This window comes from Schistocerca cancellata, chromosome 2, assembly GCF_023864275.1.
Source record: "Schistocerca cancellata isolate TAMUIC-IGC-003103 chromosome 2, iqSchCanc2.1, whole genome shotgun sequence".
Lineage (NCBI taxonomy): Eukaryota > Metazoa > Arthropoda > Insecta > Orthoptera > Acrididae > Schistocerca > Schistocerca cancellata.
Window position 1 is genome coordinate 410,001,075 of NC_064627.1, and position 72,089 is coordinate 410,073,163.

At 42.1% G+C, this 72,089-nt stretch overlaps 1 pseudogene; it reads right to left on the reverse strand.

The window, feature by feature from the left end:
- Positions 1 to 25,809: 25,809 nt before the first annotated feature.
- On the reverse strand, positions 25,810 to 41,857 carry LOC126154452 (uncharacterized; annotated as a pseudogene).
- Positions 41,858 to 72,089: the final 30,232 nt, after the last annotated feature.

The window sequence follows — 72,089 nt, forward strand, 5'->3', positions numbered from 1 at the left end:
ACATGCTACAAGTTTAAAGTCGCATACCTACCCTAAAATAATTCTAAAAACCCGCTAAAAAATCTCATTTCTTTAAAATTATCTTGTGCATTTAGAATATTGCTTTGTTTCTTTTCATGGATAGCTATCTCGAATTCCTCTAGTAAATCAAGTTTCCTCCCTTTCTTTTCTACATGCAATATTTCTACGTTGTCTTCTATGCTATTAAGGGGATGGCCTATTTCATATATATGGTTCGCAACAGCTGATTTGTCATGATTTCCTAACCTGAGCGCATCTTTATGTTCTTTATACCGGATCGCGAATGATCTTCCTGTCTGCCCTATATATCTTGCATCACAAGTTCTGCACTGAATCTTATAAACTCCCGATCTTTCAAATTTATTTCTCTTTTCGCCAATATCGTGCTTAAGGTTATACCTCACTAGATTATTAGTCTGAAAAGCTATTTTAACATCGTATGGCTTAAAAATATTTGCTATCTTTTGTGAGACTGTTCCGTAGTATGGCATCGTGATAATTTTCACTTTCTCTCCATCGGGTTTATTGTTTTTGAGCTTATTGCTTTTCCGTAACAGTTTTTTAACCATATCTATTCTGTAACCGTTATTCATCGCTATTCTCTTAACGGTATTAATTTCAGTCTCCCTATCTTTTTCGCTCATAGGTATATTGATTGCCCTATGCACGAGACTACGGAAAGCAGCTTCTTTATAAGCCATAATCGCGGTTGAATGCTAACAGTGATAACCAGTATAACGACAACTGCTACCTCGACTCCATAATGGATTATATTAAATGGTGGATAATATTGAGACAGCATAAGAGGGACAGACGTACAGATGCATAAACATAGAACCGATAGTCTAGTTTCGAAAGGACAAGGGATCAGTGCCAAAGGAGGAGTGTGGTTCGATCTGCAGCCCAGGTACTACCATTGAGGGCACGTTGGACATTGAGGGACTGTGTACAGCGGGCTGCCAGGTGTGAGGACCAAGAGAGTTTCCTATCGAGCATGAGCCCCAAGAATTTCGTAGTTTCAACGAACAGAAGAGCAACAGGCCCAAGATATAAAGATGGTGCGAGAAATCCATACAAACGGTTTTCTCAGTGGAAAAACGAAAGCCATTGTCGATGCTCCATGATTAATGACGATCGAGACATCGCTGAAGACGCCGCTCGATGAGACAGCAACGAGGAGAACTTCAATACATGGAAAAATCGTCAACAAAAATGGGACCTGGAGGTTCCCAGCCGGAGACAAGCTATTACAGGGCTAATGGCGATAGCAAAGAGGACGACGCTCAAGACGAACCCTGAGGCACACCGTTTTCCTGGATAAAGGTGTCCGACAAGGCAGAACCCACACATACATTGAAAACTAGGTCTCGTTAAAAATTCCTCATGGAAACGGGGCAGGCGGCCATGTAAGCCATACATGCAGAGAGTACACAGGATACCAGTTCTCCAGCAGGTGTCGTAGGCTTCCTCCAAATCTAAAAACACTTCTACATTCTGGGATTTCCACAGAAAACCAATCATGACATGACTCGACAAAGTAACGAGATGGTCAACTACAGAATGGCACGCTCGAAATTCACACTGTGCAGTGGTTAGTAATTTGCGAGAATCAAGCCACCATACCAGCTGACCGTGAATCATATGTTCCGTCACCTTGAAAACACAGTTGGTGAGACAGATGCGGCGGTAGCTACAAGGAAGGTGGGTAAGACTGACTTCACGCCAGGTTCTGGGAAACGTGCCCTCTGCCCAGATGCAGTTGTACATATTAAGCAGAAAGTGCTTGCCCGCAAGAGAAAGGTCCTGCAACATCTGAATGTGGACATCGTGTGGCCCTTGGGTGGAGGATCGTGATGAAGTGAGAGCATGAGCTAGCTCCCTCATAGCAAAGGCGGCATTCTAGCACTCACGATTCAGACAAGAGAAGGATTTCGCCCGAGCCTCCTCCGTTCGTTTCCGATGGAGTAAGGCAGAGTGACAGTGGGAAGAGCTCGAAATTCCCGCAAAATGGGGGCCCAAGATGTTGCAGATAGCAATAGTGTCCACGATGACAGCGTCTGCTACTATCAGGTTGGAAATTGGAGAATGGATCTTGGTCCTAGAGGGCCGTCGGAGGCTCGCTCACACGACAGAGGGAGTGGAATTGTTAAAATAACTATTGAATGAAGTCCAGCTAGCTTTTTTGCTATCCCTAATAACGCGACGTCACTGTGCACGCACCTATTTATAATTAACGCAGTTTGCGAACGTAGGATGACGGTTAAAATCGCGGAGAGTGCGTCTCCGCGCGCGAATTGCGTCGCGGCTTGCCTCAGTCCACCCAGGGACTGGGACACGGCGTGGTAAAGAGGAACTGTTGCGAATGGAACGTTCTGCAGCGGTAAGGGTAACGTTTGTAAGACTGTTCACCTGGTCATCACAACTGGGGAAATCGTTTTCGTCGAAGGTTGCCAAGGAGGAGTAAAGCCACTAGTCAGCCTTAGTAAGCTGCCATGTGGGAGTCCACACAGGAGTCAGCAAATGGATAGCACATGGGAAATGGTCACTCGAGTAGGTGTCAGAAAGAATGGACCACTCGAGACGATGAGCAAGCTGGGCAGTGCAGAAGGATAGGTCCAAATGGGAATAGGTGTGCGAGGAGTTGGAAAAGAAATTGGGTGTTCTCGTGTTAAGGCAGAAGAGGTTAAATTGATTGAGAAGGTCAGCCAAGAGGGCACCTCTCAGATAGGTTCTGGGAGAACCACAAAGGGTGCGTTGTGCATTAAGGACACCAAGCAGCAGATATTTGTGAGGTAGCTGCCCAATAAGCTGTAGGAGGTCTGTCCTGCTGACATCGCACGACGGAGGGATATATATGGTACAAAGGGAAAACGTCAGGTGTGGAAGAAAAAGCCAAATTGTAACAGCTAGAAGAGGGGTAGTCAGAGAGATGGGTTGACCGAAAACGTCGTCCCATATGAGCAGCATGACTCCCCCATGAGATGGAAAGTCGATCTCAGGGCGAAGGTCAAAATGGACTGGGAAGAAATGCGAGAGCTCAAAGCGGTCGTGAGGAAGCAATTCTGTTTCCTGAAGACAGAGTACAATGGGAAACTGTGATTCTAAAAGCAGCCATAAATCCTCTTTGTTGGATCGAAGGCCGCGAACGTTCCATTGGAGGAGAGTCATGATGAGAAAAAAATGAAGGGACGTCACCAGCGTGGCTGCCGAGTGCTAGCCTGAGAAGATTCGCTGCTACTGGGCACAGAGGCAGAAGGATCCTGCTCCTTGAGATTCACGGAAGCATCAGATTTCTTTTGCTGTTGGTCTGCGGAGTCCAACGCATAGAAACGGTTGGTGGTGCACACTGGCGACACAGAGGCTGGCCAGGCAAAGGTATCACGTGGTGACAAAGTCTAAGAGGATCTTCGAGTCAGCGAAGCAGAAGACCATTTGCCTTCGCTGGACTTCTTCGAGCCTTTCCAGTTAGCAGAGGAAGACTCAGGTGTTGGTTGGCTGGAGGGACATAGAAAGTCTTCACAGGAGTATTCCTTCTGTCCTTTCTGGTGTGCCAGTTTTACGGCTGGCGACTTAGCCACTTAAGGTGAGAGTTTCATGGCTTGTTGCACTCTGGACGAGGGGACGGCGATTCTACATCGACACTGGGCGATTTCAGAATGTCAGAGCTGAATCTGAGGTCGCATGTCTGTGTAGCCATGCCCTTCGTAGGGCGAGATGTAGCATGTAGACCGCAGGTTTGCAACTAGCAAATAACTTGCGAGTGACCAGATAAGGAACTTTTTCTTTTACTCTGATCTCCTGGACAGCCCGCTTATCGAGATACACAGGAGACTCTCGAGAGGAGGCGGTATGGTCACCATTGCAGTTGATACAGTGGAGATAAGGAGGTGGACAGTAGGGCTCGTGCACATCCCTACCACAGGTTAGACATTTGTCTGGGTGCCGACATGACATCCGAATGTGGTTGAACCGATGACACTGGTAGCAGCGCCTCGGGGTCGGAATGTATGATTGGATTGTGATAACTTCATAGCCTGCTTTGTTCTTGAATGGGAGCACCACTCTATCAAACGTGAGAAAAAGAGTGCATGTGGACACTAAGGAGGAATCTACCTTTCTCATCACTTGATAGACGACAATGACACCCTGACCACAGAGGTATATTTGGGTTTTGGCCTCAGTCAGATCATCGAGCAGCCTAGTGTAAATACGATGGGAATAATTCAGAGTTCTATGGGGCTCAACACGAACAGTATAGCTGTGGAGTAGTGAAGTGGCAAGCAGTAGTTGTGCTTGAGAATCAGAAGTAGTCTCCAAAAGCAAAGTGCCATTCCATAAATGACAGAAGGATTTCACGGGGCTGATAATTGCATCAACACCTTTCTGAATAATAACGGGATTTACTGTTGTGAAGGACTGACCGTCTTCAGTACGTGAAACTACGAGGAACAGTGGTGCAGCTCAAAGGGTCTTTGAATCGTTAGCATCATTCCGTTTACGTTTCGTAGATGTTGTATGTGAAGATGATTGACTCATTGCGAGAAAATCCCCCATGATTACTAAAATCTCGGATGATGCACTCCTTCCAACTGAGGGACCGCTCCACAAGGGGGAGCACCCGCCTTAGGTGATTGTTCATATTTCAGGTCACACCTCGCGAACACCTGACAGAGGGACCAACCGCCAGTTTGGGAAGGTAGCAGCTCAGGCAGCCACCCATCCCTGGGCCTATCCTGTAGCAGGAGTACGTGCAAACCCTACCTGTCGACCTGGGGCTGGGAATTACGCATCATCCAGTCACCTGTTACGCGTCAGAGGCGTGGGTTGGCCTTAAGGAGGGCACAGGGAGGAAAAAGAAAACGAGGAACCTCAAATGCCAAAGCGCAGGAAGGATAGGAGCAGGTAAACAAGGAAAGGAAAAGGGTACGAAAAACAGTGGTGAGACTGTTCTTATTTCAGCGACGGACAATGCAGAACATTCCCAATAACACACCTGATATGTTCGCCAAGGGAGGGGAAAAAGAACAGCAAGAGGATAGACATGCTGCTCGGCAGGGAAAAGATGCCCTAACGTAGCCAAGCACCAAACCAGTAAAGAGTGGCGAGCCCCCTGGCGAGGGGGGGGGGGGGTTAGTATATGTCCAACATATGTAAACAGATGTACTATTATATACCGTAGTTGTATCATGTAACAAGTATCTGTGAGCCATATGTATACGGACGTGGCCTTTTGGACAAGGTGCTGTGTGTTTTTAAATATTTTAGCAATGACAAACGTTTCTAATGGGTTCAAAATCGTTCAAATGACTATGAGCACTATGGGACTTAACTTCTGAGGTCATCAGTCCCCTAGAACTTAGAACTACTTAAACCTAAATAACCTAGGGACATCACACACATCCATGTCCGAGGCATGACTCTAACCTGCGACCGTAGCGGTCGCTCGGCTCCAGACTGTAGAGCCTAGAACCGCACGGCCACTCCGACCGTCGTTTCTAATGGGCTGAGTTTTATCCACTTGACATTTTGTGCGTCAGGTTTAGTATAAAATGAACATGTTTTACAAGAAAGAAATGTTTTAGACCTGAATATGTCAACTAAGACTGTTGAAACCGGTTGTCTTTAATAAAACTTCTAATTACGTTTGCAAAACTTTTCCTCACTGATACTGCACACAAAGTTCATCGCTTACCACATTTTCGCTGTTCATGCAGTAAGGCTTCAGTGTCAGGCATGACGTTTTAATCTGTTAGTTATTCGCTATTAACTCCACTTACAACGCATTTCGCAGACAGTATCAACATATGCCACTGAACGCTCATCAAAATTATATCATTGAACGACACATAGTTAGGACCAAGAAAAACACGGACCATGCAGCGAAAGTGTGACGTCACACAAGTTGCCCTGCTCGGCAAACATCGTGAATGCTTGGTTCAGTCCGGAGCCCACACAAATCATTACATCAATGAGAAGCTACCCACTAAAGGTCTTTGTCGTGTGTTGTCGTGAGGTTGCATGTATTTAAATGCTCAGTTACGTATAATTGAACTCATCTGAAATAGTAACTAGTTCCCCTCCAGAGACGTTCACTGTACCTCATGAGGCTTGCAGTCCGACATGCTGTGACGCACGTCACAGGACCTGTACACTTCGATGACCCCAGTTCAGGAGATATGACGTCATAAACATTGAGCTGGGTGCAAAACTTAGCTTTTGCTTAAAACGGAGCGCATATTATCCAGACTATATTCATTCAGTGATTTAATGACACTGCTTAGCGAACTACAACAATCTTTTAACATAATTTCAAATCTTTTCTAAAAATTTTTTCGCCTACATACTTCACGTCAAATTTTTAAGACATTAACTTGTTTGCAAGTAAACTGCAGTTTAAAGCCGTTTTGTACATGGGAGTTCGAATCTTTAAGGAACCGAGTGTTTGCTGGTGTTGTCAGAAAATTTAAACATTCCATTGTTCTGCGACACACGGTTTCACGCTCACTAGACTCGAGTAGCCACAGCCTGGTTACGATGAGTGTGTTCTAAATAAGTCTCTCAGTGCGCATCTACTCATTTGTTACACACACGGTCACTTGGAATAGAGTGTGTTAATACAATTTTCTGTTGCAGCCTATATTTAAAAAAATACCAAATTAAGCAGTTCTCAGTGTTATTTTGGAATATTACTGACTCTTACAATGAAAGTGTCAATATCACTATTTCTGAACTATTTTTAGACAACAATACACTGGATTTTTTTCTTTTTGTCAGATATGAATACGGAAGCTTTCAATTCGTCGTCGTCGTCTTCGTCGTCGTACGAGCTAAAAGTAGTTCTAATAGGCCGTATGGTAATTGGTAGGTGGATCAAAAAATGTCCAGACACTCTGTGACCAAAATGGTACTGAAACAGAGGATGACAGACTAAAGGCCGAAATACTAAACGTGAAACATCCCCTTAGAACAATTGTACAAGACTGTGCTTAACCTGACACACAATAATTTTAGCGCAACGCAATCTGACTATCAAAAATCCCTGCAAAAGAATGGCCCTGAGTAACATTAAACTATACCTTTCAGAAATCACTTACCTCACAAAAATCTTCGTTACTCGAACTACTGCAATACAGCGAGCGCCACTATTGCCAGCTAAATAAAAGATTCACACTACAGAAGGCACTAACTACTGATAGGGATAGTTAGCAAATGAAAGATATTAATAGAGAACAAACAATGTATTTACCTTAATATTCATAATTGACATCCAGTATTACAAATTATCAAAACTCCGCCATCTCTCTCCCCACATCCACCACTGCTGGCGGCTCACCTCCAACTGCGCAACGCTACCCGCTGTTAACAGCCAACAGCCCAACACTACAATGGCAGACAACAATGCAAACTAGCCACAGGCTGCACACAGCACAGCCAGTGATTTTCATACAGAGCGCTACGTGACGTTGGCAATAAGAAAACATAAACAGCCTACTTACAAATGTCTTTTTCCAAAGCTGTTTCACAGAGGAAGACTGCACTGTAGTTCATTCTCTAGATTGACGCACAGATGACAAAATGGTATATATCGAAATAGACGACAGAGGGATAGAGAAACAATTAAAATAGCTCAAAAGAGGAAAGGCCTCTGGACCTGATGGGATACCAGTTCGATTTTACACAGAGTACGCGAAGGAACTTGGCCCCCTTCTTGCAGCGGTGTGCCGTAGGTCTCTAGAAGAGCGTAGCGCTCCAAAGGATTAGAAAAGGGCACAGGTCATCCCCATTTTCAAGAAGGGACGTCGAACAGAAGTGCAGAACTATAGACCTATATCTCTAACGTCGATCAGTTGTAGAATTTTGGAACACGTATTACGTTCGAGTATAACGACTTTTCTGGAGACTAGAAATCTACTCTGTAGGAATCAGCATGGGTTTCGAAAAAGACGGTCGTGTGAAACACAGCTCGCGCTATTCGTCCACGAGACTCAGAGGGCCATAGACATGAGTTCACAGGTAGATGCCGTGTTTCTTGACTTCCGCAAGGCGTTCGATACAGTTCCCCACAGTCGTTTAATGAACAAAGTAAGAGCATATGGACTATCAGACCAATTGTGTGATTGGATTGAAGAGTTCCTAGATAACAGAACGCAGCATGTCATTCTCAATGGAGAGAAGTCTTCCGAAGTAAGAGTGATTTCAGGTGTGCCGCAGGGGAGTGTCGTAGGACCGTTGCTATTCACAATACACATAAATAAGCTTGTGGATGACATCGGAAGTTCACTAAGGCTTTTTGCGGATGATGCTGTGGTATATCGAGAGGTTGTAACAATGGGAAATTGTACTGAAATGCAGGAGGATCTGCAGCAAATTGACGCATGGTGCAGGGAATGGAAATTGAATCTCAATGAAGACAAGTGTAATGTGCTGCGAATACATAGAAAGATAGATCCCTTATCATTTAGTTACAAAATAGCAGGTCAGCAACTGGAAGCAGTTAATACCATAAATTATCTGGGAGTACGCATTAGGAGTGATTTAAAATGGAATGATCATGTAAAGTTGATCGTCGGTGAAGCAGATGCCAGACTGAGATTCATTGGAAGAATCCTAAGGAAATGCAATCAGAAAACAAAAGAAGTAGGTTACAGTACGCTTGTTCGCCCGCTGCTTGAATACTGCTCAGCAGTGTGGGATCCGCACCAGATAGGGTTGATGGAAGAGAGAGAGAAGATCCAACGGAGAGCAGCGCGCTTCGTTACAGGATCATTTAGTAATCGCGAAAGCGTTATGGAGGTGATAGATAAACTCCAGTGGAAGACTCTGCTGGAGAGACGCTCATTAGCTCGGTACGGGCTTTTGTTGAAGTTTCGAGAACATACCTTCACCGAAGAGTCAAGTAGTATATTGCTCCCTCCTACGTATATATCGCGAAGAGACCATGAGGATAAAATCAGAGAGATTAGAGCCCACACAGAAGCATACCGACAATCCTTCTTTGCACGAACAGTACGAGACTGGAATAGAAGGGAGAACCGATAGAGGTACTCAAGGTATCCTCCACCACACACCGTCAGGTGGCTTGCGGAGTATGGATGTAGATGTAGATGTAGATGTAGATGTAGATGTAGATGTAATTCACAAATACACTGTCCAGTCGCATTAACGTGACAACCTGTTAAAGGCCTGTAGAACCACATTTTGCAGTCCGGGAAGTATAGTGGCCAGGAGAATACGGTAAACTTATCCTGACGATTTTCGAACCTCGCAGGTATATTGCGAGCTATGTGACACATTGCATTATCCTTGCATTATAGTACCAGGGAAAATCGAACTCCATGTAGGGGTGGACATGGTCCCCAAGGGTAGATGCATAGTTCTGGTGATACACTGTGCCTTCCAGAATGACGAGGTCACCCCGAGAATTCTACGGAAACATTCCCCAGACCATAAAGCTCCTTCCTCCAGCCTGGAGCCTTCCGAAAATTGTTGAAGGCGTTTGCTTCCACACGTTACACGCTGTACACGCCAACGGCCAATTGTCCGATTGAACATAAAACGTGACTCAGCTTAAAAGGCCACCGGTCGCCACTCAGTGGATGTCCAGCTGCGTTACTGGCGTGCAAATTCCAGCTCTTGTCGCCGATGAACAGCAGTCAGCATGGGCGCACGAAGCAGGCGCCTGCTACGCAGACCCATACGTTACAAAGTTCGCCGAGGGATCGTTGGAGAGATACTGTTGCTACTTCGCTACCTCCTTGTTTCACCTGGGCGGTCGGTTGCCCGCCAGTTGCACGTCTATCCCCTATTATCTATATGTTGACGAACATAAATGGTTGTCACATTAATTCGAACCATGTCATTGGGACACATGTGACCTATTAATACGACAGTTAACTTCTGCAATAACTGCATGGAAAGTCGTTGAAACAGATTTCTCACTTCAACAAACCCGAGAGACGTTTTTCCAAGAATGTCGCCCATTAAATGTCATATCTCATTGTTGATGTGCCTCTACATATATACCTAACAAGCCCCTGTGTATTGCTCAAACTCCTCTCTGACCAGACAGGGGGGTTGAACCGCTCTACCATCCTCCACATCTACAAATCCTTAATCCATCCCATCCTCTGTTATGCCAGTCCCACCTGTATATCCGCCCTCCCCCCAAATTCTATACGTCCCTCCAGATCCTCGAGCACCATGCACCCCGCCTCACCTTCCGTATACGCCTCCCATCCCCCACGTGGATCCTCTATGTCCTGATTCCTTCCCCCCATCTGCTCCTTTTCCTCGAACATATCTGCGTCCTCTACATCTCCCGCCTCCTTGATCCCCCTCATCCCCTGGTTGCTCCTCTTTTCTCCAACCCCCACCCTCTGCCGCACCTTCACCGTTGTGTCCCCCCTACCCTCCACCTCTACACCCTTCATCTCCCTTCCCGAGGTGGCTCTATAACCTGATTCCTTTCCCCATCTGCTCCTTTTCCTCGAACATATTCGCATCCTCTACATCTCCCACCGCCTTGATCCCCCTCATCCCCTGGTTGCTCCTCTTCTCTCCAACCCTAGCCCTCTGCCACACTTTCACCGTCGTGTCCCCCCTACCCTCCACCCCTACACCCTTCATCTCCTTTCCCAAGGTGGCTTCCGTCGACTTCCCATCCCGGATGACATCCTCTCTCCCTCCATTTACCCCTCCTATCAGCTCTGATCCTCACTTCCTCCTCCCTTCCCCGGACTGCCTCTGCCCCCCCTCCATCCTGTTGTCTCCTCGTCTAACCTCTCTCTTCCACCCTTCCTCCTTTTCCACTCCCCTCCTCAGCCTTACCCCACTCCCTCTCACGTCTGCCTCCCCCCCTTATGAGTCCACTCCCTCCGTCGAGTCCTCCCCCCACACTTCTTTTTTCCTTTCCTTCCCCCCTTTTTCCACCTCATCTGTCCAGGTCACCCCAATCTGCCATTGGCTGTGGTGTGACATCTTCGTGCCAACTTTTTAGTGCAGTGTTTTAAGTGAGTGTTCGGTGTTGCGCATCTTTTCCGAAGTGTTGCGAACAGAAATCATACTGTCACTGGTTGTGATTTTTATATCTCTTGCGAACAGAAACCAGACTGTCACCTTGTTTTTTTAGTTGTCTGCCTACTATTTTACCTGTCTGCTTCCTGCTTCCTGTGTATTTTATTACAGTCGCCCCTTTGTTTTATGTTTTACCTTCCACAATTTTCCGTCATTTACAATTTAAGTTGCCGTTTTTATTGTCTGCTTTTATTGTTTAATATCTTCTTCTTCTGCTTTAAAATTCTGTAGGCTGAAGAGCGGCGTACTACGCTGCTGCCAGCCCGTCCCCTTTGGGGGAAATCGAAATTCAGTAACGGAAAAAAACTGTCTATTGCATGGCACACGATGCTTAGTATGTTACAATATTTTAAGGTTCCTTTTCGTTCAAATAGTTTATTGAGCGCAGGAGAAAGATTCCTTAAAAATCTGCATACGTACTGTAGTCAGTCTCATCTCGTCTTCGGTGGCGCATCAGGATCGATACTTAGGACGATGAAGAATGCATCTATATTTGTCTGTTAATATTCGTTCGCCGGTCAAGGTGGCCGAGCGGTTCTAGGCGCTACAGTCTGGAACCGCGCGACCGCTACGGTCGCAGATTCGAATCCTGCCTCGGGCATGGATGTGTGTGATGTCCTTAGGTTAGTTAGGTTTAAGTAGTTCTAAGTTCTAGGGGTCTGATGACCACAGAAGTCTCATAGTGCTCAGAGCCATTTGAACCATTTCAACCAATATTCGTTCTTGAAGCTTTGTTTGAAGACTTCTGTGCCACCCTTCCTTGTATACGTTTGATATCCTCTATTAGTTCTGTTTGGATTTCGTCCCACCTACTTGAGAAATCTTTAAGATGGGACGAACAACCGATTTATAAACAATCTCTTTTCTACAGTAAAAGCATTTCCCCAGTATCCTGCCAACTAACTGAAGCATGCCCCCTGTCTTACGTACGACTGAGTCCATGTGACCATTCCATTTCATATAGCAACAAATTGGTACTCACACGTATTCGTAAAAATTGACTGATTGCATTTGGGACTCAATGACATTGTAAACTAAGTTTAGTTAAGTCCACAATCTTGAATTCCTGACGATCTGAAACAATCTTGCAACACATTCAAATCCTATCACTGTCCGACTAAATACTTCCCTTATTAGTTTTGTGAAGCTAGCGCGGAGCAATTTCCGCTGTGTGTGACCTGAGGCTAACGAGGGGGATCAATCGGCCCCCAGCGACGGAAGCCTAATTGCAGGGAGGGGTTGCCGTGTGCACGAAGCGACTGGTTCTGCAAGTCGGTGTGAGCGAGGCGGGGCAGAACAAACAGCGGCGCCAGGCGTGCGCGCTTGTCGGCGGCACGGCTGTGTACCCAGCCAGCCCTCACTGACACGAGGGCGGCGCGCCGCGCCGGGCAGATGGTGTCGAGAGTCGCTCACGGTCGATCCTCCTCGAGGGAGGGCGGCGCGTTGGCCTCCCGCTCCCCAGTATCGACGCAATTGGAGTGGCGCGACACGGGGAACGGTGGAATACGGCAGGGTGTTTGCCTTACAGAAGAAGCTGCAACACCTGTGTCAGCGGCAAGCTTACCTACGAAGAAAGGAAAAACAAAGGAGACGGAAAGAAACTGTTATTACCTGACACACACAGCGAAGTACTCAGAAGACATGGTCGAATGTCAGTGTAACTTCATACATGTACACAATATGGGCAGGCATCTAATTATTACAGTTGCAGTTCTCTGTAACGGGTAAAATGGTCACCAAAGTGTGTCAGTTTTGTAAGTTTGCTAAGTCCGTATTTTTTAGTGTCTGTTTTTTAGTGTGTGCAATATCCTAGACACTGCTGACGATCTACAGTCGTATTAAAGAGACGAAATGCATTCGCAAATGGCGAATACAATTAGAAATCAGTTGTACAATTCATTGGTTGGCTGATTTGCGGAGGGGACCAAACGGCGAGGTCGTCGGTCTCTTCGGATTAGGGAAGGATGGGGAAGGAAGCCAATCGTGCCCTTTCAAACGAACCATAGAGGCATTTGCCTGAAGTGATTTAGGGGAATCACGGAAAACATGAATCAGGATGTTTGGGCGCGGTTTGAATCCTCGTCCTCCCGAATGTGAGTCTAGTGTGCTAATCACTGCGCCACCTCGCTCGATCTACAATTTATTATTGACACATTAAAATTTGTGCCAGACTGGGACTCAAGCATGGATTCCCAGCTTAACGCAAATTTTCAAATGGCTCTGAGCACTATGGGACTTAACTTATGTGGTCATCAGTCCCCTAGAACTTAGAACTACTTAAACCTAACTAACCTAAGGACATCACACACATCCATGCCCGAGGCTGGATTCGAACCTGCGACCGTAGCACGCAAATTTTCGCCTTAACTATTTCGCCAATCCAGGTACGCCTCCCGGTCCGATCCAAACATCTTTATGTCTAGTTCCTCAGCGTTCGCACCCATCATGTGAATCCTACCCAGGCAGAGATAATGTTACTATCGTCGGTTTGGCCTGTCCTAGAATGTAATACACCTCTGTAAGGTCTGTGTTTTACAGTGCATATATAGTATTATGAAGTGTCCTTCAGACATTTCGTATCCCCACATGAGACAACTGATTTTAGGTGTAACTCACTGAATCTGCACTTATAGGACATTAATATTTTCCTTTTACGACCTGCATAATTTTATGTATAGAAATTTAAAGCAAGCTGTCTGTCTTTGCATCACTTTGTAAACTGTCTTCTCTGTAACTTTCTGCAGATAGACCTACATTTTACAGGGTAATACGGAACGCCCTGCTGGATCCCAACGGCCTCGTATCACTAGCAGTCGAGATGACAGGCATCTTACCCGCATGGCTGTAACGGATCGTGCAGCTACGTCTCGATCCCTGACTCAACAGATCAGGACGTTTGCAAGACAACTACCATCTGCACGAACAGTTCGACGACGTTTGCAGCAGCATGGACTATCACCTCGGAGACCATGGCTGCGGTTACCCTTGACGCTGCATCACAGACAAGTGCGCCTGCGATGGTGTACTCAACGACGAACCTGCATAAACGAATGGCAAAACGTCATTTTTTCGGTTGAATCCAGGTTCTGTTTACAGCATCATGATGGTCGCATCCGTGTTTGGCAACATCGCAGTGAACGCACATCGGAAGCGTGTATTCGTCATCGCCTACCTGCGTATCACCCTGCTTGATGGTATGGGGTGCCATTGGTTACACGTCTCGATCACCTCTTGTTCGCGTTGACGGCACTTTGAACAGTGGACGTTACATTTCAGATGTGTTACGACCCGTGGCTCTACCCTTCATTCGATCCCTGTGAAACCCTACATTTCAGCTGGATAATGCACGACCGCATGTTGCAGGTCCTGTATGGGCCTTTCTGGTAACAGAAAATGTTCGACTGCTGCCCTGGCCAGCACATTCTCCAGATCTCTCACCAATTGAAAATGTCTGGTCAATGGTGGCCGAGCAACTGGCTCGTCACAATACGCCAGTCACTACTCTTGATGAACTGTGGTACCGTGTTGAAGCTGCATGGGCAGCTGTACCTGTACACGTCATCTAAGCTCTGTTTGACTCAATGCCCAGGCGCATCAAGGCCGTTATTACGGCCAGAGGTGGTTGTTCTGCGTGCTGATTTCTCAGGATCTATGCACCCAAATTGCGTGAAAATGTAATCACATGTCAGTTCTAGTATAATACATTTGTCCAATTAATACTCGTTTATCATCTGCATTTCTTCTTGGTGTAGCTATTTTAATGGCCAGTAGTGTATATTATTGGCGTGCCAGACTTAATTTGTGTCATGTATAAAAACAGTGAGCGCCCAAAGAATACAGTAAGGACATGCAAATAGACATAAAATAGTATCTACAGTACATGGCATATCACCAGGCAAGCTACACTATTTTAAACATCATGTTAACAAAAATATAGACGTATATACAAAATTTCACAAACAATAGAAATGGAATACTCCATCAGCTGTTGGGGTGCCAGGTATAACGTCTGCCATATATCGTAAGTCATCAGTGTCTGAAAGCTATTTCTTGACACACAGAAGCCACACCTGACTGTTCGTACGGAAAGGAAAATTACAGAATTTTTTAGGTAACAATCAATATGGAATGCACGAAACGGTGGTAACCAAATGTCACCTGCGTTATTAAATGTATCAACCAGCTCTGGGAACATAAAGTACTTCATGATCTACAGTGTATAATAGTATCAAAATAATGTAAAATACATTAAAAAACCATGGGATCAGTTCAATATAAAAAGAGATAACGTGGGAAATAACTGTGAATGAGGAGAAAATAAGCCTCAAAACAGGAAGGGTTCTGTGGCCACATAAAGTAAGCATAACACCAAAATATAAAATGTGTAAAATCAGTATCAGCCAGAAGCAGTTTGTTATTCAACATTCACTAAATCAAACATTACTGGGTATGTACGGATTTTGTACATACCTCATGTATATTTTTGTTGATACAATGTCTCAAAAAATGGCTCTGAGCACTATGGGACTTAACAGATGAGTCATCAGTCTCCTAAAACTTAGAACTTCTTAAACCTAACTAACCTAAGGACATCACACACATCCATGCCCGAGGCAGGATTCGAACCTGTGACCGTAGCGGACTAAAGCGCGTAGAACCGCCCGGCCACAGCGGGCGGCGATACGATTTTTAAAATAATTTAGTTTGCCCGGTGATACGCCACGTACTTTATATAATATTTTATGTCTATTTGTATTCCCTTAACGTATTCTTTGGTCGCTGGCTGTTTTTAAACATGTCACCTAAGTCCGGCACGTCAGTAATACAGATAACGTGCCTATGATATATGCTATCGGGTGTCAAAGTCTTTGGACGAATGTGAATCTGTTACAACAAATTACCAGCTGCTGTGAGTTATTATGTGGTTGGGAGAAATTTGTGTGACAATGTTTTATCTTAACGTTAAGTGTGTAAAGTGTTGTCATACATGCGATGTATTCAGACAGTGTAGAGCTTTTCCATGTTGGTTTTACAAGTGCTTGACAACGACAAGTAGTCGAAATTAGCTAATCGCACGATTAAATATAAATCACGTTACAGCCTATTGCGGATCATGTTTAAATTTATTAAGATGCGAAAAGGTGTGTGTGTGTGTGTGTGTGTGTGTGTGTGTGTGTGTGTGATCAGTAGCCATAGAAACGGTAGAAATAAATATTGTACAAGTGTCTTTTGAGATTATTCTTTAAGTTGTTTATAAATAAGCGTAGAAAAAGAAGAAACATTATACCCTACTTAAATCTTCTGTCGCATTACGCTCTCTGAAATAATACGACAGTATGTATTAATTAACTAACTTTAAGGGGAGCCGGAGGTGGTCAAATCCAAAAATTACCGAAAATTAATTGGAACATTCCTCTTTAATGTAAACTTTGAATTATTGTTCTACTCGCCCTAGAAGTGGAGTTATTACCATTTTCCCCGACGCCTGCAGAGGAAATGGGCGGCTGCTGAATGCATCTAACACCCTCTCGTGACTTCCTGGCGAAATGCTTGGGATTTTCTCGGCCTGTTACGCATACAGCGCCTTATGTTACGCATACAGCGAGTGTGCAAGTGTTGGCTACATTGTTTTCTGTGACAAATGAAGCGCTAAGAGCGCGGAACATCGTCTCTTTGCTGTTTACCGTTTCGAATTAGTTCAGTGTTGCGCCTGTTGTTGGTAGTATTATACTTCTTGTGTAAAGCGTTGTTCTGGTTACGATGCCACGTTTTCGTAACCGTGTATATAAGAAGAGGAAGAACGTAGGGAAAAGAAAATTAACACTGATACCAAGTTGCGATACTACAGTTACTGAAACAATGCGTTCTTCTGCTAAGCAACACATGGCCGGCCATAGCCCTGTGACATCTTCTAGCAAATACTACCTTGGGGATGGTGACTCCAAAGGTTTCAAGACTATAGAGGTACTTAAACCATATGGAAATGAATTTGTAGTTGAAAAGTTGGAATGCATTGGGCATGTGCAAAAGCGTATGGGTGCACGGCTTCGAAGGCTCAAACAAACTTTGGGTTCAAGTAAGCTCAGTGATGGAAAGACAATAGGAGGGAGAGGCAGGCTTACTGATGAGGTGATTGAACGTCTACAGAGATACTATGGGTGTGCTATAAGGCATAATACTAATAATGTTAGTGACATGCGAAAAGCAGTGTTGGCATTGTTCCTTCATACTGCCTCTTCCAATGAATACCCTCAACACAGCCTGTGCCCAAAAGATTCCTGGTGCAAATATAATGCAAAAAAGGACTATGATCACAAACATGGTTTGCCAGCAACTGTGATAAGTGCAATAAAACCAATTTTTCATGACTTAGCACAGCCAGAATTGTTACAAAAATGTCTACACAGAAAGACGCAGAATCCTAATGAGAGCATAAACAATTTGATTTAGAAAGTGATTCCTAAAAGGGTGTTTGTAAGCATAAAAACACTGCACTTTGGCATTTATGATGCAATAGCAACCTACAACCAAGGGAACAGTGTGAAGTGTGAAGTGTGAAGTTCTGAAGGCATTAGGATTTACAGCTGGGGTGAACACTGTACGAGCACTAAGAAATATTGACAGAGAAAGGATAAGAGGAGCAGAAAGAAGAGAAAGGCATATGAAGTATGATGGAACAACAGGCCAGAAAAGAAGACAGAAGAGGAAGCTTTTGGATGATGAAGAAGAAGACCCTGATAATCCATCCTATAGTGCAGGAATGTATTGAGAAACTTCGATAGCCATTTCCCGTAAATTAGAATTTTCCGAATATAAGGAACATTTTCTCAAAATCCACTCAAGCTAGAGAGATGAAATTTTTATACAGCACTCCTAGTAGTCAAACGTACATTTTAACACAGCCATTTGTCAATATGTTCAGTAGTTTCATTTCAGTTTAATTATAAAGCAATTATTTGTAAAAAAATTTGGGTCATTAATAAAAAAAATAATTGGAAGGAAACTAGAAAAGATACTCCAAAATCCCTCTGTCATAACTGCAATACTAAACCACTGTATATGTAAAAAAAAATTCAATTTTTTCTATTTGGTAGTACATTCATAAATGTTCCTCAAACTTAGTGATTTTAATATGGACAGCATAGGCACCTCCGGCTCCCCTTAACTTTTCTTACCCTTTTATATTAAAATGACATGTTAAATTGCGCTGTGTTAATAATCTAGGCGGAATAAACTGAGAAACATGTACCAAAATTTACCACAGTGGGGGAGCAGTGTGCGAGCACCCATGTTCCATCGTCCTCTGCGTTCATCATCATCAAAAACACGACACTACGTTCTACACTTAATGCAGTTAGAAGCCTCCAGTCTTCTAGATGGCGTACAATTAGAGAACTAACCAGAAATTAGGTAAGATCATAATTTTTACTAGGCTTATATTTCGTACTGACAACATCAGAGTTATCCAAGTCAAAACGCAGAACGCAGTCATGTTTGACAGAAATAACGCATGTGTACGCTGAATTCATAGCAAGTGAGATAATTACTGCACAAAAATGCGTTGTGACAATCAATTCAGCAGTCAAGGAAATATTTCATTCTGTTTCTCGTTTCCGTTTCTCAGACTAAGATAAATCGCTGCTTTAGATGAAAGGGGAGCAGATGGTTCATGCATATCAATTTTAAAAACACATGCAGTATAGATCTGTGAAGGCACTAGTAGGAAGCAAAAATTGTTGTAGAAATCAGTTAGGAGTTCACTGCAATGTAAATACATTACAGATAGATACATAAATTTTCTAATATCGCAGTCTGCTAAGAATTAAAGTTTTTATTTGGTTAATCAAATTAAACTTTTTGGTGAATTATAATGAAAAATATTTTGGATATGCTACCAAATGACTGATGGCTGGTATAAAAGTATAGTGTAATGAATAGAACACTGACTTTCCCTGCAAAGTCGTTCGAAATAGCTGTGTCCAAATAAAGGAGTATCGCGGGTTATAGGCTCGTACGACTCTGACCTCTGCCTTTTTTCCATGAGCAGCAGCTGTTCTAGATGCACCGGGAGTTTATTGTGCCTGACATTGTCAGTGATATCCAAATCGAGTTACACCTTGTCATTCGTCTGGTAAAAATTTCTGCAGCTACCTAATACCTCTATGGCATCACTGTAATCAAATATAATGAGAATTTTCTGACAAATGGATTTTCGCTGCGCATGCCAATTGCCAATCACTATGCTCGTGCAATCACTGCCCCTGACTCGTCACAATTTGTGACTTATGTTCCAGGAAGTCGATGCTGAGATTCAGCTTTCAGAACTAAGTTGGAACGCCAGGCTCTGCTGTTTCAGAGCGGCTTGTGTCGAGCTGTCATTGACTCCCATCAATTTTGAAAGTATTAGGTACTTGCACGTTAGTCGTGCTCTGCGAAGACTTCAAGGGGTTAATACAATGACGGAAATGGAAAGTGTTCCATCGTGAAGCACCAGGCCGATAATTATCAAACATTGTAGATATCATCATCATGTAACTGGTAATCCGTTATCAACATCAGTATGAGGTGTGACCCCCATGGGTACGAATACCCTCTTGCATTCGCAGTGGAAACAAACGGTCTCCGAATTTAATCGAATTTCTTACCATGCCTGAAAGGAGCGCTTTGTCAGTTCATGGAGAGTGCTGGCTGAAGGCTGATAGGAAAGTGTAGCCTTCTCATCCCATCCAAGAAATGCTCTATGGGTGACAAATCGGGGGACCGAGCCGGTCAGTCAAGGATCAGTACAGTCCTCGAGGTAATCGTGGTGTCAATTGCAGTGTGGGTTACAGAATTATCCTGCTGGAATATGCTTCCGTTACCTTGATCTATATGGTACAACCCTGTTACTATTCTTGTCACATTCTAGCGAGCATTCTGCATCCTTTGACCAATTATTACACATTTTGTTGTCATACCCAATAACTCCATATACCATTTCTCCAAGAGTTGGAGAGTTATGGAACTCGAGAATCTCTGCTTTCTGCTACCTTTCACTAGGTCACCTAAGGACAATTCGGCATCGACCTGACTACCACACACATGCGAGATTCATAGCTCAGCACCACAAATCATAACGTTCAACAAATTACCGTGGCTGACGCTACAAGAGAGGTGATGCGGTCGAAATTTCGAGAGAGTACTCTCCGCGAATAGTCGGACAACATATTGCTTCCTCCTACATACCGGTACATTTCGCGAAATGACAACGATGGGAAACTTCGAGAAATTATAGCTAATACGGAGGCTTACCGACAAATTCGTTCTTTCAGTGCGCCACTTGCGAGTGCAACTGCGAGGGGAGGATCAGTTAGTGGTACCAGAAGTAACCTTCACTACACATCGTCACTTGGGTTACGGAGTATTTATGTAGACGTAGGTGAATGCTCCCCGCGGACTCCAGTTCTACGTTGTGCAAGTCCCTGTTGTCCGCAGCACGAGCGTATTGCGTCAGCGATAAACAGCGAATGGAAATTCGAGATCTCAGTCTGATGGTTCTTGGTAACAAACTGCATTTAGACGCTGTTAGTATTTCAGCTGTTGTGGACCACATATTCGTAGAATCCTGGTAAAACAATAGCTTGATATTTTCGTGGTGTGGCTGGAAAGATCGGTGCCTACTCCTCTTGGTTCACTGACACTTTAATGTGAAACTAATAATCTAAAAACTTGTAATTCGAAAATGTGACTTTTAAAGTCCGATTAGTGTCGCCAATATGTTCCATCCTCGAATAGCCTTTGCTGCCGTACTTCTGAATACAAACATTAATATGTAAATTACTTTCGATATTTGTGTTGCCAATTTCTATAAACTGAGTCTGACTATTGGGAAATAAACAGAATATAAATAATGGCTATCAATAATACATTGAATGGCTTCCTCATCAAAGAATTGCAACACAGCTGGTAGCTGTCGTGTACTGAAACGGTGCCCTGTTAGAAAATGCATCCAATGAACTATGTGAAAAAATTTGCAGATGAATACTATTTCCTAACTTCGCCTCAGAAATACATTTAGGCCCCACAGTTCCTCGTTGCCTGCACAGCAGACAACCCGCGAGGGAATGGTCCCATCCGACATATCGAAACCAGCTCTGAAATTTTTTTACACCAAGAGTACACTGAAATAAACAATAGATCAAAACTTTAGCTGCTGAGACACACTGTAAGTATTTTTTTAAATTTTGAAACCTGACAAATGCGTAGCTTTCCAGGCAGCTGGAGAAATGTACGCTCCTACCGTAGCTGCATCTGGCAGCGCACAGGCAACACGGCAGGTGCATACCGTTGATTGACGACGCATCGGTTAACATACAACACAGGTCAACACGATCATAATTTGTAAAGTGAATTTCAGTTTCCGGTGACAGTTCCTGTGACACAACAGTACACAGTTACTATTTGCTCTAATCTGTAACTCATCACCATAATAATCAGCAGTTGCCTTTGAGATATTGCTGACTGTTAACAATGCAGAAAACACTAAATTAATTTTCTTTGTGTTTTCTTCATACAAGTTTATTAATAGCATTTGTCTGTTTGCAGGTTCCAGAGTTTCAAAGTGATGTGGAATCCAGTTTACGTCTTCAACCTTGAAAAGATGAAATATGAAGAGCTTGGTATACAATCCAAAGCACTTACTTGTCCTGAAGACCTGTTATTTAGTAGTTAATTTCTAGGACATCCATTCGAATGATGTCAACATTTCGTTTGAACTTGTGGAATCATTAGAAGAATTAACTGGATGAATTGTGGTTCGAATGATGATTGTTGTGCTAATGAAAATCCGGAAAAAAAATCAGTAACTTCTTAGACCGAAGAAATTATTGCAGTAACAGCTTTGAATGACAAAAAAGGCTGCAAAGTTTTTGATTAAACGAATGGGGGAGGAAACGCTTCTATTTAAGCAGTGTGCAAAGTCTGCCTTTTATTTTATTTTATTTTATTTTATTTTAGTTTTGTAAGAAAGTTTACACTAATGATGAAATGTGCGCCAGAATGAAACACGCAAAAGTGTGAAAGAAAAATTATTCGAAAGATTTAGAACTGCTCGTGAGAGTGAATGCACCTTTACAGAGAGAGGTCTGCGAGACGTGGACTTCTGCACTGCAAGCGGAAGGAACATAACTGATTTCCAGGCTTCTGCAACCTAGTTAAACAGATTCAGGAAATTATACTGGAAAGGAAATTCCAGAATTACGAAATTTACTTCAAGTAAATGTGTAGAAATTAATAGGTAATAATATAGAGATTCGCAGATGACTTGAAAACGAAGCTTCTTGTTAGCCCTTAAAATGCTTTATAAAAAACCAATCATTCCGAGCGAAAAACGCCTTTGCAGTCGATGAATACTATGACACATTCGCATACAACAATACCAGTGGTAAGTATCAGTGGATTGTTGTTTCCACCGTTTTGTACATTTTTTCGGGTACCTCAAGACAAATTAAGGACCAAAAATTTAAGAAACGACTGTTTGGTTGCATCTGAAAGTATTCTTATCAACTGCAGGGAATTATTCATTGCTTTTGTTGGTCTCTTGGTCTGGACGTAACAATACTGTATCCACAGTAGCTCAACGAAAAGACTGTTAATATAACTCGGATTCCACCCGGAACTAATACTTTGTTTCAGCCTCTCGATGAAGAATTGTTTCTACAGTAAAAAGTATTTTTCAGAGAATTGTTGGGCAGTGCAATTTCCAAAAGGTCTTTGTGATTTCAGGGTTATCAGTGTGTTCTGGCGTGCGTGGTACCGCCGTCCAAAAAGGAGGCCGTACAACCAGAAATAAACCGAGTCCTGGAATGCAATGCTATAAAGAGGAGTACAAGTCCCAATCCCTTGATCATGACAGGAAACAGACATGGTAATGTCAGAATCGTGATTAGATGAACCTACGCTGAGCAAAGTTTTTCAACATGAAACGGATAGAGGGGGAAGTATGGAGGAGGAACTGCAAAGATTTCATAATATACGATTATCCTCAACCTCACGGTCGGCTACTGGCAGATCGCTCTTGAGGAAGAATCTAGGAAATATACTATGTTTTTGTATGAAGGCACTTGTTTACACTATAACAGAGTGCCATTCGGACTGAACATACCAGTGTGTCTTTATCAGGGCGCTCGATAAAATGCTACGCGTGGCACTAATTTTGAGACTGACAATGTACGTGGACAACTTGCTGTCGGCGAATGCGACCTGGCAAGAGCGCCGATCTTTTAGACGTGGTTTCACAGAGCGTTACGCAAAGGTGGAATGACTCTGAAACTGAAAAGTCTGAGTTTGTGAAGCAAAAACTGAATTTTCTTGGTCACGTAATTACCATAGTAGGAATCGCCAACGATCAACAGAAGGTAGAGGCAATAAAGAACTGTAAACCTTCGGAGACCAGAAAAAAGTTAAAAAGTTTTCTAGGATTAACTAGATTTTATCATAAATTCGTGCAAGGGCAGTCGTTCAATTATCCAAAATTAAATACACTCTTGCGCAACAATCCACTGTTTGTGTGGACTAACGAGTATCAGGCCGCATTTGAGAGACTGAAAAGCGAATTGTTACAGAGTAACATATTGTACCGTCCTGACCTTCCGTTACCATTTCACATGGGAGCGGATTCCTCAAATTGTGGTTTAGGCGTTGAACTGTTTCAGGTGGGAGAAGAACAAGGAACACCAGCCGGTTATGTTCGCAAGTGGACGCTGACGAAAAGGGAGCGAAACTATACGATTTCTGAGAAGGAATACATCGGAATCGTATGGAGTTTTAGGAAATGTAAAGGTTACTTGTGGGACTGAAAAGAGAAAATTCACACAGACCAAAAAGCTTTCACTTATCTCGAAGGTGGTCGTCTACTGCACGAAAGACTGACAAGATGGTCTCTTTATTTACAGCAGTTTAATTATGGCATATGTAACGCAAAAGGCACAGACAGCTACATAGTGGATGCGCTGCCGCATTTATCTGAAACGGATTATTGAGTATTGGAAGACGAAGCCGAAGGTGTACTGAAATTGTATTACTTTCAAGACGTAAGACGAAAGACGATAGAGAAGACTTGTAAAAATGTGCGTCGTCATCAAAGCTAGGACGAAGACGAAAAGAACAGCAACGGAGAAAGTATTACAGGATGTACAGCAATATCCTATACATATACGCAAAGAAGATGATAGCGACACTTTACGGAAGTGTTGGCCCACCAAGTACATGACCGAAAAAATAGGCTATTATTACTTAGCCTATGGTCATTGCGGACCAAAAAATGTACAGAGAAAATGGCTGAAATTGTGAATTTTAACAACATGTTAAAGAGAATAAGAGATAGAATACGACTTGTGGTAAGTGTCAGAGGGTGAAAGTGACCAACTGCAAAAATCGTGGTCCCATGTACAGCATAATACCTTACGATGTACTAGAATTAGTGTGCACCGACATCTATGGCCACTTACAAAAGACCTCAGGTAATTTGGCCTACATATTAGTAGTTATGGAAGCCCTTTCCAAGTTCATTAAGTTGTATACGATAAGAAAAGCGACAGCGAAAGCGGCTTTAACGAACTTGCAAACGATTAGTTTGTATATTGGCAAACCAAAAGCGATATTGTCCGATAATGGGGCACAGTTTACTTCCACGTTATGGAACGAAGGTATGGAAAGCAAGGGAATTGTACCGATACACCTCTCGGCCAATTGCCAGGCCGGAAATTAAGCGTAACGATACATGTGTAAGCTAAGATGACTTTGCTGAAAGTATTGTCACCACAATTTCAGGGGTTCGGGCAAGTATATAAACTATTTTGAAAAGATTATAAATGCTTTGACGCACGAATCTGCAGGATTCATTCCGGAGGAAATTCTATTAAACCAAAAGTCTAAGAGTTTGGTGGATGAGATAACCGATTTCCTTCCGCGAGTGAGTATTGACATTGAGGTGAAGAAAGAATGTTTACGAGAGGTAATGAAAAAGAAATCCGAACGCGAATACGTCGTCATGACGCAAAAGCGCGGTTTGCTAAACTGTGACCTCGTCCTCGTCAAAGGCTTTGCCACACAGGACGCGGTCTGTTGCGGCAGTCGGCGATATGGCTGGGCAATCCAATGCTGTAGTTTTCCACAGAGCAGGTTCACAGCAGTGTTTTGCACTGGTTAGAGGATTTTTCAGGTTTTTCTTGGAAAATATGTAGTTCCGATGAGGAGCAACTCTTGATTCCTTTAGCAATACAATAAAGTAGATGGAAAATACGTTATTGTGTGCATCCAGTTAATGAAAAAAGAGAACAACCTTCTTTGTAGGGAACTGCAGTCACATGAAGACAGATTTTTTTGTATATTCCTGTATGTGAAGACAAAGTACATGACCTGCAACAGAAAATTGAGATCACTACGAACTGGAGAAGACTTATTGAAACTGGGGAAAGATTAGCCGTTTCTATGAGGTAAGTTAACCAAAAATGTGCTCGCACCTATGTTATACGACCAATAATCTATTTCAGTTTGTCAGGAAACACTACAAACGTAATAATACATACTGTACATTGGAAACATTATTTACAAATACCATTACCTAATGTGACTGAGAATGGGATTCGTAATTGTCATAGAAGTGACGTGCATTTGCAAACGAATCGTTGGTTGACGAGCCAATGGGATTCATAGTGTGATAAACTGGGGATGTATCTACTGAGTCAACGCCGTGGTGTTATTTGTTGAGGAATACGAAGAATTGTCAGACTGCAATGGTGAGCGGAATGTGGTGCGAATTGGTGTACCAAGCTCTCTCATTTCTGTTCTTGCGAAGAGTGTAGCTAGCTCTATCTTCAGCCTTGCTTGTGTTGTTGGCTGATATTTGCGGAACGTGTCAGAAAAACTTATAAACAAATGACGTATGCCATCAAACTCATGTTTAGCAGGCTTGCTTTGGAAATAAGCAATGACTTTGTCAACTGCAGAGTTTTGGGATGGATCATCTGGGGTTGTAGATCCAGCTCCATGTCAACATTTGGTATACTGATGATCGTGGAACGGGATCGAAGCATGTCATTCAAAAATTGCATGTATTCACTCCACGGCCACTTGTGATACTTTTTGGCATGCCCCGTTACGCCTTTTAAGCATTTCTTGTGTCTCAAATAACTGTTCCGTAAATTTTTCCACTTTCATTTGGGTTCATCACTTAAAACAAATCTGAACGAAAATTAGTTTATTATTATTATTATTATCAAACCATTGCTTGGGTCAGGAACACGTGGGAATATAATATTATAATAATAAAATTTTTAAAAAATGGATGGAGATTAATACACATATTTTACGATGTGTCGAGGTTTTTGTTTCCTGCCTGTTGAGTTAAGTGGTGATATTTCCATATAAACGTTCATCCCCTAACCCGTATTTCTTTATTTCTAACTGAGAAGTCAAAAACCAGTTTACATAGACTTAACTTTAAAACTATTTTAATATAACGAAATATTTTCATGATGTGGCAACTTTTTTCAACCATTTCTTCGTTTTTCTTTTATTTGTGTACTAGATTGTAATTTACAGTATCTTTGCAGGTATTTTGCTACAGGCGCCAGTTTCTAAACCATAGCTTTTTCTTTCCGCTTGGGGCGTTCAACTGTTTCCAACATAATGAGTGAAGTTTGCCGAGAAATATGAAACACTTTACAGCGAATCTCTTTGTCTCCTCCCACGATACAGATGTGGAAAAAAGCTGAGGAAGGTTCTTCAGGACTGTGGGGTTTCCCGAACGGTACTGGAAGCGTAGATGGGAAACACAACAAATTAAAATGTCTCAAGAACATGGATCTGATTACTATTGTTACAAAAATCATTTTTCACTCGTTCTTTTAACGTTGGTCAACCACCTCTACAAGTTTATGGTCGTTGACATAGGAAGTTAATGAACGACATATGAACAGTACCATTTTTGAGAAGTCAGCATTCTACCGACAATACATCGCTGGAAAAACAATTCTACCTTCGAAGCCACTACCTGGGACACACATCCCTTTTTCTTATGTCATCGTTGGTGACGAAGGCTTTGCACTTCGAACGTACCTGATAAGACCGTAACCTAAAGCCGGAAAACTGTCTGATACCAGAATAAAATGTTCCAATGCACTACTCTCTCGAGCACGTCGTATCGTTGAAAACGGATTCGGTATATTGGCTATGAAATGGCATGTATTTCTGAGAGCCATATTCAGATGAGTCAACAGCAGATTGCATAGTTAAATTAGCTAGGTGTCTACATCACTTGATTATAATGAAGAATGACAGTGAATGTTCAGCTAATGATCAAAGTGAAGGGATCATACGGCCTATGCATGTGATGTTGCCAACACATGCTACCAATCGGAGATCAGTCCATGCTGCAATCCAGTTCGTTGAAACTTTTGCTAATTATTTTGTCAGTAGGACATAAATTCAATAGACACTGTTTGTAACACTAGTGTGGAGTATCTAATAATAAATGATAACTATAACACAATTTGTTTGTGGAATAAAAACATGTTCGTACTTACTAGTAACATTCAGCTCCTCTGCAATCATGGCCCATGTTTCAGCTTTTTTTTTTTTTTGCCACATTTTTGTAGAACTTGTGTGATGTCGTACAGCTACATGTACTTTCTCACGTTTTCTACCAACCATTCCTTTTCGTCTCCCATCTTGAAAAACCCTCTCGACGAACTGACGTAGATCGTCTGGACCACACAATACTTTTGTGATTTTGTACAAACGTATCACCTGCCACCTATAAATAACAATATTACTTCTGCGTATGACGATGAGAATAGAGATCAGATAATTAATAAAATTTCAAAGTATCAAGATTAAACAATATTATTTTCTCACTTACTGTCTGTCGTGCGAACAATGGCATTGGTGGCTGAGCTCGTGTGTTTGCTAAGTATTTTTGCATTACCGTGTGAAATATCGGACTTCATGCAGTAAAATTGCCCTGGAGATTGATTAATGGTTCTTTTATGCTAGGACTTTATTAATTTACCATCAGATTGCACACAAAACTCTGCCATGTCGCAGCCGCTTACATCACTGTTAAAACTAATAAAATGAAAAAAAGACATAGAGATTAATAAAACATATGTTCGAGAAATCATATAAATTATGAAGAGACATTTACATATAAACAATAATTGTTGCTTGGCAGTATATTAATATAAATGAGTACGTCGAAGCGCCTCTTTAAATCTGCTTATGTTCAGTATGCAACAAAATGTATGGAGGTACGGAGCAATCACAAAATTATCTCACCACTGTAAGTAGCGCGAGAGAAGTCAGAACTGAAGTACAATAATAAAACATTTTGCTGTTTTTTCACCCCAACTACATACTGTTTATCGATAGCGCTTCATATAATGTCTTCGACAGTGCGGAAAAATTATATTATCGCTTTCGCGTGTAGATGAGCCCTTAAACGCAGCGGCCAAAACTGTTTCGCTGCGACAAACCGCTTCGTGTGTGACGCGGCTACTGCAGTGTTGCGTCATACAAACGTATCGCTTGATCGCGGCGGGCAGAGATCGCTGCCGCCGCGATAGAGCGCGTCCTGTGTGGCGAAGCCTTAAAGCGAACGAGAAATCGAGCGAGACTGATAACGTGATTCCAACCCTTAAATTCGTTTATAATGGACCCTTCTAAGTTTGTCAGTATACCTCACACTAACGCTTACTATCTAGCTTTTCCTAATTTTGGCAAGCTGTTACCTGTTCGTAACATTGTTGGCTTGAAATTGTACCAGTCAAGAACTGATTAATCTGAGAAAGAATGTCTAGCAAAAACTCATTTATTATTGTAATTTTCAAATTTTTCCAAATTTATTTCTGGGACCAGACGGTCATCAACGACTTTGCAGAAAATATAACGAGAAATTTAGCTTACAAAGTAGGTGTTCTGAAAACAACTGAAACGAAAGGAAAACCCAAGCCATGGCTAATATGTATAAACGTCACTCTGGTATGTATATCATTTGTAATTCTGCAAATAACATGTAAAAGTTCTTTTATACCATGTATTATGTAAGTGAATATCGAAACACTCAGACAATGTGAACGGTCTATGTATGTGTGTGAATGTGGATAGTGTTGAGCTATCCACTGTGATAGAAATATAAGGATTCCTTGAGATTTCTCGGGAGTGACTTTTCAAAGAATTCGAGGCAGGGGGACGTTCTGGAATGCCAAGGGCACAAACAAATAGAGAAACCGAGCGTGCCGCAGTGACGCAAGCAACAGTGCCGTGTCTCGAAAGAACCGCTGCGGTCTTTTAGAACGCTGCGGCATTCTTCGAAAATACGCGTGTAGTATGCGACGTTTTTCTGTTTTCGCACAACTTTGATGTCAATATTTATGTTTTGTCTCGATCCTTGCTTGAAACACATGAACTCCCATAATGAGAAATGCAATCTGTTAATGATTATGATATTTTCTTGTGCAGTACTGACACGATATTTTCGTAACAGATGAACCATTTCAAACCTAATGACTTTTTTAAAGATGTAATTTTGTTGTTTAAAATATGTTATGGTATACTATAATGTTTTGAGTTAAAATGACACAGTGTTGTCATACAAATTACTTGCGCACACATAATTATGATAATTTATGAGAAGCTTAATGAATGATTAACAAAAGTTATGTAGACAAACTGAATGCCATTACGCATCTGCATCTCCGCTTGTATTTTTTCAAACATTCCCTGATTCTGTTTCCCTTCAGGAAAAAAACTCATGGAATGTGGGGCAAATGTAATACCGAAAATGCAGATAAAATACCTCCTGCACTATCCAAAATCTTTCACCCTTTAATATCTGTTCATAACTTGTAATATACTGCTATTTCTGAAAATGTAAGCTTTATTACAGAACCTATATTTAATATATAATAGAGGTAATAGTGTATTTATTTGTGAAGTGAACGTGTATAATTTACTGTAATTGTAATGCAAATATTGTAAATTGCTGGCAGTAAGTGTGCCCTTGTATGGAGTGTCTCTGTCGCACTGCGAGCAGAGAGAACACACAGCAGCTTGAGTCCCGAAAGAGTGCGGAAGTGTTTTAGTATTGCAGTATAAGTAACTGCAATTTCAGTGCTTTGTGATACATTTATCCTCTCGTGAACTGTTGTGGAAAATGTGGTGTCACCGCCAGACACCACACTTGCTAGGTGGTAGCTTAAATCGGCCGCGGTCCATTAGTACGTGTCGGACCCGCGTGTCGCCACTGTCAGCACTTGCAGACCTAGCGCCACCACATGGCAGGTCTAGAAAGACGGACTAGCACTCGCCCCAGTTGTACGGACGACATTGCTAGCGACTAGACGTACGAAGCCTTCCTCTCATTTGCCGAGAGACAGTTAGAATAGCCTTCAGCTAAGTCCATAGCTACGACCTAGCAAGGCGCAGTTAACCATATCTGGAGAGAGTCTTACTTTTATTCACCATAAACGATGTATACCAAAAGGATGGATTAAAGTTAAGTATTCCCAAAGCAACGTACTTTTCTTATTAGCATTCATTGAGCATCCTGTTTCAGACTTCACGATATTCTGGGTGAGCTTATAGCGTGCCTATTCGGCCCCTTCAAAATAACACTGTGTCGGCACTTCTGTCGACACATAACAGAAAAGTGACACTATCCTGTTGCCACACCTGTGATTATTTGCTTAACTTTCTTTGCCATTACATTTCTTAAAAGGACTCCGTCTTCAGGCCACAAGTGGTCCATCGGCGCCATCCGACCGCTGTGTCATCCCCAACTGAGGATGCGGATGGGTGGGATATGTGGTCAGCACACCACTCTCCCGGTCGTTATGATGGTTTTCTTTTACCGGAGCCGCTACTATTCGGTCGAGTAGCTCCTCAATTGGCATCACGAGGCTGAGTGCACCCCGAAAAATGGCAACACCGCATGGCGGCCCGGGCAGTCACCCATCCAAGTGCCGACCACGCCAAACAGCGCTTAACTTCGGTGTTCTGACGGGAACCTGTGTATCCACTGCGGCAAGGCCGTTTCCCCATTGCACTTCTTAGGGTTTAGGATATTCATTATCTTAATGGTAGGGTGACCGTTTAATTATTCCTTTTATTTGCTAATCAGTATTTCATGTATTTTATGTACCCTTTTCCCCGTGTGGTTCGTGAGCGATTGCTCTAAATTCCACCTATTTCAAAATTATTATCAGTATTTCGACTAGGTTTAGGATAAATACTTTCTTCAGAAGTGTCTGTCGTACATTTGTCTCCCACTAAATGGTGTTACTTTCGCCGGCCGGAGTGGCCGTGCGGTTCTAGGCGCTACAGTCTGGAACCGTGAGACCGCTACGGTCGCAGGTTCGAATCCTGCCTCGGGCATGGATGTGTGTGATGTCCTTAGGTTAGTTAGGTTTAATTAGTTCTAAGTTCTAGGCGACTGATGACCTCAGAAGTTAAGTCGCATAGTGCTCAGAGCCATTTGAACCATTTGTGTTACTTTCTTTCGGTAACGATAGCCTTACTCGTAAAATTTCATGAGGCATACGCAATCACTGTCATTTATATAGCAAACCAAAAGGCTGATAAGGAAGAGGGGGGTTACAAGCGGAACAGTATCGTTAAACTTCAAACATTTGTGCATTGTCAATTTGCATCACCACGTTTTACACATTTAATCAAATATGCCTAAAACGCAGCAAAATGTGTAGAACAATGAATACAACCATTTTTTCTTCCATCCCAGTTTTGTGTAAATAAGACTATTAATTACTGATTCCATTAATTTTTCTTTTATTAGGAGTGCACATTGTAGGTAAATGTTCGTTTTCATGTTCAATGCTGATAACCTCGGTGATGAGGGCCCAAAAGCTTCTTTTCATTACCCAACAAATACTTCGCATTTTTGTGACGACAGCAGGGAATAAACAAAGAACTTTTTCATTGTTGGTAAAATAAACATTATTGAAACATAATCATAAGAACTGTGCAACAGGAACTGTTATAAAATATTTATTATCATCAGATTAAAGTCCCCGTTGGTAATAGTTTTCTGTAATGTAACACTGCCTTGATTTTCTTTACTTTACTATTCACTTGTGAAACAAAGGCATCTGCAACAGTTTGGCAGTAGTTATGAACTGCAAGTCTTTCAAAAAATTAATGATTTGAGACCTTTTTGGTATGGTTTAAGAGTTTAAAATTCGTGTGTGTACACTTTGGACTTGACGCTACGCGGTGCTACGTTCCCTTGTCATGGCTGCCCCTGCTTATTCGTCGATTCGTCTGGTACGCAGGAAGGGCTGTCCAGACTGCCGTTATAAGCGGTTCTACGTGCAGTAAGTATGAGTAACTTCAAAATGAAAAAAAAAAAAAGAAACCCGGCCGTGCGCCTTAGCAGCTAAAATTTTGACACTGCGTTTCTTTCGGTGTATTATTCCAGTGTGAAAAATTTCAGGGAAGATTTCGACATGTCGGATTGGACCATTCCCCTTGTCAACCACTGTGCCGTTAATTAACTTACAAAGCTGCACTGCGAAATGAGAATTGGTTATCATTACAAAAATGCACCTAGCTGTCCATGCAATAGTGAAAAGTGTGACAGCACGTATATGTTAAGATCTGCATTCAAACTGTGATGATAATCTCAGTGAATTATTTTCAAATGAATGAAAGGTTGCTTTAAACTGAAATTATATTACGATTGTTTAATAACACAGAAATGGACTACTTTATGTTGAAAATTAAGTTTTACATTTGACATTATTGTGAACAGTTCAAACTGATTCTGACAAACATTACTTGAGTTTTGAAATTTACTCTTTGCTTTTGTGACAAGACACTTTGAAGTGAAAGTGGAGGGTGACGAATAATAAATAAAATTCTGAACTCATGACCAATAATTTGCCATGATACCAAATGCAGATACTGTTGAACAAAACTGAATCTTTGCACTACAATAATTATACGGCTAGCGCATGCAGCAATTAAGAACTCTTTCATGTTACCCTTTTCCAAATGTGCTGTCACTATTAAATCATCTCATAAGCATCCTCTATCCTCAGTCACACTCATTCTCCATTCAGCACGTCCGCAATCAAAGCTCCTCATTCACGGACCGCACAACACACTCTCTCGCAGCAGATCTCTCTGTGGCATCCTCTGCTACTAACACAACCTCTGGTAGCCAAAGAGCAGCGTGTCACTCATGTGTTCAGACATCCAGAAACGCTCATCATGGCAAACATTTCAGACAAAACTGCCACCTCTCGCCATATATAAACATTTCAGCTGTATCCTGAGTCCATTTCGCCACCGTTCGTTCTACAGTCATTGCATTTCAGTCGACTGACTGTGCTTTGGTACGTTGCTCCAATGTCCCAGTGTCAATGCTTCAGCCTTTCCCAAAGTCCGGAAGATGACGAAAAGCTGGAGATGTATGTCCACTGCACATTCTCTGTTGTGATCTCTTCCTGAAAAGTTCCAGTAACGTTAGAGACACCCAATAACCATCAAGTACTCACACCTTTCTCCATCTGTAGGAATATTTCTTTTCCGAACTGAAAATAAGCTCACGTAACGATGATGCTTTAATCAACAAACCTCACAGGCTTGAGAATCTGAAGTCACAGTTTGATCCGTTTGGCCGATTTATTGATGGTGTAACATTTTCCATTTGCTTCCGCGTATTAGAACAAGCAGGAGTCAGATACATTCAACACCCTGCCAGAGTGTATCAAGTGCCGTATAGGTTATTTGATGAACTCCTTCCACTCCATCGAAATCCAGAACCTTTTAAATGGTTCAAATGGCTCTGAGCACTATGGGACTTAACTTCTAAGGTCATCAGTCCCCTAGAACTTAGAACTACTTAAACCTAACTAACCTAAGGACATCACACACATCCATGCCCGAGGCAGGATTCGAACCTGCGACCGTAGCGGTCACGCGGTTCCAGACTGTAGCGCCTTTAACCGCTTGGCCACACCGGCCGGCAGAACCTTTTAAAATTAGGTTATTTTGCAATGAGAATCAGCAAGGTAATGCAATACTTTTTCCTAGCGCTAAATCGTTTCATCGTGTACGCGTATTTGACTTGTTCTATACGTGCTAGAGAGCACTCAGCACGTGATCCGTGTGGTGCGATTAATGTATCGTAACGTAACTGGCTCCGTAGCCGAGGTCGCTAACGCACGCCTGTGCCATGGCGCTCGACTCTGAGGGAATCCGGTTCGAATCCTGGTGATGAATGGTATTTCCACTGCTAGCATTTGGTTGGCAAGGGGAGGAGCGGTGATGGCGTATAGTTCCTCATCACCAGTCTTTGCGCCATTGTCCTGGATAAAATTCCGTACCTTTCCGCAGTGCCTCTTGAAGTGAGGGCGTGGGACATTGTCGATGGTGATCCGTACCTCAGGTGGGGATACTGAGCTCGTCGGTTCCATTGGCGATTTTTGAGAGGAGCAGGTTATGTTCCGGTACCAAGTTTCTCCTTCTCCCTTCCCTTCACCCGTGACAAACCCAATGCTACAACGTACAAGCACTCATCACAGTCCGCACGACAAAGATGAACGCTTCACAGTTAATAACAGGTCGGGGAAGCAACGACAAAGTGCCTTCACCAGGACCTTGTTATGAGCGGCGGTGCAGGATTTCTGCACCTGCTTCCCCTAAGCTCATTCCCTGAGTATGATCATTCATCGTTATGTTAGAGTGTCTGAGTAGTTTATGATTCGTTTAGTAGTCATCTCCTTGTGGTACATAGTTTAACATTCCCAAAAGGCAAAATACAAAACTCGTGGATCATTAGAAACTAATGAAGATAAATTGAGATGATGGAAGCGACTCAGTACAGCTTTTCTTGAGACGGAAACTGAAGAATATACCGCATAAATTGATCGGAAGGTACAAAGCAGATGTCCAACAATCGTGTTAACGCGGTGCAAGGGTTTACAGGAAGGCTAATAAAATGAGAACGTTGGAAGGAGGACTACGATTAAATATCCAGTTGAGGCTGAGATTTCTGGGGAAGTCTGAGGAAATCTATTCGTTTACGTGAGTATTCTGCTATTCGTCTTAAGTCATTTCTGAACGCCAGTATAAACTAAACCCAGATGGACCGACTGGAATTAGAGCCACTTTTCTTTTAAATACGAGGGCGTTCTCAAAAGTAATGCCTCCGAATATTTTATTCTAGTCTCAGTATCGGTTGAGACATTACTTTTTAGAGCCCCCCCCCCCCCCCCTTCACTGACGCAGGTTGCAAATCTCTATCACCAGAGGGCTCTGAATTGTTGCGTGTAACATGGCGATGTGTAACGAAACGTGCATGAGAAACAGCGTGCTATGATCGAGTTTCGAATTCTAATAATTCTTCTACACACTTGTCACCGTCTCCTCCAGCATGACAATGTCAGACTACAACGATCGCTGCGACCTCTGTTAACAACCCAACGCCCTGGATTCACTCTCTTCTCTCGTCCTCCAAGCATTCCCGACTTGGCCCCATCCCATTTTCACCTGTTCCCAGAACTTAAAGAACACCTTTGAGGACTTCACTTTGGTTGCAATAAAGCGGTGCGAGCAGAGGTGAGATTTTGGCTCCGTCTCTCTCTACAGTGACACTATCAAGAAACTGGTCTCTCGCTGGGAGAAATGTTCGCCGCCAGGGTGCCGATGAAGGGAAAACAAATACGTAGACATGAGGAATAAAGATGTAGAATGTTAAGAAAGTTTTATTTAAGAAGCATCAAGATTTTTCACATACGAAATTCGAAGGTATTACTTCCCAGCACGCTCTCGTATGAGAATAATGTGAAAAACACAGCGCCAACTTACTACATCAATAACGAAAGGTAAATAATTCTTCTTCTATGACAAAGACGCGAACGTCGAAAATGCAAGGGAGTACTATCTGAGTATCATGTCCTGGGCACATATTGCAGAAAGAATAGACAACGGCCGTGTGCTACTGTACTAGAATCCTCAACAGTATTACTTTTCCAGTACGAAACTGGTAACATACGTAGGATAATATGACCTCGTCTTATGCTCAAACGTCTAACAAAGAAAGTGTATTTTAGGTATACCTGGTTACGTAGCAGAAATGCAGAGATATTCCACCAGCTTGCTCGTGTAAACAACTGATCATTTCTTATTACACACCGTCGCCTTTTGAGCCCTCTCCATAAACATTTAAGACCAACGTAAGGAGCAATATTCTTCAGTTTTATGACATAATACTTTTCTTAAGAGGATAAACCGAGCGGTCGTATGTAGGTCAACGAACATAAAGCCTGTTTTGCAGTTAGTCCTGCTTGTTATTCCTGTCCCTCACGCAACATAAAATGTATAGTGGCACATGGGTACTAAAAAGCACGTTTCCCTATCTTCATACTTACCCTGCTGAAACCACTTTGGCTGCATGGTGTTTGAAATACGTAGACAGCGTCAAAGGTGTAGGATGTTTCAGAAGAAAACATACACACTATCATATTCCACCTCAGTCAGTATGTGACAACGTTAAACATCGAGCAAAATAAGTGCATTTTAAGTGTAATAAGTATTCACCATTTTTGCTCTACTTACTTAATACTGAGAGGAAATGATTCCAAACAAATCATTTTTAATTGTCTTTCTCCCTTGATTCCGACTCGATTTCTAAGGTCGGGTCTTTTATTTCTTGACTGAAAGACATTTATTCGCCTTTTTCGTCATTTATTAACCAAGAGAACAGCTGGACGAGATGCAGGTTCTACAGACAAATAGACCAGTGGCGTAGTACCTTTCTAGTAGTCAGCTTATCACAGACCGACCTGCGCAGTATCTTCACAGTTCCAAAGCTAAAGCCACACACACCGCATTGGCGCGCAAAGCACTTTTTTGTAATCTCACATTTCCGGAAAGATTTTTGCGAAACAAACTTTTCGTTATCATAATTTAAAAATTTTGGCATTAATTTTGACAAAAGTATACATTTTAGAAACATGAAAACTGCGGTTACAAAAATATAGAATTGGTTATTAAAATCTGATCCAATTACTGATATATTTGACTGATACAGCTGCTAAGTGCTATATCACCTACTGCACTCCCCTGACTTAAGCCCTCGTGAGTTCAACTCGTGCCGGCCGCGGTCGCCGTGCGGTTCTGGCGCTGCAGTCCGGAACCGCGGCGCTGCTACGGTCGCAGGTTCGAATCCTGCCTCGGGCATGGGTGTGTGTGATGTCCTTAGGTTAGTTAGGTTTAAGTAGTTCTAAGTTCTAGGGGACTTATGACCTAAGATGTTGAGTCCCATAGTGCTCAGAGCCATTTGAACCATTTTAGTTCAACTCGATTTCTTCAACTCGATTTCTAAACTGAATGAAAAACTTCACGGCATTCGCTTCAGAATTGCTACAAATTCGTGGGGCAGTAGACCGCGCCGCTCGAACTGTCAACACAACTGGCACTGCTAAGAGTATCCTACGACTTCCACATCGCTTGCAACGGGATATACACAATGCTGGTGACTACTTGGAAGGTCAGTAAGACATTGAAACACGTATCTATTTTGTACGAGCTGTAAATAAATAGTTGCCACTATTAAAGTTCCAACCCTCGTATACAGGTTGGTCCATTGACTCTCACGAAATAAGCATCAAACGAAAAAACTACAAAGAACGATACTCGTCTAGCTTGAAGGGGGAAACCAGATGGCGCTATGGTTGGCCCGCTAGATGGTGCTGCCATAGGTCAAACGGATATCAACTGCGTTTTTCTAAATAGAAACCCCCATTTTTTATTACATATTCGTGTAGTACGTAAGAAAATATGAATGTTTTAGTTGGACCACTTTTTTCGCGCTGTAATAGTCACAAACGTGTAAGTACGTGGTATCACGTAACATTCCGCCAATGCGGACAGTATTTGCATCGTGATGTATTACCCGTGTTAAAATGGACCGTTTACCAATTCCGGAAAAGGTCGATGTCGTGTTGATGTATGGCTATTGTGATCAAAATGCCCAACGGGCGTGTGCTATGTATGCTGCTCGGTATCCTGGACATCATCATCCAAGTATCCGGACCGTTCGCCGGAAAGTTACGTTATTTAAGGAAACAGGAAGTGTTCAGCCACATGTGAAACGTCAACCACGACCTGCAACAAATGATGATGCCCAAGTAGGTGTTTTAGCTGCTTTCGCGGCTAATCCGCACATCAGTAGCAGACAAATTGCCGAGAATCGGTAATCTCAAGAACGTCGATGTTGAGAATGCTACATCAACATCGATTGCACCCGTACCATATTTCTATGCACCAGGAATTGCATGGCGACGACTTTGAACCTCGTGTACAGTTCTGCCACTGGGCTCAAGAGAAATTACGGGACGATGACAAATATTTTGCACGCGTTCTATTTAGCGACGTAGCGTCATTCATCAACAGCGGTAACGTAAACCGACATAATATGCACTATTGGGCAACGGAAAATCGACGATGGCTGCGACAAGTGGAATATCAGCGAACTAGGCGGGTTAATTTATGGTGCGGCATTATGGGAGGAAGGATAATTGGCCCCCATTTTATCGATGGCAATCTAAATGGTGCAATGTATGCTGATTTCCTACGTAGAGTTCTACCGATGTTACAACAAGATGTTTCACTGCATGACAGAATGGCGATGTACCTCCAACATGATGGATGTCCGGCACATAGCTCGCGTGCGGTTGTAGCTGTATTGAATAGCATATTTCATGACAGGTGGATCGGTCGTCGAAGCACCATACCATGGCCCACAGGTTCACCGGATATGACGTCCCCGGATTTCTTTCTGTGGGGAAAGTTGAAGGATATTTGCTGTCGTGATCCACCGACAACGACTGACAACATGCGTCAGCGCATTGTCAATACATGTGCGAACATTACGGAAGGCGAACTGCTAGCTGTTGAGAGGAATGTCGTTACACGTATTGCCAAATGCATTGAGGTTGACGGACATCATTTTGAGCATGTATTTCATTAATGTGGTATTTACAGGTAATGACGCTGTAACAGCGTGCGTTCTCAGAAATAAGTTCAAAAAGGTATATGTATCACATTGGAGCAACCGAAATAAAATGTTCAAACGTACCTACGTTCTGTATTTTAATTTAAAAAACCTACATGTTACCAACTGTTCGTCTAAAATTGTGAGCCATATGTTTGTGACTATTACAGCGCCATCTATCACAAAGCGAAAAAAGTTGTCCAACTAAAACATTCATATTTATTTACGTACTACACGAATATGTAATAAAAAATGGGGGTTCCTATTTTAAAAAAACGCAGTTGATATGCGTTTGACCTATGGCAGCGCCAGCTAGCGGGCCAACCATAGCGCCATCTGGTTTCCACCTTCAAGCTAGACAAGTTTCGTTATTTATAGTTTTTTTTCGTTTGACGCTTATTTCGGGAGATATTTGACCCGGTCACGATAAATGGACCACCCTGTATACGCTCGTATCGACTACTATGGAAATTTACTTCCTTTGCCCACAAGTTCATTTTAACGAGTTAAGCGAAAATATGATACAAACATGTGTTTACTCTGTAGGATGTTACAAAATCACAAATGCACGGTCACTGAAGTCCCCCCCCCCCCTCCCCCTCGAGTCCTTTTATATACCCCTCCTCTGCCTTTCCCCACTCCCTGTCGCGTCGGCCCAGAACCCGCCCCCTCTTATGGGTCCTCGTCCTCCATCAGCTCCTTTCCCCCCTCCCCCTCACTTCTTTTTTTTCCTCTCCTTCCACCCCTTTCCTTTCCCGTCATCTGTCCAGGTTGCCCCCATCTGCCCTCGGCTGTGGTATATCATATTTGTGCCAATTTTGTAGTGTAGTGTTCAAGTGAATGTTCAGTGTTGTTCGTCTTTCCAAAGTGTTGCGAAGAGAAACCATGCTGTGTGTACATTTTATATCTCTTGCGAACAGAAACCAGACTGTCGCCATGTTTTTTAATTGTCTGTCATTTCTTTTACCTGTCTGCTTCATATGTATTTTATTAGCATCATCAACCCTTTGTTCTATGTTTTAAGTTCCACGGTTTTACGCCATGTTACCATTAAAGTATCCCATTTTATCGCCTGTTTTTATTATTCATTATTTTTATCTTTGTAAAACAAAATTCGGTAGGGTGAAGAGCGGCATACTAAGCTGCTGCCAGCCCGCCCCCTTCGGGGGGAATCGAAACTCAATAAAGAAAAAAAAAAGTGATTGAAGTTGTAGAGGGTATTAAATACGTTAAGTTTTGCTTAGGGACCTATGTCCACAGACGGCCCGTTTCCATGTTACAAGAAAATATAAAAGAAATATTAGTATTTCTTGTAATTACAGTGACTGCTCTAAATCATGGGCACAGTATTCGTTGTAAAATTATAACTAACATTCTTGGTTAAGAACATTTTTTCACAGCGTTTAATTTTGCAGCACTCACACGAATAGGTCTTCCTTCAAAAATGCTGGAGTGTCATTAACAGCACTCCTCAACAAATGGTCGACACAAGTGGTGGAGCAGAAAGCAGGAAGGTCGGAAGTGCACTTCCCCATTTGGCCGTCCTGATTTAGGTTTTCCGTGGTTTCATTGTATCGCTCAAGAAAAATGCAGAGATGGTTCCGATTTCCTTCCCCGTTTTCCCGAAACTGACCCTGTGTTCCTTTTCCAATGACGAAAGATGTTAAACCTTACCCTTCCACCCTTATTTTCTTTCGATTGTTGCGTTGAGGTGTCCAACGAAAACTGCTAGACCTAAATCATGTGAAAATCAGGTTTCTTTAGTTATGTTCTGTTGCACATCTTTAAAACTTCACCAATATTTCTTACAGCACACCATACAGGAAGACTACGTACAGGACACTGAGACTGGAACATGTCGCAAATGGGTACTGTGCACGATGTGGATGATAGTTAATTAATAGATTATTAGTGATTACATTGTAATCTCAACTTGATGAAACCTCAAGTTCAAAAATATCAACACCTACTACAATTTATTTAATAGACTATTTTAAGTAAATTATTGGTCAAGAGCTTATAGACAACAGTTTTAACAAGACACAGCGTGTTCTACTCCTGGAGAATCTGCGGATGGAGAGCGTAGAAGATGTTCGTTTGCCAAACATGGGATCAAATTTAGTTACATCATGATGGCGCCCCCGTGTATACGACGTTTGGTATCATAACTCAAGGAAACTATTCTGATGCTGTTTGGTTGTCTGTCACGCTGTAACTTGGGCATCATATTATGTGAAACTTACAAATCATACAAAACAATAGGATATGATGGATCAGTTGATTGAATTATTGGAAATTTAATCGGCCGGCCGCGGTGGTCGTGCGGTTCTAGGCGCTCAGTCCGGAGCCGCGCTGTTGCTACGGTCGCAGGTTCGAATCCTGCCTCGGGCATGGATGTGTGTGATGTCCTTAGGTTAGTTTGGTTTAATTAGTTCTAAGTTCTAGGGGACTGATGACCACAGCAGTTGAGTCCCATAGTGCTCAGAGCCATCTGAACCATTTTGAAATTTAATCCCAAATAGTACGTGTGTATGCCTAGTAGTGCTCTTCGAACGTTCGTGTTCCGAACTGGAAAGCTTAATCTCCTCAAATGACCTCGTAGTCGGCAGGATGTTAAACAATAACCTACCTCCCTTCCTGAAAACTTACACGAATTGCATCAAGATCAAGCCTCTCTGAATTATACTGTGTCCGCAAGGCACTCATTTCTCCGGTTTATTATCCGTTAAGGCGTTTGGTAACACAATGGGTATAGTTTGTCAGCCCATGCAGGCTGCAAGTGAGCATTACCGGTTATTTTATATTCCTGGAAAATATAAACAGCGTGAGAAATGTCCATCTGGTCCACTGAGGATGTGAACACGGACATCCATTTATGTGAACCCAACTCCAGTAATTGAAAACATTATAGCCATCGCCTCTGGAGCATTGTCATTCCGCAGGGAAATACACGGTGCCAAACACACGCATTTAAGCTTCGCGCAATAACATACACTTGTCTGCTAACGTTTTTCCGCTGCTCATGAGAGCAACTCATTTGCATTCCATGCGTGTGTCACCGTTTGAAAGAGATGAAATCAATAATTAATACGCAATATGAGACGCCGTGTTTAACGAATTACAGTGCCAAATTTCATCGGTATTGCATTAACGAATCGGTTTTGTGCTTGCCGACACGAAATACGAGCTTCATTTCGAAGCGCTGATTAAGCCAAAGGAGATGAATAACATAGAAGTATTCTCGTTAGTCGGCGTCTTTACTGTAAATAAACACTTCTCTTCAACTGCACAGAATTTTTAATAAAATTTGCTGTTGTTGTTGTGGTCTTCAGTTCTGAGACTGGTTTGATGTGGGTGCAAAAAATGGTAATCGAATCTGCAATGCGTTAGACAGCGTTGAATGCTACCGAGCGAATTGGTGTAGCTGTTTAGGCCAATCCGTGAGTATGAAATCCATTCGTAAGCGCAAACAAGAGAAACATTATTCTGTTGATAACTGTTCAGTCGGCACCTATGAAATCAAGTACAATTTTAAATTCCATATATAATTACTCTGTACTTTGAGTTTTACTGAATTACCGTTAACACAATTCATGTTAGAGCAGATACAGCCGTGAGATATTTTCAGTATCATATATTTTCTGCAGTGAAAAATCTGAGAAACCTGTTACATATAGGGTATCCCCCTTACCACTAAGGCAGAATTACGTTAATAGCTAAACACGTGTCTTATGAAACCATAAGTTTGGACAAGAGCAGAAACAATATGAAAATTAATGTTATCGTGTAAGATGTTCCATACCTGCGTGGTCGTTCCCTCATGCACAAGAGCACGGGCAAAGGGGGGTAGCTTCATGTCAGTCAGTCAGTTCATCAAGATGAAGAGCGGTTAGTAGCGACCGCACACAGTGACTTGTCAGTTAGTATGTCAACAGTTCTGGAATTGTTTATGAAAGTGATATCCCGAACGCTATACGACAAATACTATTGTAGAAGAAAATGAAGGAAGAAGACAGTACAAGTAGATGCGAAAGTTACTTTTACTTTATATTCAAAACAGAAATAATGAAATATTTTGTTTAATACTGCCGCTAACGGCCTTTCCGCAGTGGTAACACCGATTCACACCAGAACACTGAGGTTTCAGCACTATCGGCCTTGGCTAGCACTTGGATAGGTGACCGCCCGCGTCTATCGAACATTGTAGGCAAGCTGGAAGCCCTCAGCCATTGTGAGACCAACGGAGGAGCAACGTGACTGAAAAGTGGCGGCACCGGTCACGAAAACTTACAACGGCCGGGAGAGTGGTGTGCTGTTTGGATTTTAATACAGAGCTGCAGCTCATTTACGGAAAGATGGGAAAAGTAATTGTCTATGGTCTTGTAGAAGCTGATGTAACAAGTTTTCCCTGAAACGATTTTGTAATGTAATATCTTGTATCAGCTTGGAAAGCAAAGTATTATTATTTTTTTTTTTAATTTTATTATTCATCTAATGGCAGGTCTCGGTACTGCTGCACCACTTCGCCCACTAAGAGTCACCGCCACCTCGATAAAGAAACAGCCTTGTATCACTTACTTACAGTTTGCATAATGCATTATCTGAGCTGCCTCCATAGCGGACGTTGCAAATACGTGTAAGCGATGTGACGTTCCATCCAGACGTTAGCTGGTAGAATTCGGACTGTGGAGGAAATTTTCATCGCCAGCATTTGACCAGCAAGGACAAAAGAGACGTGTAACACAGTTTCTGAGCATCACACTGTGCGCCAATGTCCTCGTTCAGCTTCAAACCTCTGAAAAACGCCTCGCATAAGGAGATAATGTGACTAAAACTGCTAACACGGTGCAATATGAAGGGTCACAGTTGCAGGTTGCATATCCATTAGCTTCCAGGGGCAACAAAATTTCGTTTTTAATATTTCACTTTGATCAAATTTAAAATCTGTCATAATCTAGTGATTAAGATATAATCTTATGTCGAAAATTTAACACAGCAAAACAGTTATTACGGTTAGAAACTGTTTATTTGTGCTGGATCTCACAGTGCGAAAATTACCCAGATTATATTCCTCCAATATTTGAGAACAGAACACTCAGCAACTTGTCAGGCGGCGGGTGGAATAATAGAATAAATGTTTTGTATTTATGCTGTTTGCTGTTCTCAACACTGGCTCTCTAACTACAATATTGGCAACCAGAAAGTGATTAGCAAAACGGGAAGCCTGTAATTAGAATTCCTAGTGCCCACTTCATCTGAGAAATGCATTTATAGCTACAGCTTATAGCTCTGAGGAATTAGGAGATTGTCTGGGATTCATAATCAAAAACCATTCTCTCTAAAATGTTCACTGTATTCTGAAAGTCACAGACCAGAAACAATCCACACAATCCAACTACCAGAGCAGTTCAGAGTCTAATGTGCTGGTGCCACTATAACTGTTCAAATTAAATGTTTGAGTAAATGCTCGCCGTAATTTGATGATAATGTTCATCAAACGCCACGCTAATAATGGTAGAATGTCTGTCCTGCGGCGGCACGTGAAAATAGGACATACGCAAACTAAAGATAGATCATTAGCGTCATCCCAAAATTAATACTTCACTCGAAAACGATTTCATGGTTACGCGTATCCTGAGTAACTTATTACTGCATCCGAGGCTGTTTATATCAACGATACCGACGCGACGCGACTCCCGGCACAGGTGGTGCACTAATCAGAGTCTGGAGAGAACTGGGGCCTTCCTTTTCTCGCGCAGCGTTCTTACATATAAAGCCGCGGTGCGGACGGCTAAGGGAACGCCTGATCAAATCTGCTCTCCCGACTAGCCACTGGGCTAGTAATGCACCACTTTAAGTTATCGAATAAATCATTGCTTCCTTTGCTGATGGCTGATACAGCTCTCAATTTAAATGTGCAATCAGCACACAGGTAAGTAATCATAATAAAAGTCTGACGTGGCTAACTCAAATATTTTGGGCGAGAGAATTAATTTAATTACACTACACGCAGTAGACGAGCTCTGAACTTGCTCTTTGGAGATACGCTATAGCTATAGTTTTATAGTTATTCAGTTGAAACTTCTCACATCTTTATGATTATAGCGGATCTCCCTTCTACTTAAATTTAAACATCCTAGCTTTATTTATTCGCCCACTTAATCTATCTTGCTTCCTTAATTTCTAAGACAAAAACCAGAAAATCATGAATTTCAACTAAAATTTTAATTTGTGAGATCCAGAATACTATTTCTACTACATTATTATGCAAAAGGAATCTAAATATAAATTTCTAAGTTTCTAGCTCTTTTCAGTTGCGCCAATGAGTTTTGCAGAAAAACATCCAAATTTCGAAAATGGTTGAAGTTATTCAACTGATACCCAACACATATTGATTTTGTATTACTCCTGACATGCTAGAAACGTTTCAGGTAATTTACTTCATTTTAAAGTATTGTGCAATATTTATGACGTCAGAGCTAGTTACAGCGGACTAGGCTGGCACACAATGGAAAGACTGATGTGAATTTTATAAGGCGTGAGTATGCTGCTTCGCTACAAACTTCCAAAAACTTTACACATATTTTCAAACCTCTTCTATTATATTCACATTCACGAGTTGAACGTTAAATAAGTGACGTAATCAGACGTTTGAAGTTTTTTATACATTGGAGCTCCATTCCTTAAAGATTCTGAGGTGTTAGGCTTGATACTGTCGATCTTTCAGCAAAACGGTGGAGACGCAAAATTCGACGGCTCCATAGGTGCTATTCGAGAGTGATAAATATTTCATCTCTCTCTCTCGCTCTCTCTCTCTCTCTCTCTCTCTCTCTCTCTCTCTCTCTTTCTCCCTCTGTCTATCTTTACCTGTCTATCATTACAGTCTAGGACTCACTACAGCCACTTAAACCAAACTATTTCACTTATATCTTCTCAAAGCAAAGATGTCGTATTGTGCGAGTGAGTTGTTACATATCTACCTCCCGCCCTACTTAGAATTTACTTTGGTACTATCGCTAAATATGGGAGATGATATGTGAATTAGGGTGGCCGTCAATACAGCAAAGGCGTTTTTCGTTGCAGCTGTGTCTTCTCATGAAATAGAAATCACAACTTTCTCTTCCTATTGCAGAAATATTCTGTTGTCGCCAACCTACACAGGGAGAAATGACCATCACGATAAAATAAGAGAAATCAGAGCTCGCATGGAAGGATTTAAGTGCTCTTTTTTTCTCGCGCGACGTTCGAGGGTAGAACGGTAAAGAAATAGTTTGAAGGTGTTTCGATGAACCCTCTGCCAGGTACTTAATTGTGAATTGCAGAATAGTCATGTAGATGTAGAGAAAGATGTAACTGCAACAGAAAATTTACGTCTCTAATTGTATGACTTAGAACCGCAATATCTACATGTCTAAAGTGTATAACAAACAAAACTGTATCCAGGTGGAATCATTCCTTCAAAATTGTTACCTTTAATTTGCAACTAGAATTCTGCAAGCGGAGTCGGTGTGAATAAAGTTTCCCTAGGTGTCTTATCGTACAACGATGAAATTTACTTTTTCAGACGCCCTCTTTGCTGGTGATGAGACGTACCACTTCTCCTCTGTTGTACACGTTAATGTGTCTAAACTGATCTCTAGTCACTCAGCCACTTAACTCTATTACTTTTCCTGTTCTATCTAAAGAACGTTCTGCCTCTGTTGAGTAATAGAATTACCGAATTCAGTACCGACTTCTGACTACGCTGCAGGCTGCAGTCTCAGATTTACGAGGTCGGTCGTGCTTGCTGTTGATTTCACAAGGACAGTGACGCAGCTGATCTCTCCATGATCCAACGAAGAGCTGATAGTACGTGGGAGGGCTGCGACAGCTCGTGTCTCACGCATACCTCGCTCACTCTTATGACATGCTTCTCCGAAGTTCAGCACACAGTGTAGCTTTTTGATCACAGTTTGCATGAAGAAATGTAAAATACCGAGTAAGCAAACGTAACACAAGCCTTACAAGCGTTTCGTCTTCCACTTCCTCCTGCCCCAACCTTGAAATAATTTGCAGTAGTTTTCCAAACAACGTGTCCAGTCTCCAACCTGTTCAATTTCATGAAGCTCCTGCATATTAAGCCTGTCTGTTCACGGTGCTCATTACCCAGTCAGCTTCTCGCTTATGTCTCTTACAGAGTACTTTCTAGTACAGAGGATGGTAGAATTTTCTTCATCAGTATGTGTCCCTCAAAGATGTGAAACCCTCTACTAACTGTATAAGTCAATTTTTGCGTCTCACTTTTGCTCAGTAGTCAGTTCTGGCGTCTCACTTGTGCTCAATGAAGTTCTTCGTTCGCTTTCGTTGCAATCCGATCAATCTACTGAATCTTCCTCTTATAGCCTACTTTACACAACTCTGTTCTCCTCCTTCCATCAGTTCCTGTTACCCATGCATCACTGCCGTGTCACATCAGTAGAAAATTTCTGATTCTAGGAGACATAGGCACATCATGAGGCTTCAGAGTTACATAGCAATTCATGGCCGCAAACACTAGGGGTAAATGATAGCAGATGTTGAAGATCGGAAAGAAAACGAGACAGTCATTTGAGACATTTATTGCGAATAATGAGTACACATGGTGAACGACATGAATACAGCTCTAATGTTGCATCAAATTCCCGAAGTTTGCACGGTCAGACACACGCAAGTCCAATGAAGCAGTGACTGCCGGACACGCTCGAAGGCGCCGGGAGTTTGTTTGATTGTAACAGCCGCACAGACGCTGCGACGAGATCCATTTCAGACTCCACGCGATCGCGATAGATGAGTTATTTCAAGGCTCCTGAAAAAAGAAATCAAACCTCGATAAAACCGGTAAGCGTGGACCCTAGGCAAGTGGTCCAAAAAATGGTTCAAATGACTCTAAGCACTATGGGACTTAACCTCTGAGGTCATCAGTCCACTACACTTAGAACTACTTAAAGCTAACTAACCTAAAGACATCACACACATCCATGTCCGAGGCAGGATTCGAACCTGCGACAGCAGCAGGCGCACGGTTCCAGACTGAAGCGCCTAGAACCGCTCGGTCACAGAGGCCGGCACAACCGGTCCACCACACCCAATCCATCGATGCGGCGCCCAATCATGTTGGAACCACCTGCTGCGCCTGAAATTTGCTGGAATATCAGAACGTTTCCCAGAAAGGTCCGATAATTCGCAGTAGTCAAACGGGATGATAAAGGTACGGCCCGTAGTCGCCGACCAAAACCGCCCACACATTAACTGTGAAGCGATATTGCGCCGCGCAGTGCCGCACACCGTGGGGGTTTTGTGGCGCCCACAGGTGTTCATTGTGGTGAGTGAATACGCCATCCCTAGTGAATGTGGCCTCACCAGTGAACAACATGTAACGTCTACGCTCTCGCGTACTTTAACTCTTTAAAGCCTGTACTATGGTAAGTTGACGTGCTTCACCTTATAAGAAAGGATTTTAGTAAATATGTTGACCGCGTGTGCCTGAATGGAGGCAAAATCAGACTTACACACACTCAGTAACAACAATGATACGCCAATCAAGTCTAAAGTGCAATTACACGTTTGGACGGACAAGAAACATACACAGCAGATGCTACCAATTATTAATAATACGGTCGCCAGCCTAATTAGGCATTAACTGAGTTCTTTCCTTGTACAAGTGGATGTACGTGCAAGCATAACAACACGTAGTAATACTGCATTATATGGTAAATTTTGAACCAGAAAATTCTACTGAACTAATATTTTCACTATCTGTACTAATTTGGACAAGCTATAAATACACAACATTACACTATAATGTTTACTACAGACTGCGTTTTGTCTATTGATCCGACTGAAATCGGGCATAGGTTACCCTAGAAATAGCACTTTTGAAACACACTTACAATGTCAATTTTAAGAAGGGTAAAACACTGATAAATTTAGGTTTTATATTGACTTTAACTTTGCTGGTTGTAATGGTTGCCTGGTCGTAGATATTGCTAATTGCTATAATCGCACTATTTCACTCCCATTTACGGAGCTTGTTAGCACTTGATGTTAGGTTGGCGCCATTACAATGCATCGTAGTAATCACTGCTGCTTGCTGGATCGCTGCTGTGTCTCGATGTTGATGCTGGCTCTAAATCTGGTTGTCTAGGGTTAAAAACATGAGGTCCCGTGTTTTGTTTTATGTGCTTTTGATGATAAAGGATGAACGAAACCAACAAATATGTAAACTTCAAATATTTATTTCTCTGGTGGCCATCTTAATTCCACTGTCCACCAAAGACTATGACACAACACAACTTCCTTTACATGTTCTTTGCATTGTTTGTCCACCTCAAACAATAACACACTAACACACTGTACCAAAGTGACATTCCGACTGCTTTTCAACCCTTCTTGCTGCTCGTATTTATAACATTGTCAAAGAACTACTAAAAAGAGATATAGTTTACAAGTCACATGTACATCTGTTATCATAATTTGTGCAGAAAAGTTATTAATTTGCATCGAGTGACATAATTTAACATGTTATTAAAATGACAGACAGATTTGTTGACTTGACAGAATAATTCTTTGTTACAAAAAGTCCGTTTTTTAGAAGTTTATCAATTGACTTCTCTAATTTGCATAAATAAGTAATTAACATGAATTATTAAGAAATACATTGGTTTTCGTCTAAAACAGGATTGATTTCGTGAATACTAAGTGAAACCGCTCCTAGTGAACAAATAGGTTTCACTGGGTGATTTTTATTTAAGGAGATCCAAAATACCTAAGTTGTACACTATTTTTCGTACTTCATATTAATTATTTAAGATGAACTCAGTGTTTTTACATGATGACATTTGCTGTATCAGTGATCAAGTGATATTAACTTTTGTGTGGGTTAGTTATTCAGTATAATTTAATGGGTTGACTGTTTATGGAGACATGTTACGCAATCATTGTTAACATACACAATAACTTTTCTACAATCATAAATACTCGTTAAACTGGTTGAATTTGGAGGGTATCACATACTTCGGTACAGTAAAGCCTTTAATATGTTCCGTTACATGGTCAAAGCAGTTCAGTACACTTCAGGATTAAAAATGAATAGAAAAGAAAGAAAGGAGAAAAGGGGGGGGGGACCCTGAATCTGTTATGATCACTGTAGTGAAAGTTTGATCATTGAGAGCCTTAATCATTCTAGATTTCCAATATATGATTTACCACTCTTTTTGTCTTATTTCCTGCTCATTTAACTATCGTTATTTTCGTCTCAATTTAAATAAACTTCATTACTAAACCAATTTCAATATTATCTCCCAACTTGGTCAGACCTATATTATTCGTCCAGTATTTCATTAACAACAAAGTTCTTTAAACATCATTCTAAGATAGATAGGTCTGCAGGTAATTATTATTAACATAAACTTTAAATCTTCATCTTGGGACACTCGGATTGCACAACATGTGGAAAGGACCCTGTCTACGTTAGTTGTGAGGATAATTAATTGATAGGACAGTTCTGGTAAAATTTAAGTTATTATTGAACAGTATGTAGTAAAAGTGACACTGGTCCACACGAATACAGTACTGAAAGTTTCAACCTGTTCGTATCGATGAGGTGGTCGGCAGGCGGCGAGATGGCGAGGCACAAAGCACACATGCAATTACAGCAATGGCTCTTGAAATATTGGCACTTCACTTCTTCATAGTGTCGCAATACTTTTCCATTTAGTGCCTATGGAATATTGCCATGCTGTATAGGCGTCGGAAACGGCACATCCGAGGCTCAACGAAATCACGTCTTCCAGGAGAGCCTCCTCGATCCAGCACGTGTTTCTCAGATCGATGCCCAACTCCGACTACTACTGCTGAGCCCGTTATGCCGTACCGTGCCCGTGTTCATTTTCCCGCGTTCGCCTACCTCCACCTTTTCCTGCTCCCCTACAGACAGGGTATTCACCAAAGGATTTACATTCCACATATTCTAATACATTGCCTACGTATGGACCAGGTGTACAAATACAACTTTCACATCTTACAATAGTTTCAACATTAGGTACACTTCCCTTCGATTGCAACGTTGCTTGAAATTTGACATAAATATTAAAATTTACATCGAAAATTGTTTATAGCTTCTTCAACATAATGACATGAAACAAAAAAGAAATGAAATCAGAACATCGATTATACTAATTTATTGAAATTCAGAAGAAAAAAATTATTACAAATGCAGTAGGATAACGTTAGTGTTGTTACACATGCCCCTGTTTTCATTAAATTTCACTAAGTGTAAATTTGATGGGAACACCGAACTTTATATTTATACAGTGGTTCTGAATCTTTGTGTGATTGTCCCATCAAAAAAAAAAAATTTATACCACAAACTTCCTTTCACTCACTTTATATAAGTCTATAATTTTTTAATATATCAAGAACATTTAACTATCGTTTGCATAAGTGCCTTTGGCACAGTCCAACCTCCTATCACAACATTATTTAAGTAGCAAACTACTCATCATTGTTCAATTTCTCAGACAAATAAAAACCAAATTTGAAACACAAACACTTATTTACAAAAGCAAATACAAATATCTATATACACTACAAAACAATTTGTTGCTGCTTGCATTGAATGGCAGTCCATTTCCTTATTTACTAAAAAAAACACACAATAATATTTAGGAAATTACTACACACATTTGCTGCCTATTATTCTGATTTGGGCAGTCCTTTTTACCTCATATTGTCACATCTCCTGTATCACACTTACAATTCTCCTCTGACTATTTATCTCCCCTCTTTGGTGCTTGGCAGTCCTTTATATTATGGCTCATACACTGCCCATTTTCATTTTTGATAGTCCCATCTTTTATCTGGCTGACAGCATTTATCCTTTCTTTTCAGCCCTTTTCTCCATACCTCTTTACATTTATAGTACATTTGGTAATCTGAAACTCACATAATTACATTAGTACACTGATATTGGTCTACCTAAGTGACAAAGGTTTGTTACATTTGGCATAAATTAGCTTCAGCATAATATACAGCATATTTACTGTAAATTGTTTTCTGATTGTACTTAGTTCACTTACTTCTAGGAACATACAGTTTCAGGTCCACAACATTTCTTTGGACCACTATGCCCCAATGCTAAATGAAAATAGTCTATGACCTCGGTATCGAACTGGTGTGGCCAACATGCTCTCCATTCCTCAGTGACTAAATCTTTCCTCCTATATAAAATGTCTTTAAAGATTTTGTAATACTTCTTAATCTGAGGATACTGCACACTGTCAAAATTTACCTTCACAGATTTCCATGTCGGATCCTCATATTTTTAAATATTTGTTCAATTTTCCTTTTTCCTTAAACCTCTTTCATGTACCTTATCTGAAAAGTACCCTCTTCACCATTTTCATTGGGCACTTCACTCATACCATTAGGCAATCGAGATAAAGCATCTGCCACATAATTCTCAGTACCCTTAACATACCAGATCTCGTAATCAAATTGTTGCAGGTACAAAGCCCAACGAGTTAGCCTGCCATTAAGTAAACGACAACCCTTAAGAAAAGTTAAAGCTTTGTGGTCAGTATGTATGATGAGCTTATGGCCCCACAGATAATTTCTGAATTTCTTTAACCCCCATATAATGGCTAAAGCTTCCTTTTCTGATATAGCGTAGTTTCTCTCGTATTTTGTTAGAGTTCTACTTGCAAATGCGATAGTCCTGTGTTCGACCTCTTTCGCATCACAGATTTCTTGGAAAACTTCTATACCAATTCCATAAGCACTGCTGTCAGTACTCATATGGAAAGGTTTTGACAGTATGGGGTGATGCAAAATATTGTCATTCAAAAGTTCACTTTTTAAATTTTCAAAATCTCTCGTGCACCCTTCGGTCCACACAAAAGCACTATTTTTCTTAAGTAGATTATTCAAATGAGGACTATTAAAAACTTGCCCCTTGACGAATTTTCTATAGAACCCACATAAACCCAAAAAGGCTTTCAACTGTTTTCTATTTCTAGGAGCTGGACACTCTGCTATTGCACTTAACTTTTCCGGGTCCTTGCCAATACCGGTAGTAGTAATTATGTGCCCCAGGAACTTTATTTCCGACTTTACAAATTCACATTTCTTCCACTTAAGCGTCATGCCACCTGCATGTAGAGCAACAAAAATTTTCTGCAATAATTCACAATGCTCTTGCCATTCTTCTGTAGCAATTAGTAAATCATCTACATAAATGGTTAGCCGGGAACTCAATTCTCTCCCTAATACAAAGTCCAGTGCCCTAATAAACACTGCCACCGAAGTGCTAAGCTCAAATGGTACTATTTTATACTGATAGCATTTCCCGGCAAATAGAAAAGCGGTATATTTACGGGATTCTTTACTCAAAGGAATTTGCCAGTATCCAGCGGTCATGTCCAGACTGGTTAAATACTTCACATTATAAAATTTTTGAAGCATTTCGTCCAGATTTTCAGGTCTGTCTATTTCCTTTTTTACAATTTTGTTCAAAGTCCTGGCGTCAATAACTACTCTTACTCCCCCATCGCTTTTGTTCACGATGATAAGGGGACTATTATATTCGCTGCTACTCCGTTCGATTACACCCCATTCTATCATTTTGTCTATTTCCACTTGCACAGCCTGCCTCTTTGATATGGGTATCGAAAATGGTCTTACAAAGAAAGGTTTATGCTCTATTGTCTCAATCTGGTATTCAAAGTTCTTAACTAGGCCAGGTTTGTCCGAAAATACGGTGCTATTACTTTCTAAAATATCAAGCAATTCTGTTTTCTGTTCGGGAGATATTTCCTTCAAATTTTCCACCATTTCTTTAAAATCATGTCCCTGCTTGTCACGCTCATTTATTAACCTCTGGACATGGTACACCTCATACTTGTTTGTCAAACCATCATTCCCTTGGTCAATCTCCAACAATAAAGAATCAATTTCTGAATCGAACACCTTTCCATATTCCTCAAATTTTAATTCTAAATTCCTAGATGCACTATTAACTTTGATCACTTCCTGGCTACAATCAATAATAACCTTTTCTTTATCTAACCAATCTATTCCCAGAATCATTTCAGTACTCAAGTCTGGCAAAACCAAAAAATCGTGTTCAAACTTTTGTCCTTTTATACTAAATTCAACCAAAATCTGGTTCTTTACCGGCTTGCTAGTCTTTCCAGTAGCACCAACAATTTTTATACCCGTCACTGACATAATTACTAGTCCAGGCTTATCACAAATGTGTTCGAAAAACGACTGGGAGATTGCGCTTATCTGAGATCCCGTATCAAGAAGTACCTGCAATTTCACATTATAAATTTCAACTGGTATTACAGTTTGTTTCACCGTTGAATGTTTTTCATTGTTGTGATCTTCCCTAAGCAAATCCGGGTCGACGATAACATCTTCCCAAGATATGCTTTTAACATTCACCCCACCTATATCTGGCGGTTTCTTTGGTTCCGGGGGTTCCAAGTCATTGATTACTTGAACTCTTTGTAAAATAGACCCTGAGTCGTCAGGTGGCTCTTTCTTTCTTTGTTCGGTCTCAACATCTGGATTTTGTTTTGAAACTTCGTCATCATTAGGTATAATATCGCAAGTAACTATATTTCCATTATTTCCACTAGTACCGAAATACTCGTCCTCTGAACTGTCGTCCGAATCTGACCATTCTGGATCGCTTTCAGGTTCTAACATAAAAGCTTTTCTGAGACAGGCACTAAGTTCTTCCTCTGCATTTTCGTCAGGTTTAAATTTTAACTCAGTATCTTCTTTTGACAAAACGTTCTCATTATCAGCTTTACTCACATCTACTGTTAATTCATATTTTGTGTAATCCTCGTGGACTTCAATTACTTTCAGGTAATTACCTGCTCCTTCCTCACGGTGCTTTTTGGTAGCAGCTCGTACTGTTGGCGGATCGTTAACAGAAGTTACTTCCTCGTCAATGCTTAGGATTTCATCCTCCAATTCCTTCCTACTTTTAATCATCGTCCTATCGGCAGCACACGTACTTAGCGCGGCGCTGTTTACTCTCTCCCCTTCAACTTTGGGCCACGTCGCCTTATCGACGTCCCTATTGTCTCCTTTTTCACTAATCAACTTCCTTGCCTCATACTCCCTCTTAAAATCCTCCCACTCACATTGCTTTAGGCCCTTATACAGATCGTCGATCTGCACACACCAATCAGTTACTTCTGCTAGATCATTCTCGCCATTTACTTTTTTGCTAACACTGCTAACCGCGCCTCTCTGTGTCTCCACCGTTTCATCTACTATTTCTATCGCCAAGGAATTACCATCCCTAATGTATTCATCAGTTCTTATGGCAGTGTTCGTATCTAATGTTGCCGCATTGCTATCGGTTTCTCTCTCAACAGCTGTTCTGCTAGGCTGGGCTGTTGCCCTCTGATGCTCCACTCGCCTGTTAACATGTAGTGCTCTGCGCGGCAACGATGACTCATTTATGCCCGCACCTGACGCTTGCTTCGCAACAACACGTTGCGTCGTTCCACGCCTGTCTCTAACCTGTCTCATAACTTTACTGTCGGTCCGGTAACATTTCTTAAATCGGGGCCGGTATGTACTGTCCGCTTCCGTTTGGCCTGCAATGTTCGCGGAAATCAGTTTCCCGCATCGTTATTATTTTGCGCAGTGTACCCTCTACCGCGACCTGGATAACTCCCTCTTCCTCTGCCTCTACCTCTTCCTCTCTGTATCATATTGACGCGAATTCCATCGCCGTCATTTCTCTCGTCATTATTGCGATTATTCCTGTTACCAAAATTTTGATAACTGGCACGACATTCGCGCCAGTGGTCTTCGTCTTCGACCCTTTCGAGAAATGCTTGGAAGCTACGATGATTGCTTCCCACACATCTCTTTGAATCTTCTGGAAGCTTTTTATATAGCTCCCATATGATTTCAGAATCGGATCTTCTCCCTCTTAAATGCGTCAACTTTCGGTACGAATATTCGCAGAAATCTTTCAAAGAATTCCTGCCCCTGTTATCATGAAGTTTGGCCATGATAAATTCGCGCCACAAATGATCCTGTTTTTGTTCGGACCAATATTCTTCCGTAAACTTTTGCTTAAATTCTTCGAACGTCATTCGTTCGGTATTCAAATTAATTCCCCAGCGCTTAGCGTCATCTGCTAAGGCGCTAATTACTACATTTATCTTTTCCTGCCCCCCCATGAACCATGGACCTTGCCGTTGGTGGGGAGGCTTGCGTGCCTCAGCGATACAGATGGCCGTACCGTAGGTGCAACCACAACGGAGGGGTATCTGTTGAGAGGCCAGACAAACATGTGGTTCCTGAAGAGGGGCAGCAGCCTTTTCAGTAGTTGCAGGGGCAACAGTCTGGATGATTGACTGATCTGGCCTTGTAACATTAACCAAAACGGCCTTGCTGTGCTGGTACTGCGAACGGCTGAAAGCAAGGGGAAACTACAGCCGTAATTTTTCCCGAGGACATGCAGCTCTACTGTATGATTAAATGATGATGGCGTCCTCTTGGGTAAAATATTCCGGAGGTAAAATAGTCCCCCATTCGGATCTCCGGGCGGGGACTACTCAAGAGGACGTCGTTATCAGGAGAAAGAAAACTGGCGTTCTACGGATCGGAGCGTGGAATGTCAGATCCCTTAATCGGGCAGGTAGGTTAGAAAATTTAAAAAGGGAGATGGATAGGTTAAAGTTAGATATAGTGGGAATTAGTGAAGTTCGGTGGCAGGAGGAACAAGACTTTTGGTCAGGTGATTACAGGGTTATAAATACAAAATCAAATAGGGGTAATGCAGGAGTAGGTTTAATAATGAATAAAAAAATAGGAGTGCGGGTTAGCTACTACAAACAGCATAGTGAGCGCATTATTGTGGCCAAGATAGACACAAAGCCCATGCCTACTACAGTAGTACAAGTTTATATGCCAACTAGCTCTGCAGATGATGAAGAAATAGATGAAATGTATGACGAGATAAAAGAAATTATTCAGGTAGTGAAGGGAGACGAAAATTTAATAGTGATGGGTGACTGGAATTCGTCAGTAGGAAAAGGGAGAGAAGGAAACATAGTAGGTGAATATGGATTGGGGGGAAGGAATGAAAGAGGAAGCCGCCTTGTAGAATTTTGCACAGAGCATAACTTAATTATAGCTAACACTTGGTTCAAGAATCATGAAAGGAGGCTGTATACATGGAAGAAGCCTGGAGATACTGACAGGTTTCAGATAGATTACATAATGGTAAGACAGAGATTTAGGAACCAGGTATTAAATTGTAAGACATTTCCTGGGGCAGATGTAGATTCTGACCTCAATCTATTGGTTATGAACTGCAGATTGAAACTGAAGAAACTGCAAAAAGGTGGGAATTTAAGGAGATGGGACCTGGATAAACTGAAAGAACCAGAGGTTGTAGAGTGTTTCAGGGAGAGCATTAGGGAAAAATTGTCAGGAATGGGGGAAAGAAATACAGTAGAAGAAGAATGGGTAGCTCTGAGGGATGAAGTGGTGAAGGCAGCAGACGATCAAGTAGGTAAAAAGACGCGGGCTAATAGAAATCCTTGGGTAACAGAAGAAATATTGAATTTAATTGATGAAAGGAGAAAATATAAAAATGCAGTAAATGAAGCAGGCAAAAAGGAATATAAACGTCTCAAAAATGAAATCGACAGGAAGTGCAAAATGGCTAAGCAGGGATGGCTAGAGGACAAATGTAAGGATGTAGAGGCTTGTCTCACTAGGGGTAAGATAGATACTGCCTACAGGAAAATTAAAGAGACCTTTGGAGAAAAGAGAACCACTTGCATGAATATCAAGAGCTCAGATGGCAACCCAGTTCTAAGCAAAGAAGGGAAAGCAGAAAGGTGGAAGGAGTATATAGAGGGTTTATACAAGGGCGATGTACTTGAGAACAATATTATGGAAATGGAAGAGGATGTAGATGAAGTTGAAATGGGAGATAAGATACTGCGTGAAGAGTTTGACAGAGCACTGAAAGACCTGAGGCAAAACAAGGCCCCGGGAGTAGACAACATTCCATTAGAACTACTGATGGCCTCAGGAGAGCCAGTCATGACAAAACTCTACCATCTGGTGAGCACGATGTATGAGACAGGCGAAATACCCTCAGACTTTAAGAAGAATATAATAATTCCAATCCCAAAGAAAGCAGGTGTTGACAGATGTGAAAGTTACCGAACTATCAGTTTAATAAGTCACAGCTGCAAAATACTAACGCGAATTCTTTACAGACGAATGGAAAAACTGGTAGAAGCCGACCTCGGGGAAGATCAGTTTGGATTCCGTAGAAATGTTGGAACACGTGAGGCAATACTGACCTTACGACTTATATTGGAAGAAAGATTAAGAAAAGGCAAACCTACATTTCTAGCATTTGTAGACTTAGAGAAAGCTTTTGACAATGTTGACTGGAATACTCTCTTTCAAATTCTGAAGGTGGCAGGGGTAAAATACAGGGAGCGAAAGGCTATTTACAATTTGTACAGAAACCAGATGGCAGTTATAAGAGTCGAGGGGCATGAAAGGGAAGCAGTGGTTGGGAAAGGAGTGAGACAGGGTTGTAGCCTCTCCCCGATGTTATTCAATCTGTATATTGAGCAAGCAGTAAAGGAAACAAAAGAAAAATTCGGAGTAGGTATTAAAATTCATGGGGAAGAAGTAAAAACTTTGAGGTTCGCCGATGACATTGTAATTCTGTCAGAGACAGCAAAGGACTTGGAAGAGCAGTTGAACGGAATGGACAGTGTCTTGAAAGGAGGGTATAAGATGAACATCAACAAAAGCAAAACGAGGATAATGGAATGTAGTCAAATTAGGTCGGGTGATGCTGAGGGAATTAGATTAGGAAATGAGACACTTAAAGTAGTAAAGGAGTTTTGCTATTTAGGGAGTAAAATAACCGATGATGGTCGAAGTAGAGAGGATATAAAATGTAGACTGGCAATGGCAAGGAAAGCGTTTCTCAAGAAGAGAAATTTGTTAACATCGAATATAGATTTAGGTGTCAGGAAGTCGTTTCTGAAAGTATTTGTATGGAGTGTAGCCATGTATGGAAGTGAGACTAGTTTGGACAAGAAGAGAATAGAAGCTTTCGAAATGTGGTGCTACAGAAGAATGCTGAAGATAAGGTGGGTAGATCACGTAACTAATGAGGAGGTATTGAATAGGATTGGGGAGAAGAGAAGTTTGTGGCACAACTTGACTAAAAGAAGGGATCGGTTGGTAGGACATGTTCTGAGGCATCGAGGGATCACAAATTTAGCATTGGAGGGCAGCGTGGAGGGTAAAAATCGTAGAGGGAGACCAAGAGATCAATACACTAAGCAGATTCAGAAGGATGTAGGTTGCAGTAGGTACTGGGAGATGAAGAAGCTTGCACAGGATAGAGTAGCATGGAGAGCTGCATCAAACCAGTCTCAGGACTGAAGACCACAACAACAACATCTTTTCCTGATCAGACAAGTGTTCAGGAAATATTCTCTCGCAATTTTTGATGAAATCTAACGGATGCCATCCGTTATGTTTCCTGGCGGGATCGAAGCGTTCCTCACCTTCCAATAGCTTCGTAAGTGGTGTGCCATTACGGACAACACCAGGCCTATCTTTAATTTTACCCTCAAGATCGAAAATTTTGCCTTGAATTTTCGATGTATTTTGTTCACACTTTATTACACATCCGATCACCTTTTCGCCTAATTCTCTTTCAGTGTCTGAAACTGCATTTTTCAACTGTGATATTCCGTGTTGGCATTCGTTTACGATCTCAGTTTTAAGACCGAAAACTTTTTCGTCTACTTTCGTTTCAACTAGAGGCTCTACTTTCTCTTGGATGTTGAGAATTTCAACATCAAACCTACTGTTAATGTTGTCAATTTCAAATTTCATAGTATTTACCACAGAACTTAAATTACCCACTTTTTGTTCTACCTGTTCTATTTGTTTACTAATTTTAACTCCTTGTTCTTCGACCTGTGCTTTAATCTGATTACTTTGTGTTTTAAGCTGCTCGTCAACGTGTGTTTTAAGCTGATCATTCTGTGTTTTGAGCTGCTCTGCAACGTGTGTTTTAAGCTGATCATTCTGTGTTTTGAGCTGATCATTCTGTGTTTTGAGCTGCTCTGCAACGTGTGTTTTAAGTGGATCATTCTGTGTTTTGAGCTGATCATTCTGTCCTGCAATTTGTTTAGTTAATTGTTCAAATAAATCGTTCATGCTTAAAATTTTCACACTGTCTTGTTCTACGGAATCGGTGTGTTCCGATCCTACTTCAAAATTTTCTTTCGGTTCTTTCTTCCTCTGTGGAGAATCAAACATGTCAGTGGATTCGTTCACGTACCCACTATCATCTACAAAGTCATCCCCTACTTCTTGTTTTATCCCTTGCTGTGTTCGAGGCAATCTCGACATTTCAATCTGTTCATTGACATGTTCGTGATATTGTATGTATGCCAACTGTCTTCCGCTAACGCCATCTGTTATCTGGCCGCTTAAACTTCTGCTATTGCCATGCGCATCTTCCATTACGCTCGGCACATCTACCCTGTCTACTTTCCTGTCCATACTGAATGCAAATTACACCACCCTATCGTACTTGGCGTTCACTGCTATTTATTTTACTGACTAATATTGCAATTCGTGCCACTGAACATCCACTGTTCGGTATTCACATTAATTTGTGACCGACAACAACTGGATGTCCTGTCACCGGGAAGCCACTTATAACGTCTACGCTCTCGCGTACGTTAACTTTTTCAAGCCTGTACTATGGAAAGTTGACGTGCTTCACCTTATAAGAAAGGATTTTAGTAAATATGTTGACCGCGTGTACCTGAATGGAGGCAAAATCAGACTTACACCCACTCAGTAACAACAATGATACGCCAATCAAGTCTAAAGTGCAATTACACGTTTGGACGGACAAGAAACATACACAGCAGTCAGCCATAGTCAGTGTCAGTGTCGTCGTAACTGCTGTCTGCTTCACGTCTGCTGTGCAGCGAGCTACCTTAATTTAAGTATTAACTGTATTTTTCTTACTTGTCACTTCTTCTTCCGTGTGTATTTGCTTTTAGGAAGCTTTAATTTTCGAGTGCTCTTAATAGTGTTCCATAGATTTCGTGTTTGTTTTGAATACAGTCAGAGAGAGTCCCTGTAGTCAACCATAGTGCCAGTAGTGCTAGTGTTTGTTTTCAATACAGTCCAGAGACAGGTAGTGCTATTTTCATTGTTTTCTACAAGAAGTGGCTAGCAACCACAGTTTAGTGAATAAGCAGCCGCCTTTAGTGAATTAGCAGTCTAGTTAAAGGTTGATTAACTCTCTTCAGTAAATTGTTTCCTTAGGATGGATAGGATGTGTGACTGCTGTGTACGGACGCAGGAGGAGCTGGCCACTGTTCGCGAACAGCTGAGCGTATTGATGGCCGCGGTCAGCCGTCTTCAGGCTGCTGCCTCGGAGTGTAGCGGCAGTGGGGAGTCTGGTGCGTCGCAAGGTACACCCCAGGTGTTACATGCTTCACCCACTGTCCCTGCTGTCGAGACATCTTCGCGGGTACCGGGCGCGGTTGGGCCACCCTCTCCCCAAGGGGAGTGGCGGGTTCAGCGGCGTTCGCGGCGCACGAGGCGGAAGGTCAATGTGGAGGCTGGCCGTGTGGCATCGCCTGCTCTGCCTGTGAGGGGACATGTGGCTTCTCCTTCAGCAATGTCCGAGCAGGCACACGGGGGGAGGGGTTTATTAGTTATTGGGAGCTCCAACGTTAGGCGGGTGATGGAGCCCCTTAGGGAAATAGCGAGAAGGTCGGGGAAGAAGGCCAGTGTTCACTCTGTCTGCTTGCCGGGGGGTCTCATCCGAGACGTGGAGGAGGCCCTACCGGCGGCGACAGAGAGCACTGGGTGCACCCGACTGCAAATTGTTGCTCATGTCGGCACCAATGACTCCTGCCGTCTGGGTTCAGAGGTCATCCTCAGTTCGTACAGGCGGTTGGCGGAATTGGTGAAGGCGGAAAGCCTCTCTCGCGGGGTGGAATCAGAGCTAACTATTTGTAGTATCGTTCCCAGAACCGATCGCGGTCCTCTGGATAACGTTAGTGTTGTTACAAACATATAAGCTGGGAAATGCACGTCTCGGCCAGTTTGTTGTAGAAAGCACTGTGCGAAACGCACACGTGCAGGATTGTCATCGGGCTGCGAGATCTGTACCCTTTGGAGATGAAAGGTGTTTAGGAACTCTGCGCTCAAAGCACGATGGACACAGCGACGTGACAGTCTTAATTTAGAGACAATGGCACGTATCCTGGTGCGTGAATTTGACTCTACGACATCCAACACGTTTCCATCCACAACGACCGAACGAGCCCATCGTGACCTGCCTTCTGCGGCTCGTCCATTGCTATGCCATATATTAAGTACATGCCTGCAAGCTCACCGTTCATATGCCGTTCCATGCTCCTCGTAGGCTGGTTAGAAGGATATAGATACAGCAATAAGGCATAGCTTGGTAGGCAGTAGAGTTGAAGAAGAATGAACCCTCTAAAAAGGGCAGTCGCAGAAGTCGGAAAGAAAAACATAGGTACAAGGAAGGTTACAGCGAAGAAACAATGGGTAGCAGAAGAAATGCTGCTGCTGATCGATGAAAGGAGGAAGTACAAAAATGTTCAGCACAATTCAGAAAAAGAAGAATCAAGACAAGTTCATAGGATTTGTCGACCTGGAAGCAGCATTCGACAATGTAAAATCGTGCAAGATGTTCGAAATTTTGAGAAAAATAGGGGTAAGCTCTAGAGAGAGGTGGTTATTATAAGAGTACAATATGTACAAGATCCAAAAGGGAATAATAAGAGTGGACGACCGAGAACCAAGTATTCGGATTAAAAAGGTTGTAAGAAAGGTATGTAGTCTTTCACCTCTACTGCTCAGTCTGTACATCGAAGAAGCAATGATTGAAATAAAGGAAAGGTTGAGGAGTGGAATTAAAATTCAAGGTAAAAGGATATCATTGCTACCCTGAGTGAAAGTGAAGAAGAATTACGTGTTCTGTTGAGTGGAATGAACAGTCTAATGAGTACAGAATATGGATTGAGAGTAAATCGAAGAAAGATGGACGTAATGAGAAGTAGCAAAAATGAGAACAGCGAGAAAGTTAACATCTGGATTCATGGTCACGAAGTAGATGAAGTTTAGGAACTGTACTACCTTGGCAGGAAAATAACCAATGACGGGCGGAACAAGGAAGACATCACAAGCAGACTAGCATTGGCAAAAATGACGTTCTTGTCCAAGAGAAGTCTGCTAGTATCAAAAGAAATTTCTGAGAACATACTTTGGAGCATGTTAGTGAAGCATAGACTGTGGGAAAACCGGAACAGAAGAGAATCGAAGCATTTGAGATGTGGTGCCATAGACGAATGCTGAAAATTAAGTGAACTGGTAAGGTAAGGAATGAGGAACTTCTGCGTTGAATCGAAGAGGAAAGGGATGTATAGGAAACACTGACAAGAAGCGACAGGATGATAGAACATCTTTTAGACACCAGGAAATGACTTCCATGGTACTAGATGGAGCTGTAGAGGTCAAAAACTGCAGAGGAAGGCAGAGATTGAAATACATCCAGCAAATAATTGAGGACGTAGGTTGCAAGTGTAACTCTGAGATGAAGAGGTTGGTACAGGAAAGGAATTCGTGGCGAACCCGCATCAAACCAATCACAAAGCTGACGAAAAAAAGAAAAAAGAAGACTGAATACGTATCTTCATCTTGTATTTATGTGATATCATGTGTGAATAACAAAGGAGTGACTGTTCTTTGAAAGAACTGTCTTTTCGTCCGCAAATAACGGGCAGTGAAATGAAAACGAGGCAGAGGGGAGAAAAGTACGTAAGTTGTTCATTATTTCTAAAGTAATCGCCATAACTTAATTCATTTATCCCCCTGCGAGACAAGACGCTTAGTGTCTTCATGGGAAAATGTTTTTGGTTGCCTACGGAACCACGATTGTGCTCAGGCGTTATCCTCTTCGACCAAAGCAAATCAAGGGCCACGAATTTCTTTCTTCAGGGCTCGAAAAATGAGGAAATCGTACGGGCAGACATTGGCACTGTGTGGAGCATATGTCATGGCTTCCCAGCGAAACTCCTGCAATTCGCCCACATGTTGCAAAAGTTCTTTTGACTACGCTGCAGAAGTTTCGCAGGGAAGCCATTACACATCGTCCATAGCGTAAGTACCTTAAGTAACAAGGATAAACAGTAAAACTAATTATATATTCAAGCGGCAGAACGTTCAAATTCCAGTCACCATAGATTGATCCTCTTACTGGTGACAATCCAAAATTTACGGAGAACTACGTGACTTACAGCCTACAGCCTTTTTAGAGCCTATACGCTGTAGTAACATCAGAGTAAATGGGGTTGCATGGCGGGCCAGCAAAGCCCTCAATACAACAGTAGCTATAGGCCAGATAACAATGAAAAGTATACAACAGAAATAAACATCCTATTACACACAGGCTTAAAATATACACTGTTAAACTCTACGTAATTAAAACGGCAATTCCAAGAAAACACGCTATCTAGTTCGTAGACATAAGTCTTATTAAGTCGACCCACAAGAAAATAGTACTCTCAGCACAGCCCAACTGCAGTATTATTTGTACTTTTGTAACTTATCCACTCGATATTGAAGGTGAATCGTGCAACCTTTTCTCAGTGACATTCAGTCCGCATCCATTAGAGAAGTAAACCAACGTCACTAAGTCCAGGCTGCCTCCTTTCTGAGAGGCAGTTGCTTATAATTAGCGCAGCTTAAAGACCAACCCCAATGTAGATCCAAATCCGACGCGCGGCCTCACAACCACAATCGCCGGCCAAGCCGACTGACTCCCGGTGCTGCGACCGGCCATCAGCCACGAGGAGAAACTGTTCACAGTTACTGCTGTTCGCAAAGTTCCTCCCTCCGCCGGCGGAACCGCTTAACCCGGCTTCACCGGCCGTGCCCCAGAATTCTCCGAGTAAGGATAGACGAGCGTAATAACCATCGTTGCGCGTGAACTCCCTCGGGCCACTATGCAGCTGACAAGGGGACCGTACATACTAGCTAGCCCTCACCGATTTGATTCTTGATGACAGGGTGTGCAGAGCATGGCTAGGACTTCAACTTGTGTAAAGAAGAAGACACAACTCTCAACCGTTTTCGAGAAAATCGAGTTGAAAGTTTTAAGAATGTGTATATATACTACTGCGTGGTCGGTAGCACTCCAGGACTTCGTAGCGCAGTGATTCATTGCTTAGTTTCGTAATGTCAAGGTCGATGGATCATATCTTGCTGTTGGCGCTTTTTTGTTATTTTTTATTCTTACACACATAATCAGTATTTAATTATTCTTTTGTTATTTGCGTAATACTCTTCCTGATAAAGAAAAAAAGAAAATACCGTATTTTTGTAATGACAGTGGAAATATAGAAGGATACGCGACCATTTCGAATCAGATCAGTATAGTCTGACGTTTTTGTTCTTATATTTGTGACACGTATGGAACACTACAGGAATCATGATGATACTGACCGTAGGAACATGCTAAACAACAATTATTGTGGCATACAGCACACGCAATGGACGCCGAGTTTTTGCATGACCATAGTTTCTTCAGTGTTTCTACCGCAAAACAAACTTGGTTTATGTTCGCAAACGGTTCTCGGTCATCGCACAGTTTCGCGACGTACCACGCATATCTGATCATATTACCGAATATTGGTGCAGACAGTTGATAGTTTACGATTGATCGAATTTTTATGCAATCTTCTCTTGAAGCTATATCTCTATTGTGTTCGATGAAGTACGAGCAATTTTCTAGTTGCTCTTCACCTGCCTGTGAAAATAAACGTTACAGGGCTGTACCAGCGAAGTATATTTTGGAGGAATTACTTTAATAATGTACGTTGGCAGATACTCTCTATCTTCAAAAAATTCGTTGTACAAAACCGGGTTCGTCTGCAATCCTCTTGAATAGAGGGTCGAAAGAAATTGTTATTCTCTCACGTATGGCTTCAGTTAGAAATTTCCTATGTAATACTGTTGTGAGTTTGCCGGACTCTGAAGATGTCATCATAACGTTTTTGTATTTGTGTGCGTACTCATCAGCTGCTTTTTGCACCCTTGGTCCAAACGAGATAGTGGTCTTTTGCAAGCATTCGAAAAAGGCTGCTAGTAACTTTCCAGATAAGGCGACAGCTTATTGTGAAGTGCACTAATGTGTCGCCTTGGGCATATCTTTTCGCTGCAGAAAAACCACCCTTGTTCCTCGTTCGGCCAGAATTCTGTCGTAAGTTAATTGATATTTGCACCCTCGAACAAACATTACAAATTAGCACCGTATGGTCTATAAAAACAGTAATGCAATTAATGTAAACGAATCAGGTACTTTTATGTGTAATACCTGTTTGATCAGTGTTAATAACAAAATCATTGTCGTATTTTGGTATGAGGGCTCGAGTCTGCATTCGGAAATTTGTTGCTACGTCAAAGACTTGCTGCAGTGAAACGCTTTCCCTCTCGGAACAAATCTGATTATTTTTCTCTGAGAATCCGATATCCTCATTTGAAGAGCACGACCCACGAGTCTGAAGCTTAAAAATGTAAATCAGGGAATTGGTTTTCAGCAGCAAGAGCCCATTGCTGCAGGATGATTACGTTCTCGAGCTTTTATGAAACGATCCTAGGTCCACGAATCAATTGTTTTCAATATTCTTCCCAACTTTTCGAACATTTCATGCTTACTGGTCGTGAAGCTCTCCTTCTACAATGAGTGGCCAAACCCCATCCTGGATGCTCTCTCACTAGATTGACGACCGTAATCTTGTAATACTGCGGATTGGCTGGTTGGTTGATTTGGGTGTAGGGACCAAACAGCGAGGTCATCGGTCACATCGGATGAGGACAGGATGGTGAAGGAAATCGACCGTACCCTTTCGAAGGAACCATCCTTTCATTTGCCTGAAGCGATTAAGAGAAAACACGGAAAACCTATAATTAGGATGGGCGGAGGCCGGTTTGAACCGTCGTCGTCCCGAATGCGAGTCCAGTGTGCTAACCACTGCGCCACCTCGCTCGGCAATACTACGGAACGTAATCACTGTCCGTTTCCGACTGCTCGTCTTCGGCCTCGTAATCGTCTGATGAAGATGAAGCGACTTTTCAGTGTCTTCAAACACGCCCTTTTCATCGATGTCTTGATGGACAATTAGTTCGACTTGTACCACGACTTGTTTTTCCGCTAGAATTTCGAAAATTCTGCGACTTATTTCTTCTCCAATTTCCATGTATTGTTGTGTTATTACTGCAGAAGGTTTCGAAGCGATGAGATTGTTTGGAGAACGAGCGGTTAACTATTCACAAGTGGCGTTTTTAATCGTACTTTTGAAACGTAACTGTAGAGCGATTCCGCTTACAATTAGGTACACTTTCTCTTGCTGTCGAAGTACCAGGCACACCAATACATTTACTCGTAACATCAGACATATCGGAGCGTTGACGTGTAATTACGTCGGGGGCTAACATACGAATGAAGTATTCTTTGTGTTTGTAAACGCTGTTCCCGTCCTCTCTCCACCATGATCTACGCACCCTACCAACAAAATCAAATTGGTGAGGGCGAGTACTTACGGTTCTGCTGTACATGTAGAAACTAGCGTATTTAGAGAGATCTTTGTCAGTTTCACCGCTTCAGGAATCAATTCGCCGAATCCAAAAACTAGTTAAAAAATCTCGTTTCGCTGTCTTTAGTTTTCACGTTAAAATTACTTTTTCTAAATATTTTCGTGAGTGGCTACTTCTGACTCTTCCAGCAAGCCGAATTCTCATTCTGTCTTTGCCATGTTTAGGATTTTTAAGTCGTCTTTCATTCCCTTTGAGGAGAGGCATGTCTCGTACACGTGGCTAGCTAGTCCATACTCGTCTTAATTCCTCATTCTGATACCGCCTTTGTGCTTCTTGTACATGAAAATCTGTTCTTCCTGCCTGCCCAACATACTTTGTATGATAGGCCTTATTCTTTTTTGTTACCAACATCATGCTTCGGGGTATGCCTCACAAAATTGTTCGTATGGGGTGTTACTTTGACACCACGAGAGCGTTTGCCGTAGTTTGCGAGACAGTTGCAGACGACACCCTCAGTGTGATGTCCGTAGAAAGATAGGCAAGTTGGTTTCTGTTCCAACACAACTCCTTAACTCATTCTTCACGGGCACAGTCAGACTTGCCGTTCCTTTGACCTATTCAATTTGTCTCATTCCCCTTACTTCTCCCGAAAGGCACGCATTGTTTTCTTCCTCTTTCCTCAGATGAGAACCCATCGCATAACAGGCACTTCCTGTATGAAGATGATGTAAGTTTCGAGGTTGAACGTTTCTTGAATAGTAACGCACTGACAGGCGAAAACATGCAGATGAAATAACATCATTACCAGTTTCACGGTAGCAGCTTGATTTTTGTGAGCTGATAGTTGGAATTCTACGACTTCGCCTTGTAGACAGCGGTACTCCTGCCTGCTTTGTGTGGCTGCACTGAAATGCTAACAACTCCTTGTAGTACACTTCATCAAGGGCACCGGCTTTTGAAAATCAGTGTCGATGCTCTAAATTGAAGTTCACAGACGTTGAAAACTAGTCACCCTGAAAATCCTGTTTCTTGAGTTTTTGAATGATCAATAGCTGATAAAAGCAAACAAACTATTTTAGTTAGGTTGTTTTTGCACATTAATTAATTGACGCAAAAGTGATCCACAATCCGCACAGAATTGTTTTTTTTCTTTTTTGCATCTTCGTGTAATTTTTAATTTTCACTCATAAAGAGTGTGCTCCTACGAAGAGTGAATCGTTTGATAAAAATGTTCCCCACACTGTCGACGTTCAAGTCTTTTGCTTCTTATATATGGACCTGTACCACAGCGTTGTCATTTAATCTCTCTTACGTCATGGAGTTGCACATGGAAGTCTTTAATCATATAAGGGCGGAGAAAGAACTTTCTGCTATACATGTAGAAACTGGTGTATTTAAAGCGATCTTTATCAGTTTCACCGCCTCAGAGATCAATACGCCATATTCATATTTGAGGAAATAAAGCGATGTAAGACTTCCATAGTCCTACTTCCAACGAAATAATTTTTAGATTTACACACATCTGACATATTTCTGTGCATTGTCAATCTCTCTCGAACGAAGTCATCCTTATAAAATTGTATTATATACCTGCAATCTTTAATTTTTGGAACAAGAAACATTTTTATTTCTCTGAAGTGAGCCATAGTAACTTTCAACGAATGCTTTTATCACATATTCGCCTTGTTTAGTGTTCTTCGCGAAGTGCCCACAAGAGGAACTCACATCCTTAAATACAAAATAAAACACTTCCCACATTTCTCGTCGTGCAACATCCACTTATATTTGCCTTTCCACTGTTTTTAAGAGAACGGCCGGCACCAACGTCGCCCGCTCTCTTTGTTTCATTCGACATAACACCTGAATCAGAGCCACCTGATGCAACATCTACATGTGTCGTAGCCGAATCACTTTTCTTCGTTGACGAGCGAACGATGAATTTATCCATTACAAAAACTAACTACCACAAAGAAATAAACAAAATAGTTTGTGATTGTTAATAATCGTAAATGATATTGCTTTAAGCAATAAAAATATAAACCAAATCTTACTGACACACAAAGAACCGTACTGAGTGCCCGAACATCTGTCGACGCAAAGCAGGCTGTTTCAATCTCTGCCTGTCGACGCCCGTTTGGCGGAACGTTCTAAACTTTCGTGATTTCGGCGAGAGAGTAGTGATGAGCACTTGTCAGCTGTTTTTGGAGGACTGAGAGGCGCTAGGCTCTGCTTGCACGGGAAAACGCAAGAACGTGAAGCCAAAATTGACAGTGACAGCTTTGGATTTTTCCATTTTTTTCTTTTTTTAAAGGTATTTAATCTATTTTAGTTTCCTTCCCCATTTTGTGCGGGTACTCAGCACACGAAAAAAATTCTTGGCAGCTGTGGAAGGGGGAGGGTGAGGAGGGGGGGGGGAGTTTCGCGAAGCACCCACCGGAGTCGGTGCCCCTTGCATTCCATACCAATATGACATTTTTTGCATGATGCACTAGCACAGTGGACAGACTTGAATTGAATGCTACTAAATTTCTCCCGATCGTTTCACTACTGCATGTAGTGACACAAGCCACACCGTTCCAGTTCGTTGTATCACACTGTCCGTCTCTTGAAACTCACTCAGCTAACGCTTCAGATACCGTTTTGTACCAGAACGTTCATTAAATTCAGTCACACACCGAGTGTAACTGAAATTGATAGATTGACACAGGAGAGGAAATCATAGTGGGCTGCATTAAACCAGAATACTTATTTCTAAAAAAATCCAAATATCCTAGGAAACATTGTTTCCAACGACTGACCACGGACATCTCTCAGCCGGTCGTCATCTTTTCTGTCTCCCACATTCGTAACGGTTCTTGTTGTGGACAGTCAGTTGCAAAAACGTCTTTCGCTGGTTCGATTGGCAGCCTCAGGGAACTCCTTGGTATATGAAATACTGCTTTCTTTAGAGGTATAATAATGTGGTGATCAGGAGAATGAATTTTCCCTGTGTAGCGCAGTATGCGCTGATTGGGAACTTCCTGGCAGATTGAAACAGTGTGATATACCAGGAATCGAATCTGATGTCTTTGTTTTTACGGGAAAGAGCTCATGCGACTAGGATAGCTCAGTCGGTAGAGTACTTGTTCGTGAAAGACAAAGGCAGAATGGTTCGACTCTCGGGCCAGGAAACATTTTTAATCTGGCAGGAAGTTCCACCCGGTGGTTAAGTTATGTATACCCTACAAGTCTGCTGTTGGAACGCGTGGAAGTCTCATGGAAGCTAGTGGCGAGACGGGCATTAGTAGTCTGGCTGCACAGGCAGTCGACACCCGCGGCCGTGATTAGAACGCCGCCTGTGATATACAAGACGCATACCTGTCGCCAGCACGGCTCGCGCGCTTTCATCGCGGGCCGGTTAGCTGCTAATGTCCCGGCAGTCTGCGAACCATCCCGCCTGTCCCACGTACATTCTGTACGTCACCACTGATGGCCCTCTGCTAGACTCATTAATTCCTTCTTTCATGCATCAGTAATTTAGCGCCTGTATACACGTGCCTCTCCACAGGCTGGAAGCCACACTGACACAGAAATAATACCTGCCAAACAAAGGCGACGTACGAACGTCTAATCTAAAACGTTGGCCCAATGATAGACACCCAAAATACTACACCTATTAATAACAGACCAGGAGGCTCACATATGTTGTGATGAGACTGATCACATAGAGTCCTATCGCCGGCCGGGGTGGCCGAGCGGTTCTAGGCGCTACAGTCTGGAACCGCGGGACCGCTACGGTCGCAGGTTCGAATCCTGCTTCGGGCATGGATGTGAGTAAGGTTAGTTAGGTTTAAGTAGTTCTGAGTTCTAGGGGACTGATGACATCAGAAGTTAAGTCCCATAGTGCTCAGAGCCATTTTAGCGTTCTATCATGGTCGCCAAATTGTCACAAATCTGTGCTGGGATTGAATTCCTGTTTCACTTGAAGGCAATTGGACTTCGGTGAAAATTAATTAGAGCCTTACCTCATGTCTCTTTAACGTGGGATTCTTCATAGCGTGAAACAACTGGTCAAGGTCTGCTCTCTGCCGGTGCTAAGACTGAACAAAAGTAGAACAATTCGTTAAGGAAGTTCATTCGTATTGCATGTTACAAATGATACAAACTTTTGATGTACCACACAGCTCTTAAGAGACGGTCCACAGCCTATGTCCTGTGTTAATATACAGCCTAGCACAGAAAAATTAATTACGTC